The sequence below is a fragment of the Neoarius graeffei genome, chromosome 21 (assembly GCF_027579695.1).
Source record: "Neoarius graeffei isolate fNeoGra1 chromosome 21, fNeoGra1.pri, whole genome shotgun sequence".
In the NCBI taxonomy this organism is placed as follows: domain Eukaryota; kingdom Metazoa; phylum Chordata; class Actinopteri; order Siluriformes; family Ariidae; genus Neoarius; species Neoarius graeffei.
In genome coordinates this window covers 191712-263061 of record NC_083589.1, presented here as the reverse complement: position 1 = coordinate 263061, position 71350 = coordinate 191712, and the positions used below count along the sequence as shown (strand labels likewise).

The 71350-nt window shown below is 44.9% G+C and overlaps 2 protein-coding genes across 4 annotated transcripts; both read right to left on the bottom strand.

Moving 5' to 3' along the window:
- Window positions 1-1101: 1101 nt before the first annotated feature.
- phlda1 (pleckstrin homology-like domain, family A, member 1) lies at window positions 1102-28034 on the bottom strand. Its single transcript, XM_060903543.1, has 2 exons — window positions 27460-28034; window positions 1102-2336 (listed from the first exon to the last, which is right to left on the bottom strand). The coding sequence occupies exons 1-2, from the start codon at window positions 27899-27901 to the stop codon at window positions 2332-2334; spliced, it is 447 nt and encodes a 148-aa protein (XP_060759526.1). The 5' UTR covers window positions 27902-28034; the 3' UTR covers window positions 1102-2331.
- A 7790-nt stretch (window positions 28035-35824) lies between these two features.
- nap1l1 (nucleosome assembly protein 1-like 1) lies at window positions 35825-59773 on the bottom strand. 3 transcript variants are annotated; one of them, XM_060903749.1, is made up of 15 exons: window positions 59669-59773; window positions 58088-58124; window positions 57808-57890; window positions 57124-57226; window positions 56876-57017; window positions 52355-52435; window positions 46798-46926; window positions 46654-46725; window positions 40391-40530; window positions 40012-40157; window positions 39261-39280; window positions 39012-39134; window positions 38677-38709; window positions 38543-38593; window positions 35825-37219 (listed from the first exon to the last, which is right to left on the bottom strand). In XM_060903749.1, exons 2-15 carry the CDS (start codon window positions 58102-58104, stop codon window positions 37181-37183), a joined length of 1179 nt encoding a protein of 392 aa, XP_060759732.1. In that variant the 5' UTR covers window positions 58105-58124; window positions 59669-59773; the 3' UTR covers window positions 35825-37180. The 3 variants fall into 3 exon arrangements, with proteins under 3 accessions (XP_060759732.1, XP_060759735.1, XP_060759733.1); XM_060903752.1 differs by lacking the exon at window positions 59669-59773 and adding an exon at window positions 59324-59590; XM_060903750.1 differs by lacking the exon at window positions 58088-58124 and having other exon boundaries at window positions 59669-59741.
- Window positions 59774-71350: the final 11577 nt, after the last annotated feature.

Here is a 71350-nt window from a genome sequence, read left to right as displayed (position 1 = left end):
TTTTTACTCCTGAAATTTTTTTCCCGTCATCACAAAAAGGACCATCTGAGACTCATTTTCACTCATACTGTCTTCTGTTCTGCAGAGGAGGACATGCAGGGTTTCCAGAACAGAAACATGTTCACACACTGATGGTGGTCTGTGGAGTAAAATGTGAAGATTAGAGAGATGACTGCAGGATGGAGGGATGATGAGCTGAAGGTGTGAAACACACAGTATGCACTATATAGGGAATACAGGTGCACCTCAGCTGCCAACCCCAACACCCCTCCCCCCGATAACCCCCAACCCAATGATTCCCTTTTCCTCCTCACACCATCCTGTTTACTCCCTCTCTCTGTCTCACAGGGTCCACAGCCAGCGTTTCCATGGAAACAGGAAGACAGTGGACAAAGCTAGATTTGACAGAGCACCATCAGTGTGTGCGCACACACCTTTACAGTGACTGAGTGCATTTAAACATTTCTGAGCTCTAATACTGCATTAATCTGCAGAACCCTCTGTCCCTGTATCTCTTTCTGTCTCACTGTTCGTCTCTGTAGATCTCTGTCTCATTGTGTCTGTATTTCTGTCTCACTCTATTTCTCTATATCTGTATCACTGTCTGTCTCTCTGTATTTCTCTGTTTCTGTGTAACTCTTTCTGTCTCACTGTTCTTCTCTGTAGATCTCTGTCTGTATCTCTGTCTCATTGTCTCTGTATTTCTCTGTCTCTGTGTAACTCTTTCTGTCTCACTGTTCTTCTCTGTAGATCTCTGTCTGTATCTCTGTGTAACTCTTTCTGTCTCACTGTTCTTCTCTGTAGATCTCTGTCTGTATCTGTATTTCTCTGTCTCACTCTATTTCTCTGTATCACTGTCTGTCTCTCTGTATTTCTCTGTGTAACTCTGTCTGCCTCACTGTTCGTCTCTGTCTGTATCTCTGTCTCATTGTCTCTGTATTTCTGTCTCACTCTCAGTCTCTCTCTGTATTTCCCTGTCTGTCTCCCTGCATGTCTCTGCATCACTGTCTGTTTCTGTATATCTCTATCTGTTTTATCTCTGCCTGACTCTTTGTGTGTGTGTGTGTGTGTGAGAGACTTTAATAAAGAGAAAGACAGTAATGTGCTTGAAATGGAGTGTTTATTTATGAAAGCAGCTTTAGCAACTGCATGGTGTTAACCCCCCCCTCCCCCAACACACAGTTTTAGACAATGGCTTGTTCCAGCTGCAGACAGACAGGCGGCCACACAGACAGACATCTCCTTCACTCCTCTGCCTGTTGTCATGTGTAAGTGTCCTCAGTGTGTCTCTTGCCCCTTTTCCACCAAAGCAGTTCCAGGGCTGGTTCGGGGCCAGTGCTTAGTTTGGAACCGGGTTTTCTGTTTCCACTGACAAAGAACTGGCTCTGGGGCCAGAAAAACCAGTTCCAGGCTAGCACCAACTCTCTGCTGGGCCAGAGGAAAGAACCACTTACGTCAGCGGGGGGGGGGCGGAGTTGTTAAGACCAACAACAATAACAAGACCGCAAAAGATCGCCATTTTTAAGTGAAGCAGCAGCTGTACAAACGCGAAGTCATCCATTATTATTATTATTGTTGTTGCTGCTGCTTCTTCCGTGTTGTTTTTGCTTTGATATTCGCGCCAAGGTTTATGCAAACGTAGCGACGTATACAGCGACGTAATGACATATACAGCAACGTAATGACGTATACAGCGACGTAATGACGTGTCTTCCCTTAGCACCGCAAGCTATGGAAAAGGAAACTGGTTCTCAGCTGGCTCGTAAGTTGAATGAGTTGTGAACCAGCACCAGCACTGGCCCCGAACCAGCCCTGGAACTGATTTGGTGGAAAAGTGGTATCTGCGTCTCAGGCCCAGTCCCTCACACAGCTGACACAGGAAGTGAACTCCATGTCCTGTTACTGTTGGGACACTGTAACCATGGCAACTGACATACAGACTTCATAACCCCACCCACTTCATAACCACACCCACACTGTAAAGGTTAAGGAAGAGTCATGCAGAACAACAATGTCCTGGAATATACCATTCCCAAACAGTAGAGTCTGTGTGTAGCTGGAACAGACCATTCCTGAAGAGAAGGGGGTTGGTCTCAATCTCTGATGACATCAGTGTGACATCATACACGAGGATGGAGAGTTCAAAAGAGCGGACAGAGAAGGGGGGTGGAGAGACACGGTGTCTTTGGCCTGATGAATGAAGAGAAAGCTGCTGATTTATACTAACACACACGCACACAGATAAATCAGGAGGTCAGTTCCACACTTGGAGTGTATCTGTGTGTGTCACCGCCATCTATCCATCTGGCTGTGATGAGCTGATGAATCTGTTTAGCCTGCAAACACACACACACACACACACACACACACACACACACACACACACACACACAGAGTTATGCTTCTGCATTAAAGTGCATTTATGTTTTTGCACTGTGATGTGGAGAGGAGGATCATGGGTAAATGTGCCCAGCAGAGACGCGATAGTGCGCAGTCCTTCTACGTGACAACTCCACACTGTGTGTATCTTCAGTGCTAGGTGTAAGGCGAGTGCTGATTGGCTGGCTGGGAGGCATGTCTGATTGTGTAAACAGAACCATTGTGGTATGTTGTGACATTTCTCCCCTGCGGTTTAAACTAATTCAGAACAATATTCTTTTATTCAGAGTAATACAGTTCAGAATACATCTGAAATGTAAACAACGCCTTTTGTATCGTCACATCCAGACGAGCTGGTGCTCTGAAACTGCTTTCTGAAAGTGTCTGTTATAAACCTTAAAACAGCTGATGACAGAACCAGATGAAACACGCTGTGTGTAAATGTCAGTGTAAACAGATGGAGTGTGTGAGTCTCTCAGACAGGTGACTTTAATAAACACGTCTCCTCTGGGATTAAACTCTCACTGAACACTGAGTGTAAATCAACACCGGCGAGATTCCCTGTGCTTCATGTTTTACTTCACACACAGTGAGATGATCTCATTACTGCACCATGGATTTATTTACAGAACACTACAGTCATCATACTGTGTTAAGATAAATATGTCATAAAATGGGAGTCTTTATAACGGCTGCAGTTCATTATAATGTCCAGTTTATTCCTGCAGGATCACACACTTTACTCTCTCACTCTCACACACTTCTAATAAACACACTGTTATTTCAACTGACAGTGAAACACACAACTTGTTTTTTTGGCTCTTCTACACAGTAATTCTGTAAATTCTGGTGTTTATGCAACAGCGCCACCTACAGGACACCCTCACATTATGAGCAAGAATGAAGACTTCACTCTGTGCATCAGTGTATGACGTCCTGATGCACTTGCAGAGACGCACTTGCAGAGACACGCACGGAGAGACACACGGAATGACGCACGAAGAAACGCACACAGAGAAACGCACTCGGAGAGACGCACTTGCAGAGACACGCACGGAGAGACACACGGAATGACGCACGAAGAAACGCACACAGAAACGTACTCGCAGAGACGCACTTGCAGAGACATGCACGGAGAGACATACTCGGAGAGATGCACAAGGAAAGATGCACACGGAGACACACAAATGCAGAGACGCACTTGCAGAGACACACACGGAGAGACACACACGGAATGAAGCACAAAGAGACGCACACAGAGAAACGCACTCGGAGAGACACACTTGCAGAGACACGCATGGAGAGACACACACAGAATGACGCACGAAGAAACGCACACAGAGAAATGCACTCGGAGAGACACACTTGCAGAGACACGCACGGAGAGACACACTTGCAGAGACACGCACGGAGAGACACGGAATGACGCACGAAGAAACGCACACAGAAACACACTCGCAGAGACACACTTGCAGAGACACGCACGGAGAGAGATACTCGGAGAGATGCACAAGGAAAGATGCACACGGAGACACACAAATGCAGAGACGCACTTGCAGAGACACGGAGAGACACACACGGAATGAAGCACGAAGAGACGCACACAGAGAAACACACACAGAAATGCACTCAGAGAGGCGCACACTCGGACAGGCGCTCATGCAAAGCAGCACCCACAGAGATGCATTCATAGAGACACACGAAGATTTACTCAGAGAGACGCACATGGAAAGATGCACTCGGAGAAATGCAATCACAAAGACGCACACGGAGAGACGCACATGAAGAGACGCTCTCAAAGAGACGCACATGCAAAGACGCACTTGGAGGCGCACTCCGAGAGATGCAATCACAAAGACGCACACAGACGCACAAGGAGAGAGACACTCACAGAGAAGCACACTCGAAGAGACGCACACAGAGAAACGCACTCGAAGAGATGCACATGGAGAGACGCACACAGAGAAATGCACTCGGAGAGACACACTTGGAGTCTCTCGATTACGTTCATTATGTCTTATATTAGATATGGTTACTTTTTTCTTTTTTATCAGACATCTAGTTTTAGGTTTGTTTACCTGACATGTTTCGACGTACAACTGTCGTCTTCCTCAGAGTGTCACCGGATGTTATTGGTGACGCATCTTTTATCAGCTGCTGTTTCTGAAGGCGTGGCCTTCCTGTCTGGTTTGACAGGTCGGTCACATCTTCTGCTGTCAGTTCGTCCCCTGCAAGATGGCACTCCAGGTATGGGAGAGCATGTATGCTCCCTCATCCTGGTTGATGGTCCTCGGGCTTCGCTTACGGATCTCCATGGCCTCCCTGATCCAGCGCTGATGTTTGTTATCTTCTGTGCGGATGACTCTGGCATTCCCCCAGTCCATAATATGATTTTCCCTTTTGCAGTGATCTGTTATAGCTGACTTATAATTTTCCTGTTGTGCCTTTTCTTTTATTGTTCGGGTTTGTCTTGTAGCCGTCTCCTTTTCGCACTCTTTCTTATGTTCATTTTTCCTTGTGTTGAAACTCTTTCCTGTCTCCCCGATGTAAGTTTTATTGCACAATTGACATGGAATCTCATATATGGTGTTGCATCTGTTGTCCGGATGTATTCTGTCTTTGGGATGAACCAGGATCTGACGGAGTGTTGTGTGTGGTTTGACAGGTGTGTTAATGTTGTGTTTCCTCATTACTCTTTGAATGCGTTCAGTTATTCCCCTGATGTATGGTAATGTCACTACTCCCCTGTGTTCTTGTTTGTTGGTTTGTTTTTTCTCTTTCTTCTGTGTTTTGTTGTTCTTAACCTGTTCCACCCCTTTGGATATTGCCCATTGTGGATATTGACATGCCTTCAGTGCATGTTGTATATGTTGTTCTTCCAGTTCTTTGTCCTGTGGATCTGTAATTATTGCTGCGCGTTCATGCAGTGTTCTGACTACTGATATTTTGTGCATTATGGGGTGTTCGGAAGTCCAGTTTAAATATTGGTCGGTGTGTGTGGGTTTCCTGTGTACTTTTATTTTGATGTCCCCATTCTCTGTGTGATGTATTTTTAGGTCCAAAAATGCTATTGACTGCTCCGTTTCCTCTTCATGTGTGAATTTTATATTGCCGGTATTGTCTATAGTATTGAGATGGTCGGTGAGTTGTTGAGTGTGTCCCCTCTTCACCTTTTCCAATATGTCATCCACGTAACGTTTCCAGAGTGTTGGTCTGTATTCCGCTGGTATTGTAGTGAGTGCTTTCTGCTCCAGATCTTCCATGAAAAAGCCGCACATGATGGCTGATAGCGGGTCTCCCATGGCGAAACCTTCCTTCTGTCTGTAAATTGTGTTCCTGAACTGAAAGTATGTGGATGTGGCGATGAATTGAAGGAGCTGAATGATGTCTTGTACAGTGAGGTTTGTGCGTTTCTTGAGCGTCCTGTCTGTTTTTAATTTGTCTTGTACTATCTGTATGGTGGCTTCCGTGGGTGTTCTGGTGAACAGAGATATGACGTCGTGTGATATGAAAACTTCGTCTTGCTGCATTTTGATGTTTTTTAGTTCTTCTGCCAGATGTTTTGAGTTTTTGCAGTGTTGGTCTGTGAGTCCTAGTAATGGTTTAATTATTTCGGTGAGTGCTTTTGATAAGTTGTATGTAACTGAACCAATGCTATCTACTATGGGGCGTAATGGTGTTCCTGGTTTGTGTATTTTTGGTGTACCGTAAATCCTGGGGATGACGTTGGCTGTGGGTACTAAATGATTATATGCCAGTTTATCTATTTTATTTTCATCGAGTAGCGGTTGGAGTAATGCTTTGAGTTTCTTTTTCTTGTCTTCGGTTGGGTCTTTTCTTAATATCTCATAGGCATTGTCACTGAGTAATTCCAGCATCTTTTGTTCATATTCATCAGTGTCCATGATAACTGTTGTTCTGCCTTTGTCTGCTGGGAGGATTGTGATATCTTTATTTTTTGCTAATGTTCTCATGGCTTTGGCTTCCTGTTTGGTGATGTTACTGGGTGGTGGTTTGGCCGTTTTCAATATACCAGCTATTGCGTTTCTTAGTGCTGCTTTTTGTCCCTGATCCTGTATTTTCTCACATGCTAATTCAGTTGCCAGAATGAATTCATCGTGTGGTATGTTGTTCGGTGTGACAGCGTAGTTAAGTCCTTTTTCTAGTATGCTGCGTTCTGCTTGTGAGAGTTTGTACCTTGATATGTTATGAATCCATTTTTCGTTGATGTGTGCGTGCTCCGGTTCTGCCTTCTTTTTCTGTGCGATGAGTTTGTCCAGTTTTCGGATTTGTCGGGTTTTTGTCTCTGTGAATTCCTGCTCGTGTATGTCTGCCAAGTATCCGTGTATTGCTATTTCCATGTCCTTGTTCTGGGAAAACCGGCGTTTGAAAGTTTTCGTCTCCCTGTGTAGTTCGCTGTTGATATTTTTGAGTTTGTCAGTTGTGCACCGTATTCATTCTTTTACCAGAGTCATCCGCACTTTCCTGATCATCTTCTCCGTGTTTCTGGTTGGAGTAATGAGGAAACACAACATCAACACACCTGTCAAACCACACACAACACTCCGTCAGATCCTGGTTCATCCCAAAGACAGAATACATCCGGACAACAGATGCAACACCATATATGAGATTCCATGCCAATCATGCAATAAAACCTACATTGGGGAGACAGCAAGGAGTTTCAACACAAGAAAAAAATGAACATAAGAAAGAGTGCGAAAAGGAGACAGCTACAAGACAAACCCGAACAATAAAAGAAAAGGCACAACAGGAAAATTACAAGTCAGCCATAACAGATCACTGCTAAAGGGAAAATCACATTATGGACTGGGGGAATGCCAGAGTCATCCGCACAGAAGATAACAAACATCAGCGCTGGATCAGGGAGGCCATGGAGATCCGAAAGCGAAGCCCGAGGACCATCAACCAGGATGAGGGAGCATACATGCCCTCCCATACCTGGAGTGCCATCTTGCAGGGGACGAACAGACAGCAGAAGATGTGACCGACCTGTCAAACCAGACAGGAAGGCCACGCCTTCGGAAACATCAGCTGATAAGCTACGTCACCAACAACATCCGGTGACACTCTGAGGAAGACGACAGTTATGTACGTCGAAACATGTCAGGTAAACAAATCTAAAACTAGATGTCTGATAAAAAAGAAAAAACTAAACACACTTGGAGTGACGCACTCGGAGAGACGCACACGGAGAGAGACACTCGGAAAGAGGCACACAGAGAAACACACTTGAAGAGACGCACTCGGAGAGATACACACAGAGAAGTGCACTCGGAGTGATGCATACTCGGACTAACGCACACAAACACACTCAAAGAGACGCACTCGGAGTGACGCACACTCAGAGTGGCGTACACAGAGAAACACAATCAAAGACACACTCGGAGTGAATAACACAGAGAAACACATTCAAAGAGATGCACTCGGAGTGACGCACACAGAAACACACTCAAAGAGACACACTCGGAGAGACGCACATGCAAAGATGCACACAGAGAGATTTACTCGGAGAGACGCAATCACAAAGACGTACTCAGAGTGACGCACACAGAGAGAGATGCTCTCAAAGAGACGCACATGCAAAGATGCACTCACAGAGACGCACTCGGAGAGAGACACATTCGAAGAGACGCACACGGAGAGAGACGCACATGCAGAGAGACGTACACAGAGAGAGACGCACACGGAGATTTACTCGGAGAGACGCACACGGAGAGAGACGCACATGCAGAGAGACGTACACAGAGAGAGACGCACACAGAGATTTACTCGGAGAGACGCACACGGAAAAATGCACTCGGAGAGACGCAATCCCAAAGACGCACATGGAGAGACGCACATGCAAAGACGCACTCGGAGAGAGATGTACATGCAAAGATGCACTCGGAGAGAGAGGCACTCGGAGAGAGACGCACAAGGAAAGATGCAATCACAGAGACGCACACAGAGAGATGCCCAAGGAGAGAGACACTCGCAGAGACACACATTCAAAGAGATGCACTTGAAGAGATGCACACGGAGAGATGCACACAGAGTAATGCACTCAGAGAGACGCACATGAAGAGATGCACATGGAGAGAGACACTCGGAGAGAGACGCACACTCGAAGAGGCACACATGCAAAGATGCACTCACAGACGCACACGGAGAGATTTACTCGGAGAGACGCACATGGAAAGATGCACTCAAAGAGACGCACACAGAGAGACACTCACAGAGACGCTCTCAAAGAGACGCACAAGCAAAGACGCACTCACAGAGACACACATGCAGAGACGCACTCGCAGAGGTGCACACGGAGAAACACACAGAGAGAGACACTCGCAGAGATGCACTTGGAGTGATGCACACAGAGAAATGCACACAGAGAAATGCACACAGAGAGAGACACACACAGAAATGCACTCGGAGAGGCGCACACAGAGAGGCGCAATCACAAAGACGCACTCGGAGTGACGCATACAGACACGCACACAGAGACGCACTCAGAGAGACACACTCAAAGAGACGCTCTCAAAGAGACACACATGCAAAGATGCACTCACAGAGACGCACATGGAGAGGTGCACACACGGACACACTCACAGAGACACATTCGGAGAAGTGCACTTGGAGAGACATAGTCGGAGAGACACAATTGGTATGGCGCACACAGAAACACACTCGAAGAGACACAAAGAGAGATGCACATGGAAAGATGCACTTGGAGAGACGCAATCACAAAGACTCACACGGAGAGACGCACACAGAAAGACGCACTCGGAATGACGCACACGGAGAGATGCGCACAGAGAGACACTATCAAAGAGATGCACTCACAGAGAGAGACACATTCAGAGAGAGACACATTCGGAGACATGCACTCGGAGAGGCGCACATGCAGAGAAACATTCGGAGAGACGCACACAGAGAAACACACTTGGAGAGATGCACTCGGAGAAATGCACACAGAAAGGCGCATACAGAGAGAGACACTCGCAGAGATGCACACTCGGAGAGACGCACACAGAGAAACACACTTGAAGAGACATACTCGGAGAGACGCACATGGAAAGATGCACTCGGAGAGACGCAATCACAGAGACGCACACGGAGAGATGCACTCGCAGAGATGCACTTGAAGAGACACATGAAGGGATGCACATGGAGATGAACACGGAGACATGCACTTGAAGAGACGCACTCACAGTGATGCACACCAAGAGACAAACACACACAATCACACAAACAAAAATACACAAACTATGTGAGATTGTGCTGTGTGTGTGTGTGTGTGTGTGTGTGTGTGTATAAAGTGTGTGGTTGTGCAGTGTGTATTACTGTGTTTCTTTGTGCAGTGTTTGTGCAGTGTGAGTGTGTACAGTGTGTGTGTGTGTGTGTGTGGAGTGTGTATTACTGTGTGTGTGTGTGTGTGTGTGTGTGTGTGTAGTGTGTATTACTGTATGTGTGTGTGTGTGTGTGTGTGTGTGGAGTGTGTATTACTGTGTGTGGAGTGGGTATTACTGTGTGTGTGTGTGGAGTGTGTATTACTGTGTGTGTGTGTGTGTGTGTGTAGTGTGTATTACTGTGTGTGTGTGTGTGTGTGTGTGTGTGTGTGTGTGTGTGTGTGTTTGTAATGTGTATTACTGTGTGTGTGGAGTGTGTATTACTGTGTGTGTGTGTGTGTGTGTGTGTGTGTGTGTGTCTGTGCAGTGTGTATTACTCTGTGTGTGTGTGGAGTGTGTATTACTGTGTGTGTATTACTGTGTGTGTGTGTGTGTGTGTGTGTGTGTGTGTTTGTAGTGTGTATTACTGTGTGTGTGTGTGTGTGTGTGTGTGTGTGTGTATTACTGTGTGTGTGTGGAGTGTATTACGGTGTGTGTGCGTGTGAGTGTGTGTGTATTACTGTGTGTGGAGTGTGTATTACTGTGTGTGTGTAGTGTGTGTGTGTGTGGAGTGTATTACTGTGTGTGTGTGTATTACTGTGTGTGTGTGTGTGGAGTGTGTATTATTGTGTGTGTGTGTGTGTGTGTGGAGTGTGTATTACTGTGTGTGTGTGTGTGTGTGTGTGTGTGTGTGTGTGTGGAATGTGTATTACTGTGTGTGTGTATTACTGTGTGTGTGTGTGTGTGTGTGTGTGTGTGTATTACTGTGTGTGTGTGTGTGTGTGTGTATTACTGTGTGTGTGTGTGTGTGTGTGTGTGTGTGTGTGTGTGTGTGTGTGCGCGCGCGTGTGTGGAGTGTGTATTACTGTGTGTGTGTGTGTGTGTGTGTATTACCGTGTGTGTGTGTGTGTGTATTACTGTGTGTGTGTGTGTGTGTGTGTGTGTGTGGAGTGTGTATTACTGTGTGTGTGTGTGTGTGTGTGTGTGTGTGTGTGTGTGTGTGTATTACTGTGTGGGGTTGTGCAGTGTGTGTGTGTGTCTGTGCAGTGTGTGTGCAGAGTGTATTACTGTGTGTGTGTCTGTGCAGTGTGTATTACTGTGTGTGTGTGTCTGTGCAGTGTGTATTACTGTGTGTGTGTGTGTGTGTGTGTGTGTGTCTGTGCAGTGTGTATTACTGTGTGTGTGTGTGTGTGTGTGTGTGTGTCTGTGCAGAGTGCATTACTGTGTGTGTCTGTGCAGTGTGTATTACTGTGTGTGTGTGTGTGTGTGTGTGTAGTGTGTATTGTGTGTGTGTGTGTGGAGTGTGTATTACTGTGTGTGTGTAGTGTGTATTACTCTGTGTGTGTGTGGAGTGTGTATTACTGTGTGTGTATTACTGTGTGTGTGTGCAGAGTGTGTATTATTGTGTGTGTGTGTGTCTGTGCAGTGTGTATTACTGTGTGTGTGTCTGTGCAATGTGTATTACTGTGTGTGTCTGTGCAGTGTGTATTACTGTGTGTGTGTGTGTGTGTGTGTGTGTGTCTGTGCAGTGTGTATTACTGTGTCTGTGCAGTGTGTATTACTGTGTGTGTGTGTGTGCAGAGTGTATTACTGTGTGTGTGTGTGTGTGTGTGTGTGCAGAGTGCATTACTGTGTGTGTGTCTGTGCAGTGTGTATTACTGTGTGTGTGTGTGTGTGTCTGTGCAGAGTGCATTACTGTGTGTGTGTCTGTGCAGTGTGTATTACTGTGTGTGTGTCTGTGCAGTGTGTATTACTGTGTGTGTGTATTACTGTGTGTGTGTGCGGAGTGTGTATTACTGTGTGTGTGTGCAGAGTGTGTATTATTGTGTGTGTGTGTGTGTGTGTGTGTGTCTGTGCAGTGTGTATTACTGTGTGTGTCTGTGCAGAGTGTATTACTGTGTGTGTGTCTGTGCAGTGTGTATTACTGTGTGTGTGTGTGTGTGTGTGTGTGTGTGTCTGTGCAGTATTACTGTGTGTGTGTGTGTGTCTGTGCAGAGTGCATTACTGTGTGTGTGTGTGTGTGTGTGTGTGTCTGTGTGTGTGTGTGTGCAGTGTGTATTACTGTGTCTGTGCAGTGTGTACTGTGTGTGTGTCTGTGCAGTGTGTATTACTGTGTGTGTGTGTGTGTGTGTCTGTGCAGCGTGTATTACTGTGTGTGTGTGTGTGTGTGTGCAGAGTGTATTACTGTGTGTGTGTGTGTCTGTGCAGAGTGCATTACTGTGTGTGTGTGTGTCTGTGCAGTGTGTATTACTGTGTGTGTGTGTCTGTGCAGTGTGTATTACTGTGTGTGTGTGTGTGTCTGTGCAGTGTGTATTACTGTGTGTGTGTGTGTCTGTGCAGTGTGTATTACTGTGTGTGTGTGTGTGTGTGTGTGTGTGTGTGTCTGTGCAGAGTGCATTACTGTGTGTGTGTGTGTGTGTGTGTGTGTCTGTGCAGTGTGTATTACTGTGTGTGTCTGTGCAGTGTGTATTACAGTGTGTGTGTGTCAGTGCAGTGTGTGTGTGTGTGTGTGTCTGTGCATTGTGTATTACTGTGCGTGTGTATATCTGTGCAGTGTGTATTACTGTGTGTGTGTGTTTGTGTGTGTGTGCAGAGTGTATTACTGTGTGTGTGTGTGTCTGTGCAGAATGCATTACTGTGTGTGTGTGTGTCTGTGCAGAATGCATTACTGTGTGTGTGTCTGTGCAGTGTGTATTACTGTGTGTGTGTCTGTGCAGAGTGTATTACTGTGTGTGTGTGTGTCTGTGCAGTATTACTGTGTGTGTGTGTGTGTGTGTGTGTGTGTGTGTGTGTGTGTGTGTGTGTGTGTCTGTGCAGAGTGCATTACTGTGTGTGTGTGTGTGTGTGTGTGTCTGTGCAGAGTGCATTACTGTGTGTGTGTCTGTGCAGTGTGTATTACTGTGTGTGTGTCTGTGCAGAGTGTATTACTGTGTGTGTGTGTGTGTCTGTGCAGTATTACTGTGTGTGTGTGTGTGTGTGTGTGTGTGTCTGTGCAGAGTGCATTACTGTGTGTGTGTGTGTGTGTGTGTGTGTCTGTGCAGAGTGCATTACTGTGTGTGTGTGTGTGTGTGTGTGTGTCTGTGCAGTGTGTATTACTGTGTGTGTGTGTGTGTGTGTGTGTGTCTGTGCATTGTGTATTACTGTGCGTGTGTATATCTGTGCAGTGTGTATTACTGTGTGTGTGTGTCTGTGCAGAATGCATTACTGTGTGTGTGTCTGTGCAGTGTGTATTACTGTGTGTGTGTCTGTGCAGAGTGTATTACTGTGTGTGTGTGTGTGTGTGCAGTATTACTGTGTGTGTGTGTGTGTGTGTGTGTCTGTGCAGAGTGCATTACTGTGTGTGTGTGTGTGTGTGTGTGTGTGTGTGTGTGTGTGTTTGTCTGTGCAGTGTGTATTACTGTGTGTGTGTGTGTCTGTGCAGTGTGTATTACTCTGTGTGTGTGTGTGTGTGTGTGTGTGTGTGTGTGTGTGTGTCTGTGCAGTGTGTATTACTGTGTCTGTGCAGTGTGTACTGTGTGTGTGTGTGTGTGTCTGTGCAGTGTGTATTACTGTGTGTGTGTGTGTGTGTGTGTGTGTGTATTACTGTGTGTGTGTGCAGAGTGTGTATTACTGTGTGTCTGTGCAGTGTGTATTACTGTGTGTGTGTGTCTGTGCAGAATGCATTACTGTGTGTGTGTCTGTGCAGTGTGTATTACTGTGTGTGTGTCTGTGCAGAGTGTATTACTGTGTGTGTGTGTGTCTGTGCAGTATTACTGTGTGTGTGTGTGTGTGTGTGTGTGTGTGTGTGTGTGTGTGTGTGTGTCTGTGCAGAGTGCATTACTGTGTGTGTGTGTGTGTGTGTGTGTGTGTGCAGAGTGCATTACTGTGTGTGTGTGTGTGTGTGTGTGTGTGTGTGTGTGTGTGTCTGTGCAGTGTGTATTACTGTGTCTGTGCAGTGTGTACTGTGTGTGTGTGTGTGTGTGTGTGTGTGTGTGTGTGTGTCTGTGCAGTGTGTATTACTGTGTGTGTGTGTGTGTGTGTGTGTCTGTGCATTGTGTATTACTGTGCGTGTGTATATCTGTGCAGTGTGTATTACTGTGTGTGTGTGTCTGTGCAGAATGCATTACTGTGTGTGTGTCTGTGCAGTGTGTATTACTGTGTGTGTGTCTGTGCAGAGTGTATTACTGTGTGTGTGTGTGTGTGTGTGTGTGTGTGTGTGTGTGCAGTATTACTGTGTGTGTGTGTGTGTGTGTGTGTCTGTGCAGAGTGCATTACTGTGTGTGTGTGTGTGTGTGTGTGTCTGTGCAGTGTGTATTACTGTGTGTGTGTGTGTCTGTGCAGTGTGTATTACTGTGTCTGTGCAGTGTGTACTGTGTGTGTGTGTGTGTCTGTGCAGTGTGTATTACTGTGTGTGTGTGTGTGTGTGTGTGTAGTGTGTATTACTGTGTGTGTGTGTGTGTGTGTGTGTGTGTGTAGTGTGTATTACTGTGTGTGTGTGTGTGTGTGTGTATTACTGTGTGTGTGTGCAGAGTGTGTATTACTGTGTGTCTGTGCAGTGTGTATTACTGTGTGTGTGACTGTGCAATGTGTATTACTGTGTGTGTGTGTGTGTGTGTGCAGTGTGTATTAGTGTGTGTGTCTGTGCAGTGTGTATTACTGTGTCTGTGCAGTGTGTATTACAGTGTGTGTGTGTGTCAGTGCAGTGTGTATTACTGTGTGTGTGTGTGTGTGTGTGTGTGTCTGTGCAGTGTGTATTACTGTGTGTGTGTGTGTGTGTGTGTGTGTGTGTCTGTGCAGTGTGTATTACTGTGTGTGTGTGTGTGTGTGTGTGTGTGTCTGTGCAGTGTGCATTACTGTGTGTGTGTGTGTGTGTGTGTCTGTGCATTGTGTATTACTGTGCGTGTGTATATCTGTGCAGTGTGTATTACTGTGTGTGTGTGTGTGTGTTTGTGTGTGTGTGCAGTGTGTATTACTGTGTGTGTGTGTGTGTGTGTTTGTGTGTGTGTGCAGTGTGTATTACTGTGTGTGTGTGTCTGTGCAGAATGCATTACTGTGTGTGTGTCTGTGCAGTGTGTATTACTGTGTGTGTGTCTGTGCAGAGTGTATTACTGTGTGTGTGTGTGTCTGTGCAGTATTACTGTGTGTGTGTGTGTGTGTGTGTGTGTCTGTGCAGAGTGCATTACTGTGTGTGTGTGTGTGTGTGTGTGTGTGTCTGTGCAGTGTGTATTACTGTGTCTGTGCAGTGTGTACTGTGTGTGTGTGTGTCTGTGCAGTGTGTATTACTGTGTGTGTGTGTGTGTGTGTGTGTGTGTCTGTGCAGTGTGTATTACTGTGTGTGTGTGTGTGTGTCTGTGCAGTGTGTATTACTGTGTGTGTGTGTGTGTGTGTGTGTGTGTGTGTGTGTGTGTCTGTGCATTGTGTATTACTGTGCGTGTGTATATCTGTGCAGTGTGTATTACTGTGTGTGTGTGTCTGTGCAGTGTGTATTACTGTGTGTGTGTGTGTGTGTGTGTGCAGAGTGTATTACTGTGTGTGTGTGTCTGTGCAGAATGCATTACTGTGTGTGTGTGTCTGTGCAGTGTGTATTACTGTGTGTGTGTATTACTGTGTGTGTGTGTGTGTGTGTGTGGAGTGTGTATTACTGTGTGTGTGTGCAGAGTGTGTATTATTGTGTGTGTGTGTGTGTGTGCAGTGTGTATTACTGTGTGTGTGTCTGTGCAGAGTGTATTACTGTGTGTGTGTGTGTGTGTGTGTGTGTGTGTGTGTGTGCAGTATTACTGTGTGTGTGTGTGTGTGTGTGTGTCTGTGCAGAGTGCATTACTGTGTGTGTGTGTGTGTGTGTCTGTGCAGTGTGTATTACTGTGTGTGTGTGTGTCTGTGCAGTGTGTATTACTGTGTCTGTGCAGTGTGTACTGTGTGTGTGTGTGTGTCTGTGCAGTGTGTATTACTGTGTGTGTGTGTGTGTGTGTGTGTAGTGTGTATTACTGTGTGTGTGTGTGTGTGTGTGTGTGTGTAGTGTGTATTACTGTGTGTGTGTCTGTGCAGTGTGTATTACTGTGTGTGTGTCTGTGCAGTGTGTATTACTGTGTGTGTGTGTGTGTGTGTGTGTGTGTGTGTGTCTGTGCAGTATTACTGTGTGTGTGTGTGTGTGTGTCTGTGCAGTATTACTGTGTGTGTGTGTGTGTGTGTGTGTGTGTGTCTGTGCAGAGTTAAGGTATTAGGCAGAGACCCGTCCACCCGTAAATTTGACGGGCGATTGCCGATTTCAACGGGCAAGTATACACACAGACGGATACTGAAACGGACGATAATGGCGAAAATTTTCGCACATGAATACTCCCACATGTCATCCGATAAATCCAGTTATGTTCCGCCCACACACGGACTGGCCATCGGGAGTAGCGGGAGTTTTCCCGGTGGGCTGGTGGTTCAGCGTGCACCGGCGGAGAAAAAAAAAAAAAAACACAGTTGCGCGCTGGCCTTTAATATGATAAGCAATGTTAACAGTTTCTTTAACAAACTGTTAACATTGCTTATTACAGTTGCGCGCTGGCCTTTATTATGATAAGCAATGTTAACAGTTTGTTAAAGAAACTGTTAACATTGCTTATCATATTAAAGGCCAGCGCGCAACTGTTTTTTTTTTTTTTTTTTTTTCTCCGCTGGCCCACACTGAACCACCGGCCCACTGGGAAAACTCCCGCTACTCCCGATGACCAGTCCGTGTGTGGTTCCGCCATCATTTACAAATCGTAAGAAACACAGTTTAATACGAAAAATACTGAAAACTTGAAATGAAAAATCAGAATATTTCATCGTTTCCGCCATTTTGGCCCGCACTGAATCTTGTAACATGCGGACTGAATAAATCGCGAATTCTGATTGGTCGAAAATTGCCAAACACCCTGCGTTGTAGTTTCCTCTTTCTTGGCGGGAGAACCGCATTTTTTTTTGCTGACTCACTCTTCTGGATCAAGATGAATCCCAACAAACGCCCCAAATTGAATGTGACAAAAACTGATTCGTTTTTCCACAAAAAGACAGAAAAGGTATGTGTGATACATTGATTAACAAGGGGGTTTCATTGGGGTATGGTAAAATAGAATACTGTTGGTTTTTTTTTTTATTAAATACTGTAACTAGATCAAAAGATTATATACAATTCATTGTTGTTTATTTTCTTTTCACTTTTGTTACCAAATCAAACACCATACATACATCTGATACATTCAGGAGTGAAACTGAAAAAAATACAAAGTAAAAATATGCAATATTTCTGATCAAAAATTACACGCCATTTCACCCTGAAAATGTCCTAGAATGCAGGAAATGAAGTCTAAATTTCAAAAATTTTCTGGGGGGGCATGCCCCCAGACCCCCCTAGAGGGACTTCGCGCCTGCGGCGCTCGTCTTCGCACCTGCGGCGCTTATCAGGATTATATAAAATATTATTTTTGACCGGTAAAATTCTTTTTCTGCCTAATACCCTATGCAGAGTGCATTACTGTGTGTGTGTGTGTGTGTGTGTGTGTGTCTGTGCAGTATTACTGTGTGTGTGTGTCTGTGCAGTGTGTATTACTGTGTGTGTGTGTGTGTGTGTGTGTGTCTGTGCAGTGTATATTACTGTGTGTGTGTGTGTGTGTGTGTGCAGAGTGTATTACTGTGTGTGTGTGTGTGTCTGTGCAGTGTATATTACTGTGTGTGTGTGTGTCTGTGCAGTGTATATTACTGTGTGTGTGTGTGTGTGTGTGTGCAGAGTGTATTACTGTGTGTGTGTGTGTGTCTGTGCAGAGTGCATTACTGTGTGTGTGTCTGTGCAGTGTGTATTACTGTGTGTGTGTGTCTGTGCAGTGTGTATTACTGTGTGTGTGTGTGTGTCTGTGCAGAGTGCATTACTGTGTGTGTGTGTCTGTGCAGTGTGTATTACTGTGTGTGTGTGTGTGTGTGTCTCTGCAGAGTGCATTACTGTGTGTGTGTGTGTGTGTGTGTGTGTCTGTGCAGTGTGTATTACTGTCTGTGCAGTGTGTATTACTGTGTGTGTGTGTCTGTGCAGTGTGTATTACTGTGTGTGTGTGTGTGTGTGTGTGTGTGTGTGTGTGTGTGCAGTGTGTATTACTGTGCGTGTGTGTGCAGAGTGCATTACTGTGTGTGTCTGTGCAGTGTGTATTACTGTGTGTGTGTGTGCATGTGTGTGTGTGCAGAGTGCATTACTGTGTGTGTGTGTCTGTGCAGTGTGTATTACTGTGTGTGTGTGTGTGTGTGTGTGTGTGTCTGTGCAGAGTGCATTACTGTGTGTGTGTGTGTGTGTGTGTGTGTGTGTGTGTGTGTGTGTCTGTGCAGTGTGTATTACTGTGTGTGTGTGTCTGTGCAGTGTGTATTACTGTGTGTGTGTGTGTGTGTGTGTGTGTGTGTGTGTGTGTGCAGTGTGTATTACTGTGCGTGTGTGTGCAGAGTGCATTACTGTGTGTGTCTGTGCAGTGTGTATTACTGTGTGTGTGTGTGCATGTGTGTGTGTGCAGAGTGCATTACTGTGTGTGTGTGTCTGTGCAGAGTGCATTACTGTGTGTGTGTGTGTGTGTGTGTGTCTGTGCGTGTGTGTCTGTGCAGAGTGCATTATTGTGTGTGTGTGTGTGTGTGTGTGTGTGTGTGTCTGTGCAGAGTGCATTACTGTGTGTGTGTGTGTGTGTGTGTGTGTGGGTGTGTGTCTGTGCAGAGTGCATTACTATGTGTGTGTGTGTGTGTGTCTGTGCAGAGTGCATTACTGTGTGTGTGTGTCTGTGCAGTGTGTATTACTGTGTGTGTGTGTGTGTGTGTGTGTGTGTGTGTGTGTGTCTGTGCAGAGTGCATTACTGTGTGTGTGTGTGTGTGTGTGTGTGTGTGTGTGTGTGTGTGTGCAGAGTGCATTACTGTGTGTGTGTGTGTGTGTGTGTCTGTGCAGTGTGTATTACTGTGTGTGTGTGTGTCTGTGCAGTGTGTATTACTGTGTGTGTCTGTGTGTATATCTGTGCAGTGAGTATTACAGTGTGTGTGTGTGTCTGTGCAGTGTGTATTACTGTGTGTGTCTGTGCAGTGTGTTTTACAGTGTGTGTCTGTGCAGTGTGTATTACAGTGTGTGTGTGTCTGTGCAGTGTGCATTACTGTGTGTGTGACTGTGCAGTCTGTATTACTGTGTGTGTGACTGTGCAGTGTGTATTACTGTGTGTGTGTGTGTGTGTGTGTGTGTGTGTGTGTCTGTGCAGTGTGCATTACTGTGTGTGTGTGTGTGTGTGTGTGTGTGTGTGTATCTGTGCAGTGTGTATTACTGTGTGTGTCTGTGCAGAGTGTATTACTGTGTGTGTGACTGTGCAATGTGTATTACTGTGCGTGTGTGTGTGTGTGTCTGTGCAGTGTGCATTACTGTGTGTGTGTGTGTGTGTGTCTGTGCAGTGTGTATTACAGTGTGTGTGTGTCTGTGCAGTGTGTATTACTGTGTGTGTGTGTGTGTGTGTGTGTGTGTGTCTGTGCAGTGTGTATTACTGTGCGTGTGTATATCTGTGCAGTGTGTATTACTGTGTGTGTGTGTGTGTGTGTGTGTCTGTCTGTGCAGAGTGCATTACTGTGTGTGTGTGTCTGTGCAGTGTGTATTACTGTGTGTGTCTGTGCAGTGTGTATTACAGTGTGTGTGTGTCAGTGCAGTGTGTATTACTGTGTGTGTGTGTGTGTGTGTGTGTGTGTGTCTGTGCAGTGTGTATTACTGTGTGTGTCTGTGCAGTGTGTATTACAGTGTGTGTGTGTCAGTGCAGTGTGTATTACTGTGTGTGTGTGTGTGTGTGTGTGTGTCTGTGCAGTGTGTATTACTGTGTGTGTGTGTGTGTGTGTCTGTGCATTGTGTATTACTGTGCGTGTGTATATCTGTGCAGTGTGTATTACTGTGTGTGTGTGTTTGTGTGTGTGTGCAGAGTGTATTACTGTGTGTGTGTGTGTCTGTGCAGAATGCATTACTGTGTGTGTGTCTGTGCAGTGTGTATTACTGTGTGTGTGTCTGTGCAGAGTGTATTACTGTGTGTGTGTCTGTGCAGTGTGTATTACTGTGTGTGTGTCTGTGCAGAGTGTATTACTGTGTGTGTGTGTCTGTGCAGAATGCATTACTGTGTGTGTGTCTGTGCAGTGTGTATTACTGTGTGTGTGTCTGTGCAGTGTGTATTACTGTGTGTGTGTCTGTGCAGAGTGTATTACTGTGTGTGTGTGTGTCTGTGCAGTATTAGTGTGTGTGTGTGTGTGTGTGTGTGTGTGTGTGTGTGTGTGTCTGTGCAGAGTGCATTACTGTGTGTGTGTGTGTGTGTGTGTGTGTCTGTGCAGAGTGCATTACTGTGTGTGTGTGTGTGTGTGTGTGTGTGTGTGTGTCTGTGCAGTGTGTATTACTGTGTCTGTGCAGTGTGTACTGTGTGTGTGTGTGTGTGTGTGTCTGTGCAGTGTGTATTACTGTGTGTGTGTGTGTGTGTGGGTGTGTGTGTCTGTGCATTGTGTATTACTGTGCGTGTGTATATCTGTGCAGTGTGTATTACTGTGTGTGTGTGTGTCTGTGCAGTGTGTATTACTGTGTGTGTGTGTGTTTGTGTGTGTGCAGAGTGTATTACTGTGTGTGTGTGTCTGTGCAGAATGCATTACTGTGTGTGTGTCTGTGCAGTGTGTATTACTGTGTGTGTGTCTGTGCAGAGTGCATTACTGTGTGTGTGTGTGTGTGTCTGTGCAGAGTGCATTACTGTGTGTGTGTGTGTGTGTGTGTGTGTGTGTGTGTGTGTGTCTGTGCAGTGTGTATTACTGTGTCTGTGCAGTGTGTACTGTGTGTGTGTGTCTGTGCAGTGTGTATTACTGTGTGTGTGTGTGTCTGTGCAGTGTGTATTACTCTGTGTGTGTGTGTGTGTGTGCGTGTGTGTGTCTGTGCAGTGTGTATTACTGTGTCTGTGCAGTGTGTACTGTGTGTGTGTGTGTGTCTGTGCAGTGTGTATTACTGTGTCTGTGCAGTGTGTACTGTGTGTGTGTGTGTGTGTGTGTGTCTGTGCAGTGTGTATTACTGTGTGTGTGTGTGTGTGTGTGTGTGTGTGTATTACTGTGTGTGTGTGCGCAGAGTGTGTATTACTGTGTGTCTGTGCAGTGTGTATTAGTGTGTGTCTGTGCAGTGTGTATTACAGTGTGTGTGTGTCAGTGCAGTGTGTATTACTGTGTGTGTGTGTGTGTGTGTGTGTGTGTGTGTCTGTGCAGTGTGTATTACTGTGTGTGTGTGTGTGTGTCTGTGCAGTGTGTATTACTGTGTGTGTGTGTGTGTGTGTGTGTGTGTGTATTACTGTGTGTGTGTGCGCAGAGTGTGTATTACTGTGTGTCTGTGCAGTGTGTATTACAGTGTGTGTGTGTCAGTGCAGTGTGTATTACTGTGTGTGTGTGTGTGTGTGTGTGTGTGTCTGTGCAGAGTGTATTACTGTGTGTGTGTCTGTGCAGAGTGTATTACTGTGTGTGTGTGTGTGTGTGTGTGTGTGTGCAGAGTGTATTACTGTGTGTGTGTGTGTGTGTGTGTGTGTGTGTGTGTGTGTCTGTGCAGTATTACTGTGTGTGTGTGTGTGTCTGTGCAGAGTGCATTACTGTGTGTGTGTGTGTGTGTGTGTGTGTGTGTGTGTGTGCAGTGTGTATTACTGTGTCTGTGCAGTGTGTACTGTGTGTGTGTGTGTGTGTGTCTGTGCAGAGTGCATTACTGTGTGTGTGTGTCTGTGCATTGTGTATTACTGTGCGTGTGTATATCTGTGCAGTGTGTATTACTGTGTGTGTGTCTGTGCAGTGTGTATTACTGTGTGTGTGTGTGTGTGTGTGTGTGTGTGCAGAGTGTATTACTGTGTGTGTGTGTCTGTGCAGAATGCATTACTGTGTGTGTGTGTGTGTGTGTCTGTGCAGTGTGTATTACTGTGTGTGTGTGTGTGTGTGTGTGTGTGTGTGTGTGTGTGTGCAGAGTGCATTACTGTGTGTGTGTGTCTGTGCAGTGTGTATTACTGTGTGTGTGTGTGTGTGTGTGTGTGTGTGTGTCTGTGCAGTGTGCATTACTGTGTGTGTGTGTGTGTGTGTGTGTGTCTGTGCATTGTGTATTACTGTGCGTGTGTATATCTGTGCAGTGTGTATTACTGTGTGTGTGTGTGTCTGTGCAGTGTGTATTACTGTGTGTGTGTGTGTGTGTTTGTGTGTGTGTGCAGAGTGTATTACTGTGTGTGTGTGTGTGTGTGTGTGTTTGTGTGTGTGTGCAGAGTGTATTACTGTGTGTGTGTGTGTGTGTGTGTGTGTCTGTGCAGAGTGTATTACTGTGTGTGTGTCTGTGCAGAGTGTATTACTGTGTGTGTGTCTGTGCAGAGTGTATTACTGTGTGTGTGTCTGTGCAGTGTGTATTACTGTGTGTGTGTCTGTGCAGTGTGTATTACTGTGTGTGTGTCTGTGCAGTGTGTATTACTGTGTGTGTGTGTGTGTGTGTGTGTCTGTGCAGTATTACTGTGTGTGTGTGTGTGTGTGTGTGTCTGTGCAGAGTGCATTACTGTGTGTGTGTGTGTGTGTGTGTGTGTGTGTGTGTGTGTGGTGTCTGTGCAGTGTGTATTACTGTGTCTGTGCAGTGTGTACTGTGTGTGTGTGTGTGTGTGTGTGTGTGTGTCTGTGCAGTGTGTATTACTGTGTGTGTGTGTGTCTGTGCAGTGTGTATTACTCTGTGTGTGTGTGTGTGTGTGTGTGTGTGTCTGTGCAGTGTGTACTGTGTGTGTGTGTGTGTGTCTGTGCAGTGTGTATTACTGTGTGTGTGTGTGTGTAGTGTGTATTACTGTGTGTGTGTGCAGAGTGTGTATTATTGTGTGTCTGTGCAGTGTGTATTACTGTGTGTGTCTGTGCAGAGTGTATTACTGTGTGTGTGACTGTGCAATGTGTATTACTGTGCGTGCGTGTGTGTGTGTGTGTCTGTGCAGTGTGCATTACTGTGTGTGTGTGTGTGTGTGTCTGTGCAGTGTGTATTACTGTGTGTGTGTGTGTGTGTGTGTGTGTGTGTGTCTGTCTGTGCAGAGTGCATTACTGTGTGTGTGTGTCTGTGCAGTGTGTATTACTGTGTGTGTCTGTGCAGTGTGTATTACAGTGTGTGTGTGTCAGTGCAGTGTGTATTACTGTGTGTGTGTGTGTGTGTGTGTGTGTGTGTGTGTGTGTCTGTGCAGTGTGTATTACTGTGTGTGTGTGTGTGTGTCTGTGCATTGTGTATTACTGTGCGTGTGTATATCTGTGCAGTGTGTATTACTGTGTGTGTGTGTGTTTGTGTGTCTGTGCAGAGTGTATTACTGTGTGTGTGTGTCTGTGCAGAATGCATTACTGTGTGTGTGTCTGTGCAGTGTGTATTACTGTGTGTGTGTCTGTGCAGAGTGTATTACTGTGTGTGTGTGTGTGTGTGTGTGTGTGTCTGTGCAGTATTAGTGTGTGTGTGTGTGTGTGTGTGTCTGTGCAGAGTGCATTACTGTGTGTGTGTGTGTGTGTGTGTGTGTCTGTGCAGAGTGCATTACTGTGTGTGTGTGTGTGTGTGTCTGTGCAGTGTGTATTACTGTGTCTGTGCAGTGTGTATTACTGTGTGTGTGTGTGTCTGTGCAGTGTGTATTACTCTGTGTGTGTGTGTGTGTGTGCGTGTGTGTGTCTGTGCAGTGTGTATTACTGTGTCTGTGCAGTGTGTACTGTGTGTGTGTGTGTGTCTGTGCAGTGTGTATTACTGTGTCTGTGCAGTGTGTACTGTGTGTGTGTGTGTGTGTGTGTGTCTGTGCAGTGTGTATTACTGTGTGTGTGTGTGTGTGTGTGTGTGTGTATTACTGTGTGTGTGTGCGCAGAGTGTGTATTACTGTGTGTCTGTGCAGTGTGTATTAGTGTGTGTCTGTGCAGTGTGTATTACAGTGTGTGTGTGTCAGTGCAGTGTGTATTACTGTGTGTGTGTGTGTGTGTGTGTGTGTGTGTGTGTGTGTCTGTGCAGTGTGTATTACTGTGTGTGTGTGTGTGTGTCTGTGCAGTGTGTATTACTGTGTGTGTGTGTGTGTGTGTGTGTATTACTGTGTGTGTGTGCGCAGAGTGTGTATTACTGTGTGTCTGTGCAGTGTGTATTACAGTGTGTGTGTGTCAGTGCAGTGTGTATTACTGTGTGTGTGTGTGTGTGTGTGTGTCTGTGCAGAGTGTATTACTGTGTGTGTGTCTGTGCAGAGTGTATTACTGTGTGTGTGTGTGTGTGTGTGTGTGTGTGTGTGCAGAGTGTATTACTGTGTGTGTGTGTGTGTGTGTGTGTGTGTGTCTGTGCAGTATTACTGTGTGTGTGTGTGTGTCTGTGCAGAGTGCATTACTGTGTGTGTGTGTGTGTGTGTGTGTGTGTGTGCAGTGTGTATTACTGTGTCTGTGCAGTGTGTACTGTGTGTGTGTGTGTGTGTGTCTGTGCAGAGTGCATTACTGTGTGTGTGTGTCTGTGCATTGTGTATTACTGTGCGTGTGTATATCTGTGCAGTGTGTATTACTGTGTGTGTGTCTGTGCAGTGTGTATTACTGTGTGTGTGTGTGTGTGTGTGTGTGTGCAGAGTGTATTACTGTGTGTGTGTGTCTGTGCAGAATGCATTACTGTGTGTGTGTGTGTGTGTGTCTGTGCAGTGTGTATTACTGTGTGTGTGTGTGTGTGTGTGTGTGTGTGTGTGTGTGCAGAGTGCATTACTGTGTGTGTGTGTCTGTGCAGTGTGTATTACTGTGTGTGTGTGTGTGTGTGTGTGTGTGTGTGTGTGTCTGTGCAGTGTGCATTACTGTGTGTGTGTGTGTGTGTGTGTGTGTGTCTGTGCATTGTGTATTACTGTGCGTGTGTATATCTGTGCAGTGTGTATTACTGTGTGTGTGTGTGTCTGTGCAGTGTGTATTACTGTGTGTGTGTGTGTGTGTTTGTGTGTGTGTGCAGAGTGTATTACTGTGTGTGTGTGTGTGTGTGTGTGTGTTTGTGTGTGTGTGCAGAGTGTATTACTGTGTGTGTGTGTGTGTGTCTGTGCAGAGTGTATTACTGTGTGTGTGTCTGTGCAGAGTGTATTACTGTGTGTGTGTCTGTGCAGAGTGTATTACTGTGTGTGTGTCTGTGCAGTGTGTATTACTGTGTGTGTGTCTGTGCAGTGTGTATTACTGTGTGTGTGTCTGTGCAGTGTGTATTACTGTGTGTGTGTCTGTGCAGTGTGTATTACTGTGTGTGTGTGTGTGTGTGTGTGTGTCTGTGCAGTATTACTGTGTGTGTGTGTGTGTGTGTGTGTGTGTCTGTGCAGAGTGCATTACTGTGTGTGTGTGTGTGTGTGTGTGTGTGTGTGTGTGGTGTCTGTGCAGTGTGTATTACTGTGTCTGTGCAGTGTGTACTGTGTGTGTGTGTGTGTGTGTGTCTGTGCAGTGTGTATTACTGTGTGTGTGTGTGTCTGTGCAGTGTGTATTACTCTGTGTGTGTGTGTGTGTGTGTGTGTGTGTGTGTGTCTGTGCAGTGTGTACTGTGTGTGTGTGTGTGTGTCTGTGCAGTGTGTATTACTGTGTGTGTGTGTGTGTAGTGTGTATTACTGTGTGTGTGTGCAGAGTGTGTATTATTGTGTGTCTGTGCAGTGTGTATTACTGTGTGTGTCTGTGCAGAGTGTATTACTGTGTGTGTGACTGTGCAATGTGTATTACTGTGCGTGCGTGTGTGTGTGTGTGTCTGTGCAGTGTGCATTACTGTGTGTGTGTGTGTGTGTGTCTGTGCAGTGTGTATTACTGTGTGTGTGTGTGTGTGTGTGTGTGTGTGTGTGTGTGTCTGTCTGTGCAGAGTGCATTACTGTGTGTGTGTGTCTGTGCAGTGTGTATTACTGTGTGTGTCTGTGCAGTGTGTATTACAGTGTGTGTGTGTCAGTGCAGTGTGTATTACTGTGTGTGTGTGTGTGTGTGTGTGTGTGTGTGTCTGTGCAGTGTGTATTACTGTGTGTGTGTGTGTGTGTCTGTGCATTGTGTATTACTGTGCGTGTGTATATCTGTGCAGTGTGTATTACTGTGTGTGTGTGTTTGTGTGTCTGTGCAGAGTGTATTACTGTGTGTGTGTGTCTGTGCAGAATGCATTACTGTGTGTGTGTCTGTGCAGTGTGTATTACTGTGTGTGTGTCTGTGCAGAGTGTATTACTGTGTGTGTGTGTGTGTGTGTGTGTGTGTGTGTGTGTGTGTGTGTCTGTGCAGTATTAGTGTGTGTGTGTGTGTGTGTGTGTCTGTGCAGAGTGCATTACTGTGTGTGTGTGTGTGTGTGTGTGTGTCTGTGCAGAGTGCATTACTGTGTGTGTGTGTGTGTGTGTCTGTGCAGTGTGTATTACTGTGTCTGTGCAGTGTGTACTGTGTGTGTGTGTGTGTGTGTGTGTGTGTGTGTGTGTGTCTGTGCAGTGTGTATTACTGTGTGTGTGTGTGTGTGTGTGTGTGTGGGTGTCTGTGCATTGTGTATTACTGTGCGTGTGTATATCTGTGCAGTGTGTATTACTGTGTGTGTGTCTGTGCAGTGTGTATTACTGTGTGTGTGTGTGTGGGTGTGTGTGTCTGTGCATTGTGTATTACTGTGCGTGTGTATATCTGTGCAGTGTGTATTACTGTGTGTGTGTGTGTCTGTGCAGTGTGTATTACTGTGTGTGTGTGTGTTTGTGTGTGTGTGCAGAGTGTATTACTGTGTGTGTGTGTCTGTGCAGAATGCATTACTGTGTGTGTGTCTGTGCAGTGTGTATTACTGTGTGTGTGTCTGTGCAGAGTGCATTACTGTGTGTGTGTGTGTGTGTGTGCAGAGTGCATTACTGTGTGTGTGTGTGTGTGTGTGTGTGTGTCTGTGCAGTGTGTATTACTGTGTCTGTGCAGTGTGTACTGTGTGTGTGTGTCTGTGCAGTGTGTATTACTGTGTGTGTGTGTGTGTGTCTGTGCAGTGTGTATTACTCTGTGTGTGTGTGTGTGTGCGTGTGTGTGTCTGTGCAGTGTGTATTACTGTGTCTGTGCAGTGTGTACTGTGTGTGTGTGTGTGTGTGTCTGTGCAGTGTGTATTACTGTGTCTGTGCAGTGTGTACTGTGTGTGTGTGTGTGTGTGTGTGTGCAGAGTGCATTACTGTGTGTGTGTGTGTCTGTGCAGAGTGCATTACTGTGTGTGTGTGTCTGTGCAGAGTGCATTACTGTGTGTGTGTGTGTGTGTGTGTGTGTGTGTGTGTGTGTGTGCAGAGTGCATTACTGTGTGTGTGTGTGTCTGTGCAGAGTGCATTACTGTGTGTGTGTGTCTGTGCAGAGTGCATTACTGTGTGTGTGTGTCTGTGCAGAGTGCATTACTGTGTGTGTGTGTGTGTGTGTGTGTCTGTGCAGAGTGCATTACTGTGTGTGTGTGTGTGTGTGTGTGTCTGTGCAGAGTGCATTACTGTGTGTGTGTGTCTGTGCAGAGTGCATTACTGTGTGTGTGTGTCTGTGCAGAGTGCATTACTGTGTGTGTGTGTGTGTGTGTGTGTGTCTGTGCAGAGTGCATTACTGTGTGTGTGTGTGTGTGTGTGTGTCTGTGCAGAGTGCATTACTGTGTGTGTGTGTCTGTGCAGAGTGCATTACTGTGTGTGTGTGTCTGTGCAGAGTGCATTACTGTGTGTGTGTGTGTGTGTCTGTGCAGAGTGCATTATTGTGTGTGTGTGTGTGTGTGTGTGTGCGCGCGTGTCACCGCTGTGCGCGCGGCTCTCCCCCGCCGGGACCTCCGTTTCCGGTTTGCTGATGACGAGCCGCTGGTGTTTGTGGCGCGTGGAGCGCACCGCGAGCACGGCCTGCCGGTTTTTGTACTGCACCATCTGCAGAGTGATCTCCGCGCTCCAGCCCTCATCCGCCCGGCACCGGAAGTCGATTTCCTTCCCGTCCGCCATCACCACGGTGAAGTACCCGTGCTTGCCCTTCCGCTCCACGCAGTCCACTGTCTTCACGCGCGAGAAGTGCAGCTCCTTGCCCTTTCCCGCCGGGTGCGCGTGCGCGTGCTTTGGCGCGTGCAGCAGCACGGCTTCCTCCGTGAGCGTGCAGTGTTTCCGCTTCCACATCTGCAGCAGCCCGTCACTGCGCTTCTCCAGCACGCCCTCCTTCAGCACGCGCGCTCCCTGCTGCTGCTGCTGCTGCATCGCCGGAGCGCGCACAACCCCGCCGCACGCGACCACCGAACCGAGCCCGCACACTGATGCGCCTCACACACTCAGGCACGCACAGCGCTGCCGGTCCGTCCCTCATCAGCACACACACACACACACACACACACACCGAACCGCGCGCTGCTCTGTGTGAGAGAGAGAGAGAGGGGGCTTAACGCTGCGCTCGCGCGCCCCCGGGTGCCGTGCAGCTACAGGCGCAGAAATGCAGCAAACATTTTAGTAACAGCTGTGAGAGAGAGAGAGTGTGTGTGAGAGAGGGAGTGTGAGAGAGGGAGAGAGGGAGTGTGTGAGAGAGTGTGTGTGTGAGAGAGAGTGTGTGTGTGTGAGAGGGACTGCGTGAGAGTGTGTGTGTGTGTGAGAGAGAGAGAGAGTGTGTGTGAGAGAGGGAGTGTGAGAGAGGGAGTGTGTGAGAGAGTGTGTGTGTGAGAGAGAGTGTGTGTGTGTGAGAGGGACTGCGTGAGAGTGTGTGTGTGTGTGAGAGAGAGAGAGAGTGTGTGTGAGAGTGTGTGTGTGAGAGAGAGTGTGTGTGTGAGAGAGGGCGTGTGAGAGAGAGAGAGGGAGTGTGTGACAGAGAGGGAGTGTGTGAGAGAGAGAGAGTGTGTGTGAGAGAGAGAGGGAGTGTGAGAGAGTGTGTGTGTGTGTGTGTGAGAGAGAGAGAGAGAGAGAGAGGGAGTGTGTGTGAGAGAGGGAGAGAGTGTGTGTGTGAGAGAGAGAGTGTGTGAGAGTGGGAGTGTGTGTGTGTGAGAGTGTGTGAGACAGAGAGTGAGTGTGGGTGTGAGAGAGGGACTGCGTGAGAGTATGTGTGAGAGAGAGAGGGAGTGTGTAAGAGAGTGTGAGAGAGAGAGTGTGTTTGTGTGTGTGTGAGAGAGATGGAGTGTGTGTGAGAGAGAGATGGAGTGTGAGAGAGTGTGTGTGTGTGTGTGTGAGAGAGAGAGGGAGTGTGTGTGTGAGAGAGAGAGTGTGTGAGAGTGGGAGTGCGTGAGTGTGTGTGTGAGAGTGTGTGAGACAGAGAGTGAGTGTGGGTGTGAGAGAGGGACTGCGTGAGAGTATGTGTGAGAGAGAGAGGGAGTGTGTAAGAGAGTGTGAGAGAGTGAGTGTGTTTGTGTGTGTGTGAGAGAGAGGGAGTGTGTAAGAGTGCGTGTGTGAGAGAGAGTGTGTGTTTGTGTGAGTGAGAGAGAGTTTCATCAGTGCCGTAGATTTCCGGTGTTTGGAGCACTTCACACTGACTCTTATTTACTGATAACTTGTTCAGCACAATAATACACATTTCTATTAAAATAAGGTGGGCGTGGCTTTGCCTGATTTAGACAGGTACAGGTGAGGGTGCTGACAGTGGAGCTGGAAATCCTGAACCCTTTACAATGTTCTATATTTCTATATAAATATGACCTGAAAAACATTTCACACAAAGCTTTAAAACCGCCTCTCAGTGGTACGGTGGTTCGCACCATCACAGCAAGAAGGTTCCAGGTTCAAACTTCATGGCTGACAGGAGCCTCCCCGTGTCTGTACGGGTTTCCTGCAGGTGCTCTGGTTTCCTCACACAGCCCAAAGACATGCAAGTTGGATAAAATATCCCCCACTGGGGCTGCACAAGCCCGTGTCTACTTGGTGCTGGTTCCAAGCCCGGCTAGTTTTGCACTCAAGTTTCCATCAATGAAGAGTTTATAACATCAACAAAACTGTCCTCATGTTAAAACTGTTAATATTATAGTCAGGCTGTCTGTTGTTGCCCAAATGAGGATGGGTTCCCTTTTGAGTCTGGTTCCTCTCGAGGTTTCTTCCTCATGTCGTCTGAGGGAGTTTTTCCTTGCCACCGTCGCCACAGGCTTCATCATTGGGGATAGATTAGGGACAAAATTAGCTCATGTTTTAAGTTGTTCAAATTCTGTAAAGCTGCTTGGCGACAATGTTTATTGTTAAAAGCGCGATACAAATAAACTTGACTTGACCTGACTAGACTGGAGAGGGTTGCATCCATACCTGTCAACCCTCCCGTTTTTCCCAGGAAATCCCTTATTTTGACTTATTTCCCGCTGTCTTCCCGTTTTTTTTGTTTTCCCGAAAATATCCCGTATTTTCACATTATATAAAAGTCGGTAGTTCCAGAATTCATGACGCGCCTCTGACAGGAGTTTACAGCAGGAAGTCGGCCCATGAATTCATGTCCCCGCCCTCTCCAGTACAGCAGGTGGCAGTCTAGTAATTACACATTGATTTTAATTGCATGTCTGTGAAGAAGACTGTCAGAACCATAGCGCTAGTCTGACCCATAGATTTACATAGAAGACTAGATTCCTCACCGCGTATTCCAGAACATCCGTACAGGGCGGCCATCTTACCACAGACAAGGGGGATGAACATAGACATCCTATGGGTATGAAGACTTCCGCAAGCCCAGCCCAGCACTCACATTATGATTTACAGGAAATCAAAGTACTGACTTTGATGACAAGCTGATGTGTGTGTTTTAATTGTAGATGTTTATATCAGTATGTTTAGTTTTATTTTAACTGCACATTGGAGCCTAGTCAAATGAAATTTCAATCTTCTGTGCTAACATATATTGACTTTGACATGATAATCAGCTTTGAATGTTCTTTTTGTAAATGTAAAGATATCTTTTTATCCTTGGATATGTGATTAATTAAGTGCTTTTTTTGTCACAAACTACCGTGAGTCGCTGTCACTGTTTTATACTATTACTTACTCGGGCAGTGCATTTGTTATTATGCTATGATGTGAGTTTACATTTGTTATTATGCTGTGATGTCTCATCTCATCTCATTATCTGTAGCCGCTTTATCCTGTTCTACAGGGTCGCAGGCGAGCTGGATCCTATCCCAGCTGACTACGGGCGAAAGGCGGGGTTCACCCTGGACAAGTCGCCAGGTCATCACAGGGCTGACACATAGACACAGACAACCATTCACACTCACATTCACACCTACGCTCAATTTAGAGTCACCAGTTAACCTAACCTGCATGTCTTTGGACTGTGGGGGAAACCGGAGCACCCGGAGGAAACCCACGCGGACACGGGGAGAACATGCAAACTCCGCACAGAAAGGCCCTCGCCGGCCACGGGGCTCGAACCCAGGACCTTCTTGCTGTGAGGCGACACCGCTAACCACTACACCACCGTGTATGTGAGTTTACATTTGTTATTATGCTATGATGTGAGTTTGCATTTGTTATGCTGTGATGTGAGTTTACATTTGTTATTATGCTATGATGTGAGTTTGCATTTGTTATTATGCTATGATGTGAGTTTGCATTTGTTATTATGCTGTGATGTGAGTTTGCATTTGTTATTTTGCTATGCTGTGAGTGCATTAGGTTTTTGAGGTGGATGAAGTATTTCTGAAGTTTCAGAAGTGAGTAAGCTGTTTATTTAACTTTAGCTTCCCCTACGGCCCTATCACATGTAAAAATATTTTCACTAAAAATTGGAAATAAATTGTATGGTTATTTGTCCTAAGGCCGCAGTTATCCATAAGTATGCAGTGTTCGGCTTCTCACAGCAGAGGAATTTCAGCATGCATCCTGTCTTACAGTCTGTAGTATACTGAAATATTTTCGCCAAGCTATGCGTATTTTTTTTAAACATAAAATGATTATTCATCATTAATATCATAAATACATACTTCCGTTTGTTTGTTTTTTATATAACAAACCAAACCGTTTGAATATTGATTGAAATTTGAGGAAGTTACGGTCATCTGAAAAGTACATATCGCTACCAACACAATGTAATGGGTAAGCCAGCTGTCTGAGGTAAGATGGCCGCCATGTGCGGACGTTCGACTTCGTTGATGGGCAACGGGGACGAGGCATCTAGTCTTCTATGTAAATCTATGGTCTGACCAAGGTCACTGCTCGGAACTTCTCACAAAACTAAAAGATGGTCGTAATTCTTTCCTCAGGGAGCGAGTTTCAGTAGACGGCGAGACTAGAGACATGAATAAAGAAAGGAGCGAGGCAAAACCAAAAAAGGTGTATTGCCGCTACTTGCCCAAATGGCAGGACGAATTTAATTTTGTGAAGAAAAGTCAGTTCAATTACCGACTTTCCGAAATTTTCCCTTATTTTGAGTTAAAATCTGGGAAATATCCCTTTTTTTCAAACCTCAAAGTTGACAGGTATGGTTGCATCAGGAAGGGCATCTGGTGTAAAACCTATGCCAGATCAAATATATGGAATCAATCTGCTGTAGTGACCCTTAACAGGAGCAGAAGATCCTTATCAGTCTCTTTTTTTCTCTTGAAATTAAAAAAAACACAGCTCATCATGTTACAAAGAAACTGCAAAGTGTAAACTCCTCTGTCCTGAAGACGTCAGAAAACTTAAAGTTCCAGCTTCACCTCTGACCATTACACAGTGTTAATACTGGAGACTCCTTCCAGAAACAATATAAACACTTCTCCTTACAGAAAACTTCATGTCAATGATTTTTTTTTAAAGAAAATCTGTCAGTCTTCACTGTACATGTCTGGGTGAATGAGCTGAATGAGAAAAAATAATTCTCAGCTTTTATTTTTTAGATTTCCTAAAACTGCTGAAGACCGCAATAGAGATATACCGGCTGTTAAACGTGACATTAGAGGCTGATAAGAGTACATGGGAGCCACCAGTCTACTGTAGAATTTGCAGCAGTCCCTTTATATCTGGTTAGTACAATGTCATTAAATTACCAAGTCAGACACCCAAAGTACACTACTGCATTCTAAACAATTAGAATATCGTGAAAATGTTTCATGATTTAGTTCAAAAAGGTAAACTGTCATTCTATTCTTTACACAAAATGATATTTCAAACTTTTCTTTTAAATTGATTATAGCATATAGCTCATGGAAATCAGAAGTCCAGTCTCTCAGAATATTAGAACATTCCCTAAGATCAATTAAAAAAAGGATTTACAATACAGAGACATCCAACTTCTGAAAAGCATGTTCATTTATACACTCAGTATTTGGTTGGGGCTCCTTTACCACAAATTCCTGCAGCAGTGGAGCGTGACATGGAGGCGATCAGCCTGTGGCCCTGCTGAGGTGATACTGAACCCCAGGGTGCTTTGATCACGACCTTCAAGCTTGTCGGTTTCTCATCTTCCTCTTGACAATAGCCCATAGATTCTCTCTGGGGTTCAGGTCAGGGGAGTTGGCTGGCCAATCAAGCACAGTAACATCAAGGTCCCCAAACCATTTGGTGGTAGTTTTGGCACTGTGGGCAGGTACTAAGTCCTGCTGGAAAAGGAAATCAGCATCTCCATAAAGCTCGTCAGTAGATGGAAGCGTGAAGTGCTCTAAAATCTCCTGGTAGATGCTGCATTGACTTTGGACTTGATAAAACCCAGTGGACCCACACCAGCAGATGACATGGCACCACAAATCATCACAGACTGGAAACTTCACCCTAGACTTCAAACCTCTTGAATTCTGAGCCTCTCCACTCTTCCTCCAGACTCTTGATTTCTAAATGAAATGCAACATTTACTTTCATCTGAAAAGAGGACTTTGGGCCACTGAGCAACAGTCCAGTTCCTTCGCTCCTTAGTCCAGATAAGATGCTCCTGACGCTGTCTGGTTCAGGAGGGGCTTGATATTAGGAACGTGACAGTTGTAGCCCCTTTCCTGAAGACGTCTGGGCATGAGGACTCTTGATGCACAGACACAAGCCTCAGTCCACTCGTGAAGCTCTCAAATCAAATTTTCTTGACAACCCTCTCACGGCTGCGCTCATCCCTGTTGCTTGTGCACCTTTTCCAACCAGCCTTTTCAGCAATGACAGTCTGTGGCTTCTTGTGGAGGGTGTCGATCATCTTCTGGACAACTGACAGGTCAATAGTCTTCTCCCTGATTGTGGTTTTGTGGTACTGAACTAGACCGAGAGATGCACAGCACTTAGTTTCTCAAACTTGAAACAAAACTTGTTTTTAAATGCTGTAGGCCATAATTATCAAAAACAAAATTGAAGCATTTGAAACCATTTACATGTAATGAGTCTAGAATATTACATTTTTACCTTTAATAACTGATGGAAAATACTGAACTTATATTTTAATTGTTTGAGATGCACAAGTACTGTACATACAGATCTATACACTGACTTCCTGAGAGACAATTAACACTTCTAATGTTGCTTATATGCTAATTTATAAGCATGATGTATTGTATTGGGTGTGTAGACAGCACGGTGGTGTAGTGGTTAGCACTGTCGCCTCACAGCAAGAAGGTTCCGGATTCGAGCCCAGCGGTCAACAGGGGCCTTTCTGTGTGGCTCCAAGTTGTCCATAAGTGTGAATGTGAGTGAACAGTTGAGAAGAGAAAACCTCTATAATAATCCAGAAGGCAACAGGAACCATGACTGTAACGTTCCCTAGAGCCTGATGGCTGAAGCTGTCAGAGCAGCCATGGCACTGTAGCGATATGCCAAAATGGATGGATTGAGGGTGCAAGTACATTTATTAAACAAAACATGAATATTTTAAACATTTTATTGAAAAAATATTTTAGAACCACAGACCCCGCAGGTCGTGTTAACACCAGATCGTTGACGATATCCCTTTCTTCAACCGCTAGTCCTTCAGTTCTTGTATCAGATTGGGAATTTGCCAATCGCTACTAAACTGCTTAACAAGTTAAATTTATATAGCACCTTTCAAAAAACCCAAGGACGCTTTACAAGACTGCTTGTCTAAAGCAGTCATCAGTGCTGCCAGGACTGAATAAAAGGTCTGTAGTACTGGAGCCCATTTGTTCACGTTGATTTACGTGCAATCCCTTGAGTTAATTCATGGAAAATAAAGCACAGATTTGCATCGGAACCATTGAACACAGCCACCACGTTTGGTTGGATGCAATAACATTTTAACATGGCCAGCCACTGGTTGCAATATTAGGTAAGGTCATATGACTGAATAAGCTCTAAAGAGAGTCAACACCTTCTGATTAATCACAATCCAGAACAGCAGTATCATGTAATAGTTTAATGAGACCAAACCCACAATTCACACACTAAAGCCTAGGTCACAGCTGGATGTACGATTTTTTGCCCGTGTGATTTTTGGCGTTTCCCAAATCGCTGCGTTTTTTTTTTTTTGTGGAGAAAGACGCACGTTGGCCGTAAGTTTGTCTTGCAACCTGAAAAAACCTAAGCGCCCGTAGAGTTTGACATGACAAAGAACCTCTGCAGCCGGTCTGCGGCCAGTCTACGGCTCGAAAATCAGCACGTCACACGCGCGCCCTCCGTGCGTTTCTTGCGTTTTTTGCACGTAGACCAGCCGTAGGAGCACGTACGGTCGGTTGTGACCGAGGCATAACCAGGACACTGAGGATTTGAGAAAAACTACTACAAGTTTTCACAAAGTTAAAAATATTAATGAGAATATTTTACCTGTACTGCATCATGGTCGTTCCACTTCTCCCTCCCTCACACACTTGTTTGAATAAAACCACAAATGAGAAAAGAGTGCTCTGAGAACACAATATCCCCCGCTGGCAACTAAACTCTGGTAAAATGTGATTGAATTGAACAAAATTGCAACGTGCGCATCAACAAAGAACCCTGCCAAGTTTCATGAAATCCCTCCAAAAATTGAGAGTTGATGTCAGAAGGCAAGCACACCTTCATGAAATTATGAAAGTACAACGTTGTTAAGGGCCACAACTCTGGTAAAAATGTGACCAAATTGAAGAAAGTTACAATATGCATAGTACCAACATCTAAAGAATCTTGCCAAGTTTTGTGAAATTCCTCCAAAAATGGAGAGGGGTTGATTTCGGAAGGTGAGCACCCTTCCCGGGACGGACATCGCCACAACATAATCCCCCTTCGGGCCTTTCGGCCAGCGGGGGATTTATTTAAAAAAAAAAAAAGGATACACACAGTAAGTGGTGCACTTAGAACTGGTTTATTGGATGAGTACACATCTGAGTACATTAGTACATCTGTAACATGGAGGACTGTCTCAACAGCTGCAGCTCTCACTCACATGAGAAACACAGTCCTGTGGGAAATTCTCACACACAAACAACTGGAGTCCATACCGTCAAACACACGTTTTTGTTGGTGGGTGGGTGGAGTTATTTGAAGGTGAAGTGTTGAAGCTCAGTCTGAATCCTACACTTAACTCGGACACTGAACTGCGACAATAAAGAAAGAGGCGGAGCTACTTCAGGATCCAGCCAGTCAGATCCAGTTTAGGGCTTTTTAGAACCATTAACCTGTTAAACCTCAACATGCTGCCTGTGCTCAGTTCAGGATGGTGTGTGGGCAAAGCCAATTCCATACAAGGCTGAAATAAAAGGAAGTCAGAAATCAGCCAATCACTGTAGGCTAGGCAGAGCTAACGCCACACCATCATGGGCGTGGCAGCTCTGAGCAGAGCTTTTCTTTCTCACCTGACTATTAAAAGTGCTACTACAAAAAAGGAAAGGGGGGGACCCCCACCCCAAAGCAGCTGGAGGCAGAGCCCATCATATTTCTGACTGGTAGAACTGCTACTACAGACAGTAAGGCAACCAGGTGGGCAGAGCCTACTGACACCTGTCCCAACAGGAAGTGGCAGGAAGTCAGCCAAGCATGAAGACTCAAATCACAGGCTTCAAGTTTTTCCCAGTCAGGGATTTATTTACTTCCTGAAGGGATAGGAAGTCAGTGTCAAGATTCAGCCAAATAAAACAATTTCTCAAAATCACTGACTGCCCAGGAAGTGCTGCTGTATATTTAAAATAACGACAGGCATGGGGCAGTGTCACCTGTACTGAAATAACTGGATATCTGTCACATGGCTCCTCCCACTCAGTGGCTATGTTGACCTAAAAATCAGGCTGAAATTGTCCCAGGTAGGGGCGGAGTCAATAACAGTACTCAAGTTTGACAGGAATTCAGCCAGCCAATCAGTGAGCAGGAATGTTCAGTACCCTAAATCCTGACCAACTTCCCAGACAATGACTTCCTGAAACAGGTCAGGACTTGGCCAATCAGAGAGCCAGTAACCCTGGCTGGTGTTATGTTTCTGGAATGTAGGTGTGTTGGGGGCATGGGGAGGGGTATGGGTCACAGGTAAGTGAGCCACAGCTGCTGAGAGCAAGAGAGAGAGAGAGAGTGTAGGTGTGTGTGTGTGTGTGTGTGTGTGTGTGTGGGCACACATACACATCAGTAATTCTGATTAAATCTACCAATAGAGAAATACAAAACATAAGGCTGCAGGACCAGAGGAGAGGATTTACACCATCACAGTGCGTCAATTCACTGCTGTTTACACTCCGCTGGTGGGTTTGCATCCTTCTGTAACACACACACACACACGATTAGAGACTGCAGTATCAGTTATGCACAGCAATCAAAGATTTAATACAAGAGGAAAAGACAGAACAAGAGATGACAAAAGGATAGTCAGGAAAAGGAGCAAATACAGAACAGAAGGGGAAGAGGAATAAAGTGAGAATCAAGAAAAATGGAAAAAAAAATCTTGAATCCTTCAAAATCATGATCTATGAGGAGAATCAGGGTGCCACTGAAACAGGATATTCAACATTTTTATTCAGGACTGACCCCCACCTTCAGCTACATTCTAGGTTCTGCAACTCTAGAGCCCTGGAGGGAGGTTATGCAAATCTAGACTGCAGGCCCAAGTGTTCAGCAGCTCTGCAATTAGTCATCTGTGGCCCAAACACTTCAGGAGTAGGATCCAGACCCTTGGGCTTGTAGTTCTAGAGCTGAAGTTCTGACAGAGCAGCCTGCAGTTCTCCTGAAACTAGGGAGAGAACTCCAACTTCCTACAGCTGGAGTTCTGGAATCTCAAAGAACCCTTCTGAGGCCTACAGAACTCTGATCAGAGTGCTCTGCAGCTCTCAAACACTGATCCTGGTACAGATAAGCTCAGACAGGATGTGATGAGCACAAGATCACATGACATCAAAATGATCAACACCAGACTAACATGTAAGGGGGTGGGTTCATGCCAAATCCCCTCAAAGGGTGGAGCTTAACTTCATACAGAAGGTACAGAGGCAAATAAACCCACTGTTACAGAAGCACACACACACAGTTAGTGCAGTGAGACAGGTGGGACAAGGGGGAGGGGCCTTTAAAACTAGTCACACCTGTTACCTACCAGGGCTTGTTATGCTACACACCCCCCATTTAAACCTGAGTGAGGAGAGAAACACACAGGATTACAGAGGAGTTAACCACAAGCACTAACGATTTAACTAAACTCTGAACATGGTGGAGGGATCAGACAATAACACCCAAGACTTCAGCAGCTGACAGGCGTTATTGCTCAGGACTGAGGAAATGGACAGACTTTAGGAAAATGAAAGACAGGATATATGGAAGGAAAACAAACGAAAAAATCTTCGGGGGGGGAGGGTGTAATTGTGAGTGCGCAGTTCCACTGAGTCAAACAGAAGATACTGATTGGTCAGCTCCTGTAGCAGCCATAATCATACTGGAGTGTGAATTTAAACAGTTCCCTTATACACGTTAAAGGTTTCAGATTAAAAGTCACCAAATCATAAGGACAGACAGACATGGGGTCAGTATGTGAGCTGCAGCAGCCCCTCTAAATACTACAGAGAAATCAGACTATCGAAATGGCGCATGTACCTTCGGGTCATAGTCTGGATCATTTTCCTCGTCTGCCTCCTCCTCTCCCTCCTAACAAGGAAACACACCCGTTACCGAGCAGTCAACACACCCATACACATTTAATAATGCACATCTCTCACACACACACTCACCTCATCATCAGCCTCCTCACCTTCCTCATCATACTGAAGAAACAAACACACACATGAGTAAACATGCAACAAAACCCAAACCTGCTGTGCTTCAATTCACACTATCGTTCAGTCAGCAAAAGCTCAGTCGACTCCCTCCGACACTGGATTTGGAACACAGCCAGTGACATGAAGGTGATCAAGAACTTTAAACATTTTAATAAACCAAGACCTTAATCACACCCTAACTACACCTTCGCATGTCCACTGCATCACTACACTCAGAGCTGAAGGTACACGCGAGTTTCTCAGAGAGGCTGTGTCCCATTACAATGTGCAGTGCGTCCTTCACTCACGTCATCGTCGTCATCCTCGATGGCCTCTCCAGTGAAGTAGAGCACGGCACGTGGCACGATGTGCTCACGGATAAAGTGACCGATCTCAAAATCCGCCGCCAAGATGGCCTCCGAGTCCTCATCCTGAACAGCACGCCAACACCAGTTAGTGGTCTACAACAGTGCACTACACAGTGTTCCTCTTACAATAAGGCAGTATGGTTTAGGGGACAGCCTGTATTGGCTTTTCATACAGAAAGTGAGACTCACCAGTTCACCACTCTCCGGCACTGAAAAACAGAACAGAGAGGAGGTCATTTAACACAGCCATGAACTCCACACCACTACACCACCTTAGGCCACACCCCCAACCCTCCCCAGCCATGATGGTTGGCATGTGACGGGTTAGGATTGTGAGATGGTGTGTAATTTGCCATGACCCCGCAGTGCCCCTAGCCATCACTGAAACAGTACTGCCCGTGGCTCTGAGGGGAGAAGGGGGTGTGGCCAGGCACGCGCACAGACACTACAGGTCATTACAGGCGGACAAAACTGTGGAAACTGGTCATGAGACAGCTGTAGCTGCATTCACTAGTGTTAGCATTTAGTTAAGGATTTTTTTGGCTTAATGACATATGAACTACAGATCAGGAACACGAACCACAGGACTGAAACAGACCCAGCAACAGAGCAGCTGTAACTAGGCCATTATAAAACGTTTTATTTTTATGCTTGAGCGCGAAGACATTTCACAGCTTTATCTGTTCAGCAGCAGACAGGAGATGCACCAGAGACATTTTGCTGCTCTGAAGTCAGACAGCAGGTTACTCGGGTTCACACAAGATAAAATAAAGAAGGAAACCCCCCCCCCAAGGACAAGAAAGAGATGCAGCACTATTTAAATTGATCTCAAATCTGTGGACACCACATTTCCCCAAAAGCATTTAACCCCTTCAGCCTCATCACAATAGCTGGGATCCATCAGTCGTCCCTAACCTACTGTGCGCGTGCAGACACCTACCTTCAGGAGGGGAGAAGAAGTTGAAGAATGAATCATTAGGGACAGTTTTGGTGACCGTCCTCACAGTCCCTCTGCCCTTATGCTTCTGCTTCTTCTTTATGGTCTTTAGGGTAACGTTCTTCCCTTTGGTCCAGTCGATCGTGCACCTATAGAGACAGACAGGCGAGTTTATTCTCAAAGGTCACTGAAACTGTACACCTTACACATTAGACTCAATAACATACAGGATCCGCAACAGAACACACGCTGTAGGTGGAGTAAACGTGAGACAGATGCAGCATATGAGACCGGTCTAATGAGCGAGAGCTGTAGAGAATGAGCTGGGGTAAGACCAGTGTAGTGCAACACAGACCATTGTAGAGAGAGACAGGTATCCTACCCTGTGCAGCCCATAATCTCAGGACCGTCAAAGGAGAAGGGGTCGGACTCATCAGGTTCAGACCTCATCTTGTAGGTTTTAGAGAGAACCGTGTTGGAGAAAAAGTCGTTCTGCTCAAAGTGGAACTCTAATGTAAAACTCTAGAGACACACACAGAGAGAGAGAGAGAGAGAGAGAGAGAGAGAGACCCCAATGGAGTTATATCAGCTCTCCCTATGGGTTGCATATAGTGCTACAGTGTGTGGTTTGGGACACAGCCACAACCGTTCACATAACGTCTACACTACAGTAGAGCAGTGTGCAGTCTGGGATACAGACCATGACCAGAAGTGGATGACCACTAGTAAGGGAGAACAGCAGTCAAGTCAATTTGGGACACAGCCCAATGACCATAGCAATCAGAACCCTGAGGACATGAACTAAAAATAAACCCTTCCCAGTTACCATGACAACCATGCTCCAATTTATCAGTGTCTTTTCCCTGTGATAAAATTACAGATGTCTAACATTTCCTCCAGAATGAGTCCAAGCTATACCATTACAATTTTCATTAAACATCTTTATCCATTTATAGTTAATGTTTCTGTAAAACCGGTTATTTCCTTGTTATAGCAGCAGTCATTCCCTCACTAACATCTCTTCTTTCAAAGTCCCAAATTTATTTACCCCCCCTCCAGTTACAGCTTTACCCCGACTAAAAGCACTGACACTGGAGACTCCTTCCATAAATGTTAAACATCTTACAGAAAACTACATGTCAGCACACACAGTTTAGGATTCATTTTAAACAAAGAGGATTAATAACATTGTTGTCTCATGAGACAGAGCTATACAGTGGATAAAGTGTACACACCCCATTAAAATGAGAGATTTTTCTGATGTGTGTATTTAAAAAAAAAAAAAAAAAGCCCCCACACACCACTATAAATTCTCAAAACTTTCCCCACCTTTAATGTGACCTATAACCTGTACAACTCAAAACACGAATCTGTTGGGGCCAGCGGGGGAATGTACAATAAGCTGGTTGCGTAAGTGTGCGCACCCTTAAACTAATACTTTGCTGAAGCACCTTTTGATTTAATTACAGCATTCAGTCTTTTTGGGTCGGAGTCTATCAGCCTGCCACATCTAGGCAAGGCAAGTTTATTTCTATAGCACATTTCATACCCAGTGGCAGTTCAATGTGCTTTACAGAGGTAAAAGCAAAACAGTAAACAATAGAAAATAAAATTACATAAAATAAATGGGGAAGAAAAATAATAAGAATTAAACAATAGTAGAAATAAAATAAAATGAAAAAAGTTCAATTTAAAAAAAAACAGCAGAATAAAATAGAATAAAAGTTAAGTAAAATTTAAAACATGCAGAGACTGTAAAAGTAAAGAGTTTAAAACATGTAGAGATGGCAATATTAATAATTTAGCAGAAAGCATCTGAGAACAGCTTGGTCTTTAGTCTAGATTTGAAGCTGCCAACAGCAGGAGCATTTTTAATGTCCTCTGGCAGTTGGTTCCATAGCTGCACTGCATAGTAGCTAAAAGCTGCTTCACCACACTTTGTTTTAACAACTGGTTTTAATAGTAAATTTTTCTGTTGCGATCTGGTAGATCTGACTGGGTTAGGCCGCTGCAACATATCAGAGAGGGAATTGGGCCCTGTACCATTTAGAGATTTGTACACCAGCAGCAATGCTTTAAAGTCAATTCTGTAGCTTACTGGAAGCCAGTGAAGGGACCTTAGAATTGGAGTAATGTGCTCTGTTCTTTTTGTTCGTGTGAGAACCCTCGCCGCTGCATTTTGAACCAGCTGAAGTCGTTTGATGGTCTTTTTTGGCAGGCCTGTGAAAAGGCCATTGCAGTAATCAACCCTACTAGAGATGAAGGCATGTATTAGTTTTTCCAGATCATTTTTTGACACAAGTCCTCTTAGTTTGGAAATGTTTTTTAGATGATAAAATGCCATTTTAGTGATTGCTTTCATGTGACTGTCAAAGTCAGGGATGAGAATGAAAAATATTTTAAAAGTCTGAAAAAACCGGGGCGGGGCACGGGGCTAATTATTTTTGGCTATTTTTTTTTTTTTTTACCCCAAAGCCATTCATTTTATCAGCAAAAATTTGCAATTTGGAAATAAATTCCCCTTCTTGGTGGACTCCCAGGTGAAAATGATTAATACGGTACAAGAGACTTGTTTTTAATCAATTCACATTTGATGATTTCAAAAAAATCAATGCACCTTTTAATATAAACGAGCTCGACAGTATTACATTTCTGCATTTTTGTGATTCATCTTTGAATACTCCAATCCTTTAAAATGAAGTGCAAACCAGAAAAAAGTTCTATCATAAATTCTCTTAAGCTTTCTTCTGATGTTATCATGGTAGCAGGAGCTCTTGCATATTAAGCAGGCAACATTCAACATCACTCATCACTTCCCTTTCAACTGCTGTGTGGACTAACGAGGTTTTATCTGGACAGGATGTTGTGTAATGTAATAGATACCATACGGGCAATCTGAAGATCGAGATGGTGATTTTGAATTAAAGAACAGGCATGTACAATGGGCATTACATATTGGAAATTTTTTTTAAATCAAAAACTATAAAAGTTCATCTCGGCCTAAAAAAACGTGGGCAGACACTACTGCGCGGCACATGCCAGCAATTCCCCCTATGAAATGAGCAATAAGTAGGAGAGTTATACATGCTATCATACCTAAAATTGTATCAGAAATATAGATATGATACTATGATTCTCCCCAACATGCTACATTAGATAAGCTAACCCCATTTATAAAAGATACACACTTGTATATGACGTGTAATTGATATATTTTTTGGGACGCGCGCTCTCTCTCTGCCATGCCGATCCTGTAGGCTGCACTGACTCAAACTCCGGTCCTCGAGAAAAGAGATAAAAGCCCGCCCACACAAAGCTGATTGGCTTATTTTGCTGAGTAACCCAATCAAGATGCTCTTTGTCTGGCATGCGCTACATGAACAGGCACACAGGCAGTGCTGCCAGATTGGGTGCTTTTAAGTGCATTTTGGTGGGTTTTGAACATATTTTGGGCTGGAAAACATCAGCAGTATCTGGCAACACTGCACACAGTCTCCCTCGCGCACCGCCTCGCGCACGCACGCTCTTGCTCGCTTCTATCAACATGCAGGAGACTCCCGGAACTTCCGGGAGACTTGGGATGTCTGCGTTATAAGGTGACCACAGATCGTTAATCATACCCCCCCCCAAAAAAAAAAAAAATTCTCAACGGATTTACATCGATCTCAAAAACGATCATTTTGGTCTGAAAAAGTCAGAAATCCGCCAATCGGCGGAAAATTCTCATCCCTGCAAAGTTTAGCTCGCTGTCAATGAAAACCCCAAGATTTTTAACCATTTCTTTTGTTTTAATCCCCTTTGTGTCAAGAATAGTGGTAATCCTGAGTCTTTCATCTTTTTCCCCAAATAGAATTACTTCTGTTTTACCTGTGTTCAGCTGAAGACAATTTTGTGACCTCCAGTTGTTGATTTGGTCGATACACTGGTAGAGACATTCAAGGGGGGCATAATTATTAGGTGATAGAGCAAGATAAATTTGGGTGTCATCTGCATAGCAGTGATACAAAATTGAATTGTTCTTGATAATTTGCCCTAGTGGGAGCATATACTTGGCAATATTTGCCCACTCTTCCTTGCAAAAGCGCTCCAAACCTGTCCAATTGCGAGGGCGTCTCTTGTGCACAGCCCCCTTCAGGTCACCCCTCAGATTTTCAATTGGATTTAGAACTGGGCTCTGGCTAGCCTGGGAAATCCCATGCTGCTTTGCACAATCGTTCCGATCTGAAAAGACAGCATGGAAACTATGGTCTAAAGGCTCGCCTGAGTTAGGGAGCCAATCAGAGAGTGAGGAGGGGTGGAAAGACGGTGATGCGTACTACTCGACAAACGGAAGCTTGTAGTTTATTTGGGACTGTTTACGGATCACATTTAACATGGCGGCGAGCGATACGAACCAAACTTTCGATCAAGCTTTGTCTTGCACAAACGGCAGTAGAGCAATTCCAGCGTTATGGACGTGACACTTGAACTCAAAATGGCAACAAATGACCCAGTGCATGTTTTATTGTCTCCCAGTATTTAAACAGGTGTTGCATATTTTAAGGCTGTACCATACTGGAGAAGTGATAGAACAAGAACAATTCCCATAGTACATCTAGGGCATGCCAGGAAATGCCAATAAAAGATGCGTTATGGATGTGACAGAAAAAGTATCACTTTTCTTGGGTGACTGTACATTTTTATCAAACTCTGAAATTGTAAACCTAATGTCGAAATGGAGATATCCGTTTGATAGAGGGGTCCAAGGTGAATATTAAAAAAAATCTTTGTTTAAAATATTTTGTATTTCATGCAGAGTTTCGGAAGGAAAAGTCAGCGTTATGGATGTGACGAAATTCCGTTATGGATGTGACGCGTCTGAAATAGACATGGCATATGTTTAGAAAATCAGCAATTTAACCACCATAACCCTTTGAAAAACTCTAAATATCAGCTAAAACTATCAAAGTTCTTAAATAATATTTAGGATGGCTATTGTTTTGCGGATTTTAGCATACATTTCTGTGGCTTGTGGCAATAATATAGAATTGTACATGATCAAAGTTGATTTTAGCTTGGGGTTTACATTATAAGAAAGAAATAAGACATTATAAGACAGTGACACATTAGGTGATCAAAATATTTATGTATTTATTTTTTAGTTTGAAATTTGGGATCTCCTGTGAGGTTGACATTTACATGGAATTGCCCAGTAATCATTCAGTGCCACTGTTTTCCTATTTTTGTTTTGCCTTCTCTTCTTCGCCTCTTCGTCGCTCTAACTACGTCACCGGGTACAACTGCCATGATTGGCCATGGGCTACGTATACGCCAAATGATAGACATTCGCAACGTCCAATAAATGGCCGTTGACAATCGTAAACCACACCTCCCCTACGAGAAATTCAATAGGCGGATTCCAGACCATATTTCACTTGATGTGGTCTGGTGTTAACCAGACTAGGCTCTGGCTGGGCCATTCCAGAACTTTTTTGGAGTCACTGTCGTGCTGAAAGATGAAATTTATCTTCAGCTTTCTAGCAGACACCTGAAGGTTTTGGGACAAAATTGACTGGTATTTAGAACTGTTCATAATTCCCTCCACCTTGACTAAAGCCCCTGTTCCAGATTTAGAAAAACCCCAAAACACGATGCTGCCACCACCATGCTTCACCGCGGGTATGGTGTTCTTTTGGTGATGCGCAGTGTTGTTTTTGCATCAAACGTACCTTTTGGAATTGTGGCCAAAAAGTTCAACCTTGGTTTCATCAGACCAGAACACATTTTCCCTCGTGCTTTTGGGAGAGTTGATTTTTTTTTGCAAAATTTAGCCAGGCCTGGATGTTTTTCTTTGACCCTACCTCATAGTCCAGACATATAGAGAATATGGGAGATTATCACCTGTAGTACACAACCAGCACTTGCCAGAAATTCCTGCAGCTCCTTCAGTGTTGCTGTAGGCCTCTCGGCAGCCTCCCTGACCAGTTTGCATCTGTCTTTTCATCGATTTTGGAGGGACGTCCAGTTCTCGGTAATGTCACTGTTGTCCCATATTTCCTCCACTTCGATGACTCTTCACTGTGCTCCATGGTATATCTAATGCCGTGGAAATGTTTTTGTCCCCTTATCCTGACTGATACCTTTCAACAACGAGATCCCGCTGATGCTTTTTGAACCATGGCTTTTACTCGGTTCCATCCTGCAGCAAGTGGCTGAACGTTATTTGGGGTTAATCAGAGTCATTTTAATTGATGGCAGGTGTGAACCCAAGAAGACTGAATGCTGTAATTAAATCAAAAGGCACTTCAACAAAGTATTAGTTTAAGGGTGTGCACACTTCTGCAACCAGCTTACTGTACATCCCCCCCCCCCCCCAACAGATGTGTTTTTCAGTTGAATTGTACAGGTTATAGGTCACATTAAAAGGTGGGAAAAGTTTTGAAATCTTTTTTTTGCTTTTCTGATGTAAAAAAAAAAATTTAACAGGGTATGTAAACTTTATATCCACTCCAAGTCATGAAGCTGTACTATACGTGAACCAACACCAAAACACACCTGCTTATAAAACACTGGACAGCTGACTGAAAAATAAAAGCAGTCAGACTGATGTAATGGAATAAAACTTGCACGTGTGTGGAGGGACAGGTAATTAGCAGGATTGTATACCATGGGCTGTTCTGCATCAGAGAACTTGACCTTGATGTCCTCCAGGTGTTTGAGGATGGGTTCATCATGTTCCTGTAACAGAGGTTAGATTAGAGTGCAGTTCTCCAGCAACAATCACACACATACGAACACTGATGTGCGTACCTGTAGCATATCACTGAGCAGGTCGACGTTCTTAAACACCGTGAGCCAAAACTCAGGAATTCCTTTCGGGTCCTCCTTCTCTTCATCCTTCTTCTCCTCTTCTACCTTTACCTTGTCCTTCAGCTCACTCTGCACCACATACACACAGTGCAGGACTCGGTTTACTGTTCTCTCGGAGAGAGTCGGTGTGTGTGCGCGTGTGTGTATTTTAGTAACTCAATGTCGAGCCCTGCCTACATTAAAGCACTGCGCGATTGTTTGGGCAAGTGAAACATGCATTCGGGTAAGTGGGATCTGTCCCCGACCGGGCAAGTTGGAATGAGCAGACATTACAAACTAGCACCACAAAAATTTAATCTTTTTGATCCTTTACTTCAGTTCCTAAAAGCATCCCTCATTACATAACCGCCATCATGTCTTGGCCATTTTCTTAGTCTTGGTTTCATTTACTGCTAAAGAAAGCGAACTACTTTCATTACTCTCGGCATCAAAAGCCTCAACTTGTGTACTAGATCCCTTACCTACACATCTATTCAAACAGAGAATACCTGAAGTAACTGAACTGCTTTGAAAAATTCTTCTCTTACGCTCGGCTATGTACCCAAATCCTTTAAACTATCAGTTATCAAACCCCTGATTAAAAACCTGACCTTGATCCCTGTCAGCTGTCTAATTATCGGCCAATATTAAACCTCCCCTTTATCTCCAAGATCCTTGAAAAAGCTGTGGCACAGCAGTTATGCTCATATTTACATAGGAATAACATCCATGAAATGTATCAGTCAGGATTTAGACCTCATCATAGCACAGAGACAGCTCTGGTTAAAGTAGTAAACGACCTACTGTTGGCGTCTGATCAGGGCTGTGTCTCGCTACTTGTGTTGCTTGACCTTAGTGCAGCATTTGATACCATTGATCATTCCATTCTTCTGGATAGACTAGAAAATGTTGTGGGAGTTAAGGGAACGGCCCTCTCCTGGCTCAGGTCTTATCTAACTGATCGTTATCAGTATGTTGATGTAAATGGTGATTTTTCTAGACATACTGAGGTAAAGTTTGGTGTTCCACAAGGTTCTGTCTTGGGCCCACTGCTTTTCTTTATATATGTTCCCTCTGGGTGATATTATTCATAAACATTGTATTAGTTTCCACTGTTATGCTGATGACACACAGTTGTATGTTTCTGCAAAACCTGATGAGAGACACCAGCTTAATAGAATCGAGGAATGTGTGAAGGACATTAGACACTGGATGCTTATTAACTTCCTTCTGCTTAACTCTGACAAGACTGAAGTACTTGTACTCGGACCACATGCAGCTAGAAGTAAGTTTTCTGATTCCACAGTAACTCTGGATGGCCTTTCTGTTTCTTCACGTGCAGCAGTAAAAGACCTCGGAGTGATTATTGACCCCAGTCTTCCATTCGAAACTCACATTGATAACATCACCCGGATAGCTTTCTTTCATCTCAGAAATATTGCAAAGATAAGAAATTTAAATGTCACTACATGAAGCGGAAAAACTAGTCCATGCTTTCGTTCCCTCCAGGTTGGATTATTGTAATGCCTTACTGTCTGGATGTTCCAATAAGCGCATAAACAAGCTCCAGTTAGTTCAAAATGCAGCAGCAAGAGTCCTTACGAGAACTAGAAAATATGACCCCATCACCCCTGTCTTATCCACACTGCATTGGCTCCCAATCAAATTTCGTATTGATTATAAAATACTACTATTGACCTTTAAAGCACTGAATGGTCTCGCACCACAGTACCTGAGTGAACTTCTGGTCCTCTATGACCCGCCACGCCTACTTAGATCAAAAGGTGCAGGCTATCTGCTGGTACCTCATATAGTGAAGGCTACATCAGGGGGCGGAGCCTTTTCTTACAAAGACCCACAGTTATGGAACAGCCTTCCAAGTAGTGTTCGGGAATCAGACACAGTCTCAGTGTTTAAGTCTCGGCTGAAAACATATCTGTTTAGTCAAGCCTTGTGTTAATAGAGTTTGAGGTAAAGGTGTAGATCTGGAGGGTCCTCAGACAGAGTGTTTTGGTAAACTGGGGATGTATGGATGCTGTCAGTCCCCACTCGCTTGCTCACTCGAGTTTGTTGACTGTAGTGGCTGCTGCTTTATAACCCTAACCCACTGTCGCTACGGGCTTGCTCATTGGGGATAAAATTGGCTCATGTCTCGGGTCATTCATTTTCTGTAAAGCTGCTTTGGGACAACATCTATTGTTAAAAAGTCCTATACAAACTTCACTTGCGAGTTATTTTATATCCCCCCCGCTGGTGTAGTATGGTACGCGTACTGTTTATAGACCCCTTGTGCAGGACGTCATGCATCACGTGATAATTATAGCTGGGGTCAGACAGACACCATCTTTCATGTAAGCAGCTTAACCAGTCTTCAATATGGTTAATTTTTGCGCTGTTTTTGCTTGTTCAAACAGAGAAATAGATAAAAGGCATCACCGTCTCCCCGCGATCAAGAAAAATGTTAAACAAGCAAATGCTTCAAGAACGAGGAAATGAGTGGTTAAAGAGTACGAGGAGAGGAGCTCATGGACAACAGATGTAAAATAGCCATTTTGGCCAATTCTGACACATTTACATTTTATGTTTATTAACATGTACTGTCCATGTCAAATAAACTTCATTAAAAAAAAAAAAAAACACTAAAGAAATTCACGGCTGTATTTAAAATGTATTTTACAAAAACAGTCAGAAGTGAGGATGGAAGAGTTTGCTTAAGAATCTTTTTCTGCTCGTATTCGAGTTAACGCCTTCATGAACGTGCTTGATTTTCTTAGAGGTGAAGCTGCTTCCTTATTCGACACAGAAAACTCAGATTGGTTTCAAACAACTCTGGCATTTAAAAAAAAAAAAAACCTCAACAAGGAGCGACATGCGCGATAAATCCTGAAAGAACAAAACAGATTAAGAGCAGAGAGATCGGGAGCTTTGTTTCTGCTCTCAGAGGAGAACAGTCCTGTGCAAAATATTTATACATCATTTTCTTGTTACATCATCCACCTACGTTTAATTACCCCCCCACGTTTAATTACCCCCCCAGAGTGAGATGGTCTAGGCCACGTCAGAGTAAACTCTGGCACCGAGTCTGACTCAACTCACTGCACGAGGTGAATCAGACAGGAATTTTTAAAACTTATTTACAAATGATTAAATTTAGTCAGTCATGGCTGAAAATGTTGGCACCCCAGATTTTTTTTTCCAGAAATGAAGCACATCTCCCAGAAAATTATTGTATTTACATGTTATATACATGTTTATTTCCTTTGTGTGCATTGAATTAAAACAAAGAAAAAGAAGCAAAACTGATAATTATTTCATGCAAAACTCAAAAAAAAAAAAACCGGGTCGGACAAAATTGTTGGCACCCTCAACTTAATATTTGGTTGCACACCCTTTGGGAAAAAAATAACTGAAATCAATCGCTTCCTATAACCATCAACAAGCTTCTTACACCTTTCAACTGGAATTTTGGACCACTCTTTTGCAAATTGCTCCAGTTCTCCCATATTTGAAGGGTGCCTTATCCCAACAGCAATTTTAAGATCTCTCCACAGATGTTCAATGGGATTCAGATCAGGACTCATTGCTGGCCACTTTAGAACCCTCCAGTGCTGCCTTCCATCCATTCCTGGGTGCTTTTTGAGGTATGTTTGGGGTCATTGTCCTGCTGGAAGACCCATGACCTAGGACGCAAACTCAGCTTTCTGACACTGGGCCCTACGTTGCAACCCAAAATCCCTTGATAATCTTCAGATTTCATGATACCTTGCACACAGTCAAGGCATCCAGTGCCAGAGGCAGCAAAACAACCCCAAAACATCTTTGAACCTCCACCATATTTGACTGTAGGTATTGTGTTTTCTTTGTAGGCCTCATTCCATTTTTGGTAAACAGTAAAATGATGTGTTTTGCCAAAAAAGCTCTATCTTGGTCTCATCTGTCTAAAAGATGTTTTCCCAGAAGGATTTTGGCTTATTCACGTACGTTTTGGCAAATTGAAGTCTAGCTTTATGTCAGTGTCAGCAGTGGGGTCCTCCTTGGGTCTTCTGCCATAGCGTTTCATTTCATTCAAATGTCGACGGATAGTTCGTGCCGACACTGACGCACCCCGAGTCTGCAGGAGAACTTGAATACATTTGGAACTTGATTGGGGCTGCTTATCCACCATTCGGACAATCCTGCGTTGCAACCTTGCGTCAATTTTTCCCTTTCATCCTCGTCCAGGGAGATTAGCTACAGTGCCATGGGTTTGGAACTTCTTGATGTTGCACACCATGGACAAAGGAACACAGATCTCTTGAGATGGCCTTGTAACCTTGAGACTGTTGATATTTCACCACAATTCTGGTTCTCAAGTCCTCAGACAGCTCTCTTCTCCTCTTTCTGTCCTCCATGTTTAGTGTGGCGCACACAGACACAATGCAAAGACAGTCAACTTCTCTCCTTTTTATCTGGTTTCAGGTGTGATTCTTATATTGCCCACACCTGTCACTTGCCACAGGGGAGTTTAAACGAGCATCACAGGCTTGAAACTAAAATTTACCCACAATTTTGAAAAGGTGCTAATAATTTTGTCCGGCCCATTTTTGGAGTTGTGTGAAATTATGCAAATTATTATTTTTTTCTTTTTTTTTTGTATTGTTTCAATACACACAAAGGAAATAAACATGAGTAATTGCAATCATTTTCTGGGAGAAATACTTCATTCTCTGGAAAAACATCTGGGGAGCTGTATCCCCGACTATCCATGCTCAGGAGATTTGAGAGATTTCTACACAATTACGTTTGACTTAACCTTTTCTGAAAGATTTTCAGGAGGATGCATTTTGCCTTTTGGTTCGTTTTTTCACGGTCACTGAATTTAAAACCAAAACAGCAAATGAGCAAAATGCATGCAACAATTCAATTCGTGATCTTTTTCAAGTTAGTTAAATGAAAAATTTATTACAAAAAATAGCAACACTTACCTTCCCCCATGCTTCAAATTTATCAAAAGGAATACAGGTCAACACTTAATTTTCTTAACCAACAATAATTTACCCACATTTGTAAAGGTTGGAGTAAAATATAATGCCCATTAACTAAAATATTCCTTTTATTAAAAAAAAAAAAAAAAAAAAAAAAAAAAAAAGAGAAGTGTTAACAGATTGGCCTTTTCTTAAAGACTTATGGTTGTGGTCAGGATTAAAACACAAAGCTACCTCTTTGTCTAGCTTTCAGCAGTCTGTAAAGACAGAACTCCACTTTGTTAGAGCTGTGTTACGTCTGCCTACAGTGAAGTCACGTCCATTCCAAACATTTTATATTATTGTGACTAAGACGGCTGTTCTTTCTAGAGAACAGTTACAGCTCAGAAAAAAACTATCATGCAGCCTGAATTTTTTCATTGATTCAAATATTCAAATTATCACAATAACACTTGTTACAAGAGACACTTAAAAATAAATAAATAAATAAATAAATAAATACACTGGGTGTGAAAATATGCTTGAGTGTGTATGAAGGGAAGGTGAAGACTTACTGAGAGCTCCTCATCCTCAGCCTGTTTCCACTCACACTCCTCCTCTGTGGGTTCATACACTGCCTTGATGATGTCACTGCGCTGCACACACACACACACGCACCATGTTAGCACAGCACACCACAAATCCAAAGCACTGCTAAGACTCCAGGGCTGCATCCTAAACACCTCGGCTCCCGACACTGAGCACGAAGCTGCTCACGACTGTAGGGGAAAGCAGTGAGAGTAATGAACAGCTCAGTGTTCAATTAGCCAACTAAAATGGACACTGAAGTATTCGTTGACCTTTTAATTGAACTGTTAATTTATGCAAATTTGTTAATTTTTTCTCTAAATGTTGTAGTTTATTTTTTATATATCCTTTTTTGTATACTTGGTACTTTTGCACTACTTCACTGCCTTATCTTTTCCTCTTTATATAATTTTGCTGCTGTAACAATGCAAATTTCTCCTTGTGGGATAAAATGCTCTTCTCTTTAATGCAACTAAATAATGTAGCTAACAATATAAAGGAAATATCTGCCAGTGAAATCTCTTAATTGAGTCCTGACAAGTAAAGACCAGACAAAATAACTAGCGCTGTTCCGGCAGACAACTCCAATCACAGCCACCTCAAAAGCAGCGTTCGTTCTCCCAAAGCCCAAACTCTCTCCCAGCCAGGCTGGAACACCACAAATGACGAATAAAAATATTAACCTGAGCAAACAAAAATCGATTCTGCGCACAAACTCTGAACGCTTGCTCACAGACTGGTAAGTAGTCTGGTGTCTTTACTCATGAAAGCAGTGGCACCGGTGAAAGCGTGTTTCAGCCTCTTATGACTCAAGATGAAGCACAAGCTACACCTTCAGAGGTAGAATGCAACCTTAAAGCATATACACAGCGCCACGGACTCACTTTTGTTTATAAATGCCTTGAGACTTCAAGAATGGCACAGGAAGAGTTTTAAGAGTCAACAATAAACCTAACAGTAATTTTTACGATTAAAGTGATTTATATAGGTAGCGGTCTGAGTGAATGACCTTGATGTCCGTAACATCACAACAGAAAGTCTCAGTCTCATCGCCATTTCCGCTATACAAAAACAGAGCTGACTGCAACTCCGATCCTCCATTTTGAGCTAATTTATCGCCATGCCACGTAGATGTGTTGCTGCACCTGCCAGAAACACGACGGAAGCTGGCTTTACATTGCATTCATGGCCCAAGAATGTTCAAACTGCAAAGATTTGGACGCGTTTTGTGAGAAGTTCACGGGCACATTGGGCGCCTATGAAGTGGTCTCTCCTCTGCTCTGCACATTTTACTGAAGACTCGTACAAAACCTCTGATCTGTTGGAGCATTGGCTATAAGCCCAGATCAAAAGAGGGTGCAGTACCAACAATTAAAGAAAAAAAGTGTTTGTTTTTTTAAAGTGAGCTCAGTTGCACCAGTTCTCCTGGAGCGAGAGCAGAGGGTTGTTGCTAAAACCCGGGGATGGAATGGAATGGGACATATCGCTAGGCCAGCGACCTCCCCACAGTTATTGCTAAAACCGGTGACGTCCCGTTCCATCCCGGGTTTTAGTAATTGCCTGAGCCGAGCAGTGATGGCAGAGTACTCCGTATGGAGAGAATGAGTGGACCAACAGTCTTATTTCTAAACTAGATATCGCTGCCATCTCACCCTTACATGAAAGAAGCGAATGAACAGAACTGAACAAACAACTGAAAGTCAGATTGTTTCAAAATAATCGGCCTTCAAGAAGTGAGAACACAGACCGGTAAGCGCCGACTTATTTTGATTATTTAAAAATTTTTTTTAATTTTTAAAAGACAGCATCTTTACTTCCTACAGAGCCTTAAGAAAGCTCACCTCCATCCCAGGATACTGGTGAACTCCCACTGTACCACTGAGAGGATGCTCACAAGCTCCATCTCCGTATGGTATGGCACCTGCTCCGTATCAGACTGTAAAACACCAGCGGGTGGTGAAAACAGCCCAACGGATTACTGGCACTCCGACACCCTCCACCGAGAACATTTATCACAAGCGATGCTTGTGCAGAGTGAGGAACATCAACAATACCACCCACCCTAACCATGCCCTTTTCTCCCTCCTCCCATCTGGCAGAGGCTACCAAAGCCTCTGTTCCTGCACCAGCAGGCTCAGGAGGAACTTCTTCCCTGAGGGGGTGACCATGCTGAACTCCACACCACCACTCTGCTAACATCACTGCACTCATCCTGCACTGTCGTCCATCTGGCACTTCTATAAACACTGCGTTACACACTGCTGGATGGATGTTAACTGCCCTTCACTGCTCTGGACCTGCACTCTGCACAAGGACAAAGCCAACTTTAATCTCAAACACTATTACTGTCTGCCCATTGTCACGTGTGTGTGTGTGTGTGTGTGTACCAGACACGATATTAATCTCTCACTTCTCCAGCACTGTGTGCATTTTGCTAATCATCTGTCAAATCATCTACAGTGGTGCTTGAAAGTTTGTGAACCCTTTAGAATTTTCTATATTTCTGCATAAATATGACCTAAAACATCAGATTTTCACACAAGTCTGAAAAGTAGATAAAGAGAACCCAGTTAAACAAATGAGACAAAAATATTATACTTGGTCATTTATTTATTGAGGAAAATGTGAGTGGCAAAAGTATGTGACCCTTTGCTTTCAGTATCTGGTGTGACCCCCTTGTGCAGCAATAACTGCAACTAAACGTTTTCGGTAACTGTTGATCAGTCCTGCACACCGGCTTGGAGGAATTTTAGCCCGTTCCTCCGTACAGAACAGCTTCAACTCTGGGATGTTGGTGGGTTTCCTCACATGAACTGCTCGCTTCAGGTCCTTCCACAACATTTGGATTGGATTAAGGTCAGGACTTTGACTTGGCCATTCCAAAACATTTACTTTATTCTTCTTTAACCATTCTTTGGTAGAACGACTTGTGTGCTTAGGGCCGTTGTCTTGCTGCATGACCCACCTTCTCTTGAGATTCGGTTCATGGACAGATGTCCTGACATTTTCCTTTAGAATTCACTGTTCAATCAATGATGGCAAGCCGTCCTGGCCCAGATGCAACAAAACAGGCCCAAACCATGATACTACCACCACCATGTTTCACAGATGGGATAAGGTTCTTATGCTGGAATGCAGTGGTTTCCTTTCTGCAAACATAACGCTTCTCATTTAAACCAAAATTCTATTTTGGTCTCATCCATCCACAGAACGTTTTTCCAATAGCCTTCTGGCTTGTCCACATGATCTTTAGCAAACTGCAGCCAAGCAGCAATGTTCTTTTTGGAGAGCAGTGGCTTTCTCCTTGCAACCCTGCCATGCACACCATTGTTGTTCAGTGTTCTCCTGATGGTGGACTCATGAACATTAGCCAATGTGAGAGAGGCCTTCAGTTGCTTAGAAGTTACCCTGGGGTCCTTTGTGACCTCCCCGACTATTACATGCCTTACTCTTGGAGTGATCGTTGTTGGTTGACCACTCCTGGGGAGGGTAACAATGGTCTTGAATTTCCTCCATTTGTACACAATCTGTCTGACTGTGGATTGGTGGAGTCCAAACTCTTTACATATGGTTTTGTAACCTTTTCCAGCCTGATGAGCATCAACAACGCTTTTTCTGAGGTCCTCAGAAACCTCCATTGTTCGTGCCATGATACATTTCCACAAACGTGTTGTGAAGATCAGACTTTGATAGATCCCTGTTCTTTAAATAAAACAGGGTGCCCACTCACACCTGATTGTCATCCCATTGATTGAAAACACCTGACTAATTTCACCTTCAAATTAACTGCTAATCCAAGAGGTTCACATACTTTTGCCACTCAAAGATATGTAATATTGGATTATTTTCCTCAATAAATAAATGACCAAGTATAATATTTTTGTCTCATTTGTTTAACTGGGTTCTCTTTATCCACTTTTAGGACTTGTGTGAAAATCTGATGTTTTAAGTCATATTTATTCAGTAATATAGAAAATTCTAATGGGTTCACAAACTTTCAAGCACCACTGTACCTGTGTTCCCTACATCCATCCATTTTGGTGTATATGAATCCTCCATCCTGATCATAAAGAGGGGCGGCACGGTGGTGTAGTGGTTAGCGCTGTCGCCTCACAGCAAGAAGGTCCGGGTTCGAGCCCCGTGGCCGGCGAGGGCCTTTCTGTGCGTAGTTTGCATGTTCTCCCCGTGTCCGCGTGGGTTTCCTCCGGGTGCTCCAGTTTCCCCCACAGTCCAAAGACATGCAGGTTAGGTTAACTGGTGACTCTAAATTGAGCGTAGGTGTGAATGTGAGTGTGAATGGTTGTCTGTGTCTATGTGTCAGCCCTGTGATGACCTGGCGACTTGTCCAGGGTGAACCCCGCCTTTCGCCCGTAGTCAGCTGGGATAGGCTCCAGCTCGCCTGCGACCCTGTAGACCAGGATAAAGCGGCTACAGATAATGAGATGATCATAAAGAGCCAGGAGAAGGCATGTCCTGAAGAGGTTGTGTGCGCGTGCGTGCGTATTAACCTTGTCATAGAGAGGCTGGTAGAGTGCAGCGTACTTCCTCTCCAGCTCATGCACTTCCTCATAGAACTTGGCCTCAATGTGAGCACATTTCACCTGCAGGTTCTTCAAAGCGTTCACTCTCCGCTTCACCACCCGTGGCAGACTAAGGGACACACCATGTCTCATCATACACCACCACTAAGCAGTGAGAACAGTTACTGTTTATTCATGTAATGTGTAGTTCAGAGTGTATTACTGCCTGCATGTACCTCTCCATGTATCCTGATGGAGAACCCACAAGTCCATCCAGTCTCTCCTGTAGTGCTGCCAGAATCTGAGGGTTCTGCATCATCTGTACTGTTAGCTGTCGAGCTAGACCAGACACACACAGATCATGAACTAGACCAGACCAGTCACACACAGATCATGAACTAGACCAGACACACAGATCATGAACTAGACCAGACCAGACACACACAGATCATGAACTAGACCAGACCAGACACACACAGATCATGAACTAGACCAGACCAGACACACACAGATCATGAACTAGACCAGACCAGTCACACACAGCTTGTGCACGCTTGGTCAGATTTAGCTCAACATGATGTGCGTGTGTGATGATTAAGTGTAGTTCAACAGGTTAAGTAAACCAGAGGAGTCACACTAACATCACAGCTGGCCTACAGATACTACACACCCTCCCCAATTAAGCAGCCTAATCTCGAAGGGAATAAGAGTGGAGTGAACATGCTGAAGTGTGATAAAGGATCACAGTAGATCAGATAAACGATAATCAGCAAAGCTCTGCATTATTCAGCACATTTTAACACACACAGGTTACTGGGGTCACAGGGTGATCAAGTAACACCACACACCCCGATGAGTGGAAGTGTGACAAGCATCAGTGAGACAGCAGGTTTGTACACCAAGCGTGTGCGCACACATACCTTTGCTGTCCTCTCCAGTCTCGTCCTCTTCCACTTCCTCTACGTCCTCCATATCGGCCTGATCCAGCTCAGCCTGCTCCTTACTGCAAACACGCACAATGACGAAAAGTAACATACTGTGAGCCCAAATCTAGTGTGTGACTGTATATCCCAAACTACTACCACTAAACACCTGTACACAGGACACAGCCATGCATGAGTGACCGTGACTATTACTAGGACATAACCCAGGACACACAGGTGGTTACAGGACAGCAGTGTAGTGGGGAGCAGGACTCACTTGTCCAAGTCAGCCATGACGGTCACTGTGCTCAAGCCTGGAACAACATTTAAAATTTATTATTTTACACTCATTTATCATCATGACATCACAAGGACTTATCAGGGTCACATGATCATTGGCAAAGCTATCAATCAGTCTCTAAAGGCATCAAGACCCTACTGGAGTGCACTATAACCCCCCCCAATCTCACTAATGGTTCAGTCCACATCCTCACTCAGGGACCCCTCCGCTGCCCAAATCACTCAGCCCACTGAAGTGCACTCCGACAGCGCCACACACACACTCCGCTCTAAAACCGTGCTGTAACGGCCATAGCGGGCTAACATGCTAATAAACTTCCCCGGGCAGAGCGGGAAGCTGTAACCGCGTTTCAGAGCCCGGACCCCGGCATGCTCCTCCACCACGTGCCGCTGACCCCACCTCCCGGCTACAGCAGCGCGAGCTACCGACACACACACACACACACACACGAGTGAAGCGCACCGTTATTCATGTTGGCAGCAGTGAGGTCTGTGATGCTAAGCTAGGCTAATGAGAGAATGCGCGCACAGAGCATCATGAACCAATCCAGCCCGAGGCCACCGCGAGCTAAACATTAGCATTACCGCTAGTTACCGGATTGTCTCGGCAGTTCGGTTGGTTAAACAGTAAACATGCTAACAGGAGGAGCGGCCCCTCACTGCCTTTACCTCACACACACACACCATGCTAACAGGAGGAGAGGCCCCTCACACACACCATGCTAACAGGAGGAGCGGCCCCTCACTGCCTTTACCTCACACACACACACACACCATGCTAACAGGAGGAGCGGCCCCTCACTGCCTTTACCTCACACACACCATGCTAACAGGAGGAGAGGCCCCTCACACACACCATGCTAACAGGAGGAGCGGCCCCTCACTGCCTTTACCTCACACACACCATGCTAACAGGAGGAGAGGCCCCTCACACACACCATGCTAACAGGAGGAGCGGCCCCTCACACACACTATGCTAACAGGACGAGCGGCCCCTCACTGCCTTTACCTCACACACACACCATGCTAACAGGAGGAGCGGCCCCTCACTGCCTTTACCTCACACACACACACGCCATGCTAACAGGACGAGCGGCCCCTCACTGCCTTTACCTCACACACACACCATGCTAACAGGAGGAGCGGCCCCTCACTGCCTTTACCTCACACACACACCATGCTAACAGGACGAGCGGCCCCTCACTGCCTTTACCTCACACACACACACACGGCTCTGTGCGGAACCTCACAAAACCTCCGGGACCGCGCCTGTGGCCGGTGTAGCGGTGTGTGAGCGACCCTGCGGTGAGAGCGCAGCGCGGTGATTCCTCAACACAAAGGGAATAAAAGCGTCTCGTGAGGAAACAGCCATTTTCACTCAGCGTCTCTCCGTCATGGCGCGCGCGCGGCTCCGCGGGGTGAAAAGCGTCCGCGCGCCCCGGCTCGCGCTGCTCCCCGCCTACAGTCACTCCGCTCCCTGCCTCACCCCGGCGCGCGCGCGGCTCCGGAGCCGCCACTCCGCGGGAAAGCAACGGCGAAACGCGGCGGCGAGTCTCACCCTGCGTGTGCGCGCTGTGTCCGGCGGGAGCTTCTGCGCATGCGCGTCGACGCACACTGACGACGGCGGGAAAACAAGAGGCCCGAGAGCCGCGCCGCGTGCGCTCATATATGTCCCGCGTCATCACGTAAAGCCCCTGTCACCAAGACAACGTGAGTAGGCGGGGCCAGTGGGGGCCAGGATGAGTCGAGCCACGCCCCCTTCCCCCAGTGTGAGGGATGATGGAGTGAGCTCAGAGGGAGTGCGCAAAAATTTGTGCACCCCGACAACTAACCGAACAGAACATACCGTGTTTACTTTCACAGATGTTCCTTCATTCTCACAAGGAACAAACATGCTGAAATTGTGTAAATTACAGTGAAATATTAATGACAAAAATCACAATCACGTCAGTTCAAAAGTTTGTGCACCCTGAGGACCGAAGAAAGAAATCGACGACCCTGTTTATCACAATATAACAATTACTGTTTATATTTTTCCACAGCTTTATTCTCACATGTTACAAAAATGGTCAGATACTGTATGATACAGTGAAATATTAATTGTGAAATATCAAAATGATTTTTCATTTCTTCATCTTCTTCTGGCTGCTCCCGATTAGGGGTCGCCACAGCGGATCTTTCATCTCCATTGCTCCCTGTCTTCCGCATCCTTCTCTACCACACCTGCCACTTTCATGTGCTCTCTCACCACATCCATGTATCTCCTCTTTGGCCTTCCTCGTTTCCGTTTGCCTGGCAGCTCCATCCTCAACATTCTCCTTCCCACATGCTCTGCATCTCTTCTCAGGATGTGCCCGTACCATCTCAGTCTCATCTCTCTTAGCTTCATTCCCAAGCTCTCCACATGTGCTGTCCCTCTGATGTGCTCGTTCCTTATCCTGTCCAACCTCGTCACTCCCATCGCAAACCTTAACATCCTCAACTCCGCCACCTCCAACTTTGCCTCCTGTCTCTTCATTAAGGGTACGGTCTCCAATCCATACATCACAGCTGGTCTCACTACTGTCTTATACATCTTACCTTTCACTTTTGCTGGGACTTTCCGATCACAAATGACTCCTGAAATCCTTCTCCAACTGCTCCACCCTGCCTGCACTCTCTTTCTCACCTCACTATCGCAGCCCCCATTTTCCTGCACAGTTGACCCCAGGGACTTGAATTCACCAACTTTCTTTACATCTACTCCTTGCATCTTCACTACACTCTCATCCCCATTCACACTGATGCACATGTATTCTGTTTTGCTACTGCTCACCTTCATTCCTCTTCGCTCCAATGCATCCCTCCATCTCTCCAAACCCAACTCAACCTCCTTTCTACTTTCACCACATATCACAATATCATCCGCAAACATCATGTTCCATGGTGACTCTCGCCTCACTTCGTCTGTCAAGCTATCCATCACTATGGCAAACAAGAAAGGACTCAAAGCAGATCCTTGATGGAGTCCCACCTTCATGCTGAACCATTCAGTCATTCCAACTGCACAGCTCACTGCTGTTTCACTGTTCTCATACATGTCTCGCACCACTCTAATATACTTCTCATTCACTCCACTCTTTCTCATACAATACCATAACTCATCTCTCGGCACTCTATCGTATGCCTTCTCCAGGTCTACAAACACACAATGTAGCTTTCTCTGGCCTTCTCTGTACTTCTCCATTAACATTCTTAAAGCAAAACTTGCATCTGACGTGCTCTTCCTTGGCATAAACCCGTACTGCTGTTCACAGATTGCTACCTCTCTTCTCAATCTCGCCTCCAATACCCTTTCCCATAGCTTCATGGTGTGGCTCATCAGTTTTATCCCTCTGTAATTACTGCAGCTCTGTACATCTCCCTTATTCTTGTATATTGGGACTAGCACACTCTTCCTCCATTCATTTGGCATTTTCTCATTCTCTAGGATCTTATTAAACAATCTCGTTAGGAACTCCACAGCCGTCTCACCCAAACATCTCCAAGCCTCAATCGGGATACCATCTGGTCCGACTGCTTTCCCAGTCTTCATTCTTTTCATGGCTGCCCTCACCTCATCCTTACTAACCAACTCTGCTTCCTGATTTGCTGTCTCCAATGAATCTGACCTTTTCTCTCTTTGATTCTCCTCATTTAATAAATCCTCAGAGTACTCTTTCCGCCTTCTTAATACACTCTCTTTGTTTGTCAGCACATTTCCATTTACATCTTTCATCACTCTTACCTGCTGTACATCCCTCGCTTCCCTGTTTCTCTGCCTAGCTACTCTGTACAGGTCTTTCTCTCCTTCTTTGGTCTCCAGTCTTTCGTACAACTCCTGGTATGCATCTGCTTTTGCCTTCACTACCGCTCTTTTTGCCTTCTGTCTCATCTCTCTGTATAACCGCCTGCTTTCCTCGTCTCTCTGATCGTCCCAATTCTTCTTTGCTAGCCTCTTCTCTTTTATAATTTCCTGCACTTCTTTGTTCCACCACCATGTCTCCTTGTCTTCCTTCCTCTGTCCTGATGACCACCCTAGCACCTTCCTTGCTGCCTCTCTTACTAGTACAGCAGTACTATTCCGATCTTCTGGCAGACTTCCATGACCACTCAATGCTCGTCTCATTTCTTCCCTAAACTCCTTCTGATGTTCAACCTCTTTTAGTTTCCACCACTTAATCTTTGGCTCCACTATTTCGCGCTTCCTCTTTTTCACTTTCAAGCTCATCCTGCACACGACCACTCGATGTTGTCTAGCTACACTCTCCCCTGCCATCACTTTACAGTCCCCAATCTCCTTCAGGTTACCCCTTCTGCAGAGTATGTAGTCCACCTGTGTAGATCTTCCTCCACTCTTAAACGTCACCCTGTGCTGCTCTTTCTTCTCGAAGTATGTATTGACTATTGCCAAATTCATCCTCTTTGAAAAATCAACCACCATTTGCCCTTCCACATTTCTCTCTCTTACACCATATCTGCCCATCACGTCCTCATCTCCTCTGTTTCCCTCGCCAACATGTCCATTGAAATCTGCTCCTATCAGCACGCGCTCCTCCCTCGGTATACTTTCTACCACTTCATCCATCTTTTCCCAGAAAGACTCTTTCTCTTCATTCTCACATCCAACCTGTGGGGCGTACGCACACACAACATTGATGACCACTCCTTGAATCTCCAGCTTTATGCCTATCACTCTATCTGACACCCTCTTCACATCAATCACACTGTTGACCAACTCTCCCCTCAAAACAATACCAACACCATTTCTCTTTCCATCCACTCCATAATAAAACAACTTGCATCCATCTCCAATGTTCTTGGCCTTGCTTCCTTTCCACCTCGTCTCCTGCACACACAAAATGTCCAACTTCCTTCTTTCCATCATACCTGCTAACTCTCTCGCTCTGCCAGTCAGTGTTCCCACATTCAGTGTTCCTACCCTCCATTCTAAGCTCCTTCCCTTCCATCTTTCACGCTCTCTCCTAACATGCCTTCCCCCTCACTTTCTCCTTCTCCGTTTTGGTGCAACAGTAGCACACTTTCCACCAGCACCCTGTTGACCAACAGTACCGGAGGCGGCCGTTGTTAACCTGGGCCCCGACTGATCCGGTATGGTATTTCTCTTTTCATTCCGCATGTTAGATTTGGCACAGTTTTACGCTGGATGCCCTTCCTGACGCAACCCTCTCCAATTTATCCGGGCTTGGGACCAGCACCAAGAGTACGCTTATGCACCCCCAGTGGCTGGATTATCAAAATGATTTTTCATTTAAATTTCAAAAATCAAAATCAGTTTGAATCCCACTTTTTGAATGTGAGGTAAATATTCTGTAATAATTCCCTCCAGCCTTTCACATTCTCTGAACAGGTTTAGTCCCCTCTCAGTTATTCATGGGTTTCAGTCACATGACTTTTCTTAGTGATTTCGCTTCTCACTGGGCTGTGACAGCCTGCGACTAGTTGGAGACACAATTGCAATAAAATATCCGAATTAGCGACAATTTTCACTTGGAATCACACTGAATTGATATTCGCATATTTTATCGCAATTGTTGTCTCCAACTAGTCGCAGGCTGTCGCAGCCCAGTAAGATACACTCGCACTTCCTGTCTCACGGAAACTGACTTGAGAAGGGTTCGTGATGGCTTTGCAACATGAGCGACGCATTTGCGGCTATTTTGAGAGAAATCTTGTTGCACAATTTTGAACATGTTCAAAATTTCAGCAACGAAGGAGCAACACTTTGCGACTCATGCGAGGAAATTGAGAAGCCCCGCAAATGTTTCAAGACACTTTTGAAACTCTCTCGCGAATGACGTTCACAATTTGTCGCAAGCTGTCGCAGCCCAGTGAGATACTAGCTTAAAACAGCTGGTGGTCTGGCAAATCAAACCAGCTGCCGTGGTGCAAACAACGAGCAATAACTTATCAGAGTATGCTTGTAATCTAGAAGCCACTGCTGGCTTTAGATATATTCAGAAGATCGCTATGTGCAGTGGAATTGACCCCTACAGTCTGGGAAAGAAGGATTTGTCATACGATCTGGAAAACTACCCTTCAGTTGAGTTCCCCAACATCTTGAACTGCCTGGTGTTGCAGACGTCCTTCTACACCACAAAACAGATGAAAGCGTGGAAGAGTATGGAGGCTTACAACTGTTTTGTATGTGGCTGGGTAAAGGACCTTGGGATCAAGTCACTGCCCAATGAATCCTGTATTGTTTTTCCCCTTGGAAGTGTGTTGTGTTTTTTTTTAAGCTTTTCGTTCACATCTTTACAACGAAGTGCTGCAAGTTGAAGTGTAAACAAACAACAATTTGCTTGATTCTCACTGGTGTTGGCTCTTATCTCTCAGGTAAATCATTCGCAAAGATCATCAGAAACCCCTTTAAAGACCTGGATCTTAGTTAAACAAGACGGAGAAGTGATCACGGCGCATTGGAACTGTACGGCTGGGGAAGAATTTTGTCGTGACCTTCATACATATGGACTTTGTGAGGAGTAAACAAAGAAACAGCTGGGGACTTTAGCGCTTCGGGACTAAAAAAAAGTACCGTAAAATAATGACACAAAGAAAGAAAAGCACTTGGAAAACACCAAGGACAGAGCTGAGAGGGAAATACAAACCTTTCACCAAGTGATCATTGCAAACTTGAGCATGCTTCCAGTCGGCTCCCTTCCATTTCAGTCAGAGGTTCGAAAGCCACCTTTCTTCACGTCTTTTTGTGAAATCCTGTGTTCATTCACCCTTTTTTATTAGTTCACGGGGAACCCTGAAGAAACTTTTATCAGTTTCATAGTTTGATCGATTCAAACAACCTAAAACAACGCAAGCCTAAGGCATTTTTCATGGAGCAATGAACCTTCTCCGTACAAACGCTTTGGTCGACCACCAGCTAAAGTTTTGAATAACTAATGAGGTGGATGTGACATCACATGAAACCCAAGAATAATGTGTGCCCTCTCCAAATAACCCCCCCCCCCCACACACACACACACACTAATAGTCTGTTGTACTGAGTCAGGGTCGTAACTGAGTGAAATGACCTGGAAGTATCTCAGTGTCAGTGATAAGAGCTGTCTGAATTCTCTAAACACTAAAGAAAGCTGCTGCAGTGCCTCCTCTCTCCTCTCCTCTCCTCTCCTCTCCTCTCCTCTCCCTTCTCCTCTCCTCTCCTCTCCTCTCCTCTCCTCTCCTCTCCCTTCCCCTCACCTCTCTCTCCTCTCCTCTCCTCTCCTCTCCCTTCCCCTCACCTCTCTCTCCTCTCCTCTCCTCTCCTCTCCTCTCCTCTCCTCTCCTCTCCTCTCCCTTCCCCTCACCTCTCTCTCCTCTCCTCTCCTCTCCTCTCCTCTCCTCTCCTCTCCTCTCCTCTCCTCTCCCTTCCCCTCACCTCTCTCTCCTCTCCTCTTTCTCTCCTCTCCTCTCCTCTCTCTCCTCCCCTCTTCCCTCTCCCCTCCCCTCTTCTCTCTCCTCTCCTCTCTCTCCTCTCCTCTCTCCCCTCTCTCTCCTCTCCTCTCCTCTCCTCTCCTCTCTCTCCTCTCCTCCTCTCTCTCCTCTCCTCTCCTCTCCTCTCCTCTCCTCCCCTCTCTCCTGCAGCACACTCCACTGGACCATCCCTTACCACTGGAAAGAGATCATCCCAACTCATAATTCATTGTGGCAGCAACATTTAAAGTGACACAACATCAGTGCACCAAGCAACTAATTATATAAATAATTCAGTGTTAAATACTTAATCATGCAGTAATTAGGATTCATGTTGATTCCGAGTGAACAGTGAGGTGAGTGTGAGCAGCTGTTCTCAACGTGACCATCATTTTGTTTCAGTTCTGTGACTGGTAGCATTTATTCATTTGTTATTTCAATTCCAACCTTTTTAATGAAGTGATATTTTTCACTGTGTTGTCCAGGTGGATATAGTGTGCATGGAGAAGCCATGGCCTAAAGGTTAGAGAAGCAGCTTTGGGACCAAAAGGTTACTGGTTCAATTCCCTGGACCAGCAGGAATGGCTGAAGTGCCCTTGAGCAAGGCACCGAACCCTCAACTGCTCCCCAGGCTGCTCTGTGTATGCTGTACGTCATTCTGGATAAGAGCGTCTGCTAAATGCCTGTAACATAAACAATATAATGAAACAACATGGTGAAAATGCACAGGGCGAATGTGTGCTCTTTGTAGTTCATCTTCAGAACACTGTAGTTTCACACAGCAGACCTGCGTCAATACCATGCAGCATCGCGTATCTGAGTGTAAGTGCAATCGGATTCGCTTCACACTGCAGCTGTTTTTTCCTACATCCTTATGAATTCTTTGTCACATCTTTCTTTCACCTCATGATGCTTATCATTGGGATCAAGGAAAAGGGTTAGGAAAGGACACAGGATGGACTCTTGGAACGCAGGACTCTTCAGACCAGCAGCTAGTTGAATGTAAGTGCAAGGCAGGGTGTAAGGTCAGCTGGTCAGCCTTAACCTATTTGATGAGAGAACTCAGTTTAAACTTTTATTTGCACCACAAATTGTTATTGCACACCAAAAGCAGAAGTTGCAGAAGTCCACACACTCTTTACTTCAGTAGAAGTCCAGATACTTGTGTAAAAAAAGACTCTGGTAAAAGCTGAAGTACTGATTCATCTTCTTTACTCCAGTAAAAGTATAAAAGTCCAGGATCTGAAATGTGCTCAGAGTATAAAAGTAAAAAGTAGCTTTCTGAAGGACATTTCTACAGGTGGGTTCTGCACAAAGCTACTGAACCTCATGTAAATATAATATAATATAATATAATATAATATAATATAATATAATATAATATAATATAATCCGGTGGCACGGTGGTGTAGTGGTTAGCGCTGTCGCCTCACAGCAAGAAGGTCCAGGTTCGAGCCCCGTGGCCGGCGAGGGCCTTTCTGTGTGGAGTTTGCATGTTCTCCCCGTGTCCGCGTGGGTTTCCTCCGGGTGCTCCGGTTTCCCCCACAGTCCAAAGACATGCAGGTTAGGTTAACTGGTGACTCTAAATTGAGCGTAGGTGTGAATGTGAGTGTGAATGGTTGTCTGTGTCTGTGTCAGCCCTGTGATGACCTGGCGACTTGTCCAGGGTGAACCCCGCCTTTCGCCCGTAGTCAGCTGGGATAGGCTCCAGCTTGACTGCGACCCTGTAGAACAGGATAAAGTGGCTAGAGATAATGAGAATGAGGGGGATAATATAACCCTGATTCCAAAAAAGTTGGGACAAAGTACAAATTGTAAATAAAAACAGAATGCAATAATTTACAAATCTCAAAAACTGATATTGTATTCACAATAGAACATAGACAACATACTGTATCAAATGTCGAAAGTGAGACATTTTGAAATTTCATGCCAAATATTGGCTCATTTGAAATTTCATGACAGCAACACATCTCAAAAAAGTTGGGACAGGGGCAATAAGAGGCTGGAAAAGTTAAAGGTACAAAAAAGGAACAGCTGGAGGACCAAATTGCAACTCATTAGGTCAATTGGCAATAGGTCATTAACATGACTGGGTATAAAAAGAGCATCTTGGAGTGGCAGCGGCTCTCAGAAGTAAAGATGGGAAGAGGATCACCAATCCCCCTAATTCTGCACCGACAAATAGTGGAGCAATATCAGAAAGGAGTTCGACAGTGTAAAATTGCAAAGAGTTTGAACATATCATCATCTACAGTGCATAATATCATCAAAAGATTCAGAGAATCTGGAAGAATCTCTGTGTGTAAGGGACAAGGCCGGAAAACCATACTGGGTGCCCGTGATCTTCGGGCCCTTAGACGGCACTGCATCACATACAGGCATGCTTCTGTATTGGAAATCACAAAATGGGCTCAGGAATACAGTGGTGCTTGAAAGTTTGTGAACCCTTTAGAATTTTCTATATTTCTGCATAAATATGACCTAAAACATCATCAGATTTTCACACAAGTGCTAAAAGTAGATAAAGAGAACCCAGTTCAACACATGAGACAAAAATATTATACTTGGTCATTTATTTATTGAGGAAAATGATCCAATATTACATATCTGTGAGTGGCAAAAGTATGTGAACCTCTAGGATGAGCAGTTAATTTGAAGGGGAAATTAGCGTCAGGTGTTTTCAATCAGTGGGATGACAATCAGGTGTGAGTGGGCACCCTGTTTTATTTAAAGAACAGGGATCTATCAAAGTCTGATCTTCACAACACATGTTTGTGGAAGTGTAACATGGCACGAACAAAGGAGATTTCTGAGGACCTCAGCCCATGTTTACATTAGACCGTATCAGCGGATCATCAGATTAACGCTTTTAAAACGATTAGTGTGCACACAGCAACGCCAATACACGGATACGCTCGGCTCCGCAGGCATCCTGCGCTCCAAATCACTCCGCCCTGAACAGCGAGTGCCCTCTGGAGGGTGCGCACTCCGGCCTTGTGCAGCTCACAGAGCGCGCGAGTGTAGTGCACAAGCTGTGATTCGGGACTGAGCCGCTGTGTGTGTGATCCCAGCGCATATCACTTACCACTTGCAAGTGGAAGGATGGCAAGCCTAAAGACAATCATAACTACACAATGGGCAGTATTTGCATCAGTATTTGCAGTATTTTCATACTTTTATACTCTTTAATGAAAGGTGATACAAGGCGGAAGTCCGCGCCGTTTTTCAGCAGTCGCGTCACATGACCAACGCCAGCGAATCAGGAAGGTGGATGTTACAGTGACATTGTCCAATGACGACGCCAGCTAGAGCTCAGCACAGCGTATCCGCGTATCCGCGTATTCTCAATGTTTACACAGCACTGGAGCTGACACGATCTGGATTGAATACGTGGACCCTGGCGGATTCCCGTTTCCCGGCATTTCCAGGCGGTTTAATGTAAACGGACAGTGCATCCGCGAAGAAAACGAGACAGATACGGTCTAATGTAAACGTGGCCTCAGAAAAAGCGTTGTTGATGCTCATCAGGCTGGAAAAGGTTACAAAACCATCTCTAAAGAGTTTGGACTCCACCAATCCACAGTCAGACAGATTGTGTACAAATGGAGGAAATTCAAGACCATTGTTACCCTCCCCAGGAGTGGTTGACCAACAAAGATCACTCCAAGAGCAAGTTGGGTAATAGTCGGTGAGGTCACAAAGGACACTAGGGTAACTTCTAAACAACTGAAGGCCTCTCTCACATTGGCTAATGTTAATGTTCATGAGTCCACCATCAGGAGAACACTGAACAACGATGGTGTGCATGGCAGGGTTGCAAGGAGAAAGCCACTGCTCTCCAAAAAGAACATTGCTGCTCATCTGCAGTTTGCTAAAGATCACGTGGACAAGCCAGAAGCCTATTGGACAAATGTTTTGTGGATGGATGAGAACAAAATAGAACTTTTTGGTTTAAATGAGAAGCGTTATGTTTGGAGAAAGGAAAACACTGCATTCCAGCATAAGAACCTTATCCCATCTGTGAAACATGGTGGTGGTAGTATCATGGTTTGGGCCTGTTTTGCTGCATCTGGGCCAGGACGGCTTGCCATCATTGATGGAACAATGAATTCTGAATTATACCAGCGAATTCTAAAGGAAAATGTCAGGATATCTGTCCATGAACTGAATCTCAAGAGAAGGTGGGTCATGCAGCAAGACAACGACCCTAAGCACACAAGTCGTTCTACCAAAGAATGGTTAAAGAAGAATAAAGTTACTGTTTTGGAATGGCCAAGTCAAAGTCCTGAACTTAATCCAATCGAAATGTTGTGGAAGGACCTGAAGTGAGCAGTTCATGTGAGGAAACCCACCAACATCCCAGAGTTGAAGCTGTTCTGTACAGAGGAACGGGCTAAAATTCCTCCAAGCCGGTGTGCAGGACTGATCAACAGTTACCGCAAACGTTTAGTTGCAGTTATTGCTGCACAAGGGGGTCACACCAGATACTGAAAGCAAAGGTTCACTTACTTTTGCCACTCACAGATATGTAATATTGGATCATTTTCCTCAATAAATAAATGACCAAGTATGATATTTTTGTCTCATTTGTTTAACTGGGTTCTCTTTATCTACTTTTAGGACTTGAGTGAAAATCTGATGATGTTTTAGGTCATATTTATGCAGAAATATAAAAAATTCTAAAGGGTTCACAAACTTTCAAGCACCACTGTATTTCCAGAGAACATTATCTGTGAACACAATTCACTGTGCCATCCGCCGTTGCCAGCTAAAACTCTATAGTTCAAAGAAGAAGCCGTATCTAAACATGATCCAGAAGCGCAGACGTCTTCTCTGGGCCAAGGCTCATTTAAAATGGACTGTGGCAAAGTGGAAAACTGTTCTGTGGTCAGACGAATCAAAATTTGAAGTTCTTTATGGAAATCAGGGACGCCGTGTCATTCGGACTAAAGAGGAGAAGGACGACCCAAGTTGTTATCAGCGCTCAGTTCAGAAGCCTGCATCTCTGATGGTATGGGGTTGCATTAGTGCGTGTGGCATGGGCAGCTTACACATCTGGAAAGACACCATCAATGCTGAAAGGTATATCCAGGTTCTAGAGCAACATATGCTCCCATGCAGACGACGTCTCTTTCAGGTAAGACCTTGCATTTTCCAACATGACAATGCCAAACCACATACTGCATCAATTACAGCGTCATGGCTGCGTAGAAGAAGGGTCCGGGTACTGAACTGGCCAGCCTGCAGTCCAGATCTTTCACCCATAGAAAACATTTGGCGCATCATAAAACGGAAGATACAACAAAAAAGACCTAAGACAGTTGAGCAACTAGAATCCTACATTAGACAAGAATGGGTTAACATTCCTATCCCTAAACTTGAGCAACTTGTCTCCTCAGTCCCCAGACGTTTACAGACTGTTGTAAAGAGAAAAGGGGATGTCTCACAGTGGGAAACATGGCCTTGTCCCAACTTTTTTGAGATGTGTTGTTGTCATGAAATCTAAAATCACCTAATTTTTCTCTTTACATGATACATTTTCTCAGTTTAAACATTTGATATGTCATCGATGTTCTATTCTGAATAAAATATGGAATTTTGAAACTTCCACATCATTGCATTCCATTTTTATTTACAATTTGTACTTTGTCCCAACTTTTTTGTAATCGGGGTTGTATAATTTAATATAAGGGCGGCACAGTGGTGTAGTGGTTAGCGCTGTCGCCTCACAGCAAGAAGGTCTGGGTTCGAGCCCCGTGGCCAGCAAGGGCCTTTCTGTGTGGAGTTTGCA

Excerpts from the sequence above, each read along its gene's own strand:
- phlda1 (XM_060903543.1), bottom strand. The coding sequence starts at position 27,901 with ATGCAGCAGCAGCAGCAGCAGGGAGCGCGCGTGCTGAAGGAGGGCGTG.
- nap1l1 (XM_060903750.1), bottom strand. The coding sequence starts at position 59,709 with ATGCGCAGAAGCTCCCGCCGGACACAGCGCGCACACGCAGG. Across the intron at positions 57,018-57,123 it reads CCATCAGGATACATGGAGAG|TCTGCCACGGGTGGTGAAGC; the intron begins GTACATGCAGGC and ends TGTGTCCCTTAG. Across the intron at positions 39,135-39,260 it reads TGCCGGAGAGTGGTGAACTG|GATGAGGACTCGGAGGCCAT; the intron begins GTGAGTCTCACT and ends CGTGCTGTTCAG.